The sequence below is a fragment of the Muscardinus avellanarius genome (genome assembly GCF_963383645.1).
Source record: "Muscardinus avellanarius genome assembly, chromosome: 3".
NCBI lineage: Eukaryota > Metazoa > Chordata > Mammalia > Rodentia > Gliridae > Muscardinus > Muscardinus avellanarius.
The window spans coordinates 50629785-50701873 of NC_137788.1; positions in this window are offsets into that span (position 1 = coordinate 50629785).

Here is a 72089-nt window from a genome sequence, read left to right on the forward strand (position 1 = left end):
TGTGTTGCTGCTTTCTGATTGTGAGGATTAGAAGTAATATTCACAGTGCACCTCAGGGTCAGGCACACAGTTAGCAGGCACTAAAGAGAGGGACGTTTTTGCTTCTAGACCTCTTCCTGCCTCTGGTTTCCAGCTGAGATAAATGAATGGGTGTGGTGATTTTGATTTTCGGGGGCTTCTTTGACAGCAGCAAGTGAAGCGAGGGGTAAGAGGGGCTCCATCAACTGAAAACCACAACCTGGAAGTGAACTTCCCCAATCAGTGCTGCAGTATTCCAACAGCTGGTTCTACTTTGGCTTCAATTGGAACCTCCTGGGCCCCTGGCTCTTTTTCTGCAAAGAGCAAATGCCATCCACGGCTAAGATTTAGAAATTCACCATACCGTATCAGCGACAGATCCATCAGCAGCCACAAGGCCCAGGTTCCCCAGAACCTCCACAGCCTGCTAGATGGCCTCCAGCTTGAGGTCGAGGCTGGCCGCGGCACCACCAGAAAGCGCTGTCCGGTACCGCCCAGATTTCCACTTCAGAGTGAGTCACTCGGATGTGGAGAGCACGTTCACTAACAATGTTTAGGATATGAGTGTTAGAGTGTAGCAGAAAGAATGCACTGAATTTGGAAAGGAACTGCTTCCTAAATGCCTGCCTTATAATTTCTTCCATCTGCCCACATTCTGGTGGCTGATGAGGGTCTCCAGGGCCTCCAGAGTGGCCTCCCTGTCCTGGGGGCTGCAAGGAGAGGAGAATGTTGGTTGAACGTTTTTTTTCTCACCAGTGCCCTAGGCGTGATGACTCATCAGGTGAGCAACTGCAGGCTGAGTTGAGCCCTAATTCTGAACCTACTAGCTGTGTGGCCCCAGGCAAATTCCTTGTCTTCTCTGAACTTCTGTTTTTCCTTTGAAGAATAAGGAGTAGGCTCTGTGCTCTGGAAGCTCCCTTACAGCTCTTTGTCTGATCACAAGTGACCATAGATACTACAGTTGTACAATGAGTGAAAATAGAAGCTGCCATTAGTTAAGCACTTCCTGGTCTATTTAGGCACTTTTGGATACCTTTTAATGAATTTAATGGATGAGTGCAAATATCTATTTTTGTTTTTTAAAAAGAATGTAAAAAAGAAAGTGAAGGGCTGGTTTGAATACCTAGTACCTATTAGACACTATCCTGGATAACTTATAATACACATACTCTTGTTTTTTTCCTCACACTGTCAGTCTTAATACTAGGATTTGTAGAAGGAACTCTGGTGTTTGAAGACTTGCTCTTTGAGTGGAACAGCCAAGGGCTTTTCCCCAGCTTCGCTACATAGACAGGAAACGTGTGTCTGTTCTGGTCCTGTGTGCTAAGCCTCTTTCTCAGTGCTGATGCACAGGAGATGCTCAGGTGAGCACAGCCCCTGAGAAGAGACGAGATAAATGGATGAGGAAGCTCCTAGGGGTGAGTATGGAGAAGATGGGGCTTTGTCCAGGGCACACGGGGGTGGGTGTGTGGCAGGGGAGTGATGGCAGGGCAGGGCGCCTCATCAGCCCATCTCACATGCCCTTGATTTCCATTGATGGGTAAAGATGGTGTCAAAACTTCCTGGTGAAGAGGCCCCATACCCAGACCATAAACCAGGAGAGAGATTCCCTCAAGCACTCATCCCTGCAGCCTTTCCTCCCTATAGAGCAGAGCCTCCAGAAATATAACAGACCACAGACAGTATGGCGCTTGTCCCTGCAATGGTGTTCTAGTTCTCGAAGAGACTAGAGAACCCAGGAGTCCTTTCTCCCACACAGGTATCTTTTCTGGCTGCAAGCATCTGAAATCTGGGTGGTCATGCTTTTGTTTATTCAACAGTTTTTTTGGTCAAGTTTCTACTTTGATCCTGACCCTTCTAGGTACCAGATATAATGTAGTAAAAAGTAGAATTAAATATTACCCTTGTGGCACTTATAGTCAAATTGGGGGGATGAGATGAAGGAGAAGGGATATATGAGGTTTTGGGGACTGCCAAAACAAATTGCTGCATACCAGATGACTTAAAACAATAGACATTTATCGTCCCACAGATCCCAAGGCTAGAGCCTGTTGTCAAGGTGTCAGCAGGGCTGGCTCATCTGGGAGGCTCTGAGGAGGATCTGTCTTAGGCCTCTCCTTTGGCTTCCTTCCAGGAGCCACCACTGTTCTTCCTTCCAGGAGTCACCATCGCTCCTTGGTGGTCCGTGACTGACAAAGCATTACTCTGATTGCTACCTCTGTCATTACATCCTCTTCTCTATAACTTTGAAATGGAGTTGGAGGGTCGCGAAGGAGGTAAACACCAGCCTAGTTATCAAAAGCTGCTTTAGTCAACTGGCACCTTCAGGTGGGTCTGCTGACTGTTAGGGAAGGGACTGATGAGCCACATGGTCAGCAGAGTTGCCAGGGGAGCGGAAGTACCCCATATTTAAAGTGGGGGGTTAGGGTGGGGCTAGCAGTGTGGGAATACTGATTCTCTTGTGACATCCAGAGTTTCACGATGCCTTGAGTCTGTCTCGATGTTTGGAGTCTTGTGACACCTGGAGTCTCGTGATATCTCCACTTCTGGCTTCCGGGGTTCTGCCTCCTGTTCCTGCTGCAGGGTCCCATGGGGGAAGGGAGGGACCCAACCCATCATTCTCCTCTGTGTATCTTCTCCCCTCTTTTCTCTTTTCCCAAGGGACTCTGAACTATACCTCTGGACTTTTTTTTTTTTTTTTGTAGTACTGGGGATGGAACCCAGGTACTTCCGAACTACACCCCCAGCCCTGTTTTTTATTCTTAATTTTGAAACAGGGTCTCACTGAGTTGCATAGAGCTTCACTAAGTAGCTGAGGTTGTCTGCAAACCGTGATCCTCCTGTCTCATCCTCCTGATTGCTGGGATTACAAGCGTGCCCCACCGTGCCTGGCTTTTTATTTTTTGAAACAAGATCTTGCTAAGTTGCTGAGAGCCTCACTAAATCTCAGAGGCTGGCCTTGACCTGTGATCCTTCTGTCTCCACCTTCTAAGTACTGTAATTATAGGCATGTGCCACTGAGCCCTGCTTCCCCTTCTTTTCTCATATAAAGACATTGGTCATTAGATTTAGGATATGCTTGGATCCAGGATAATCTCATTTTATTCCTCACTGTATCTCCCAAGATGTCTTTCAAACAATGTTACATTCATGGGTTCCAGGTAGACATAGCTTTTGGAGGACTCTATTCAATTCACTGCAAGGGACAAGAATAAAATTGAGTAAGCAATTATATGTCACATTGTGGTGAGTGCCAAGATAGGAAAAGAACTCACAAAGTTATAGAATGGGGATGAAATGGTTATTGAATACTTAACTTCTCTGGACCTCAGGGTTTCTTTTTTAATCTAGAAAAATGAGAATGATAATGCCTAACTCATAAATTTGATGTAAGTGTCCAATTGCTGGAGAATTAAATAGGTAATTATTAATTGAATAAATGCTGAAAACACATCTCTAACAAATAGTAGTGTCTAAGATTTCTCTCTTGATGAGCCTCAAGTTTCCCCACTCCTCCTTTGCCATCCATTCAGTATGTTCTCAAGATGCTAGAGGTGCTGCGCAGACTAGACACAAATTTGTTTCCTTCACTGAGCTTACATTTTCATCATTGTGATGGTAACATTTATATGTCAAACTTGACTGAGCTGCAGGGTGCCCAGATATTTGGTCAAGCATTATTCCGAGTGTTTCTGTGAGGGATGAGAATAGCATTTAAATTGGTGGACTGAATAAAGAGGATTTACTTCCCAATTGTAGATGGGCCTCCTTCAATCAGTTGAAGGCCTCACTAGAACAAACTGAGTAAAAGGGAATTCTTGCCTGGCGATCTTCAAACTGGGATATCAGTTTTTTCTCTGTCTTCAGATTTAGATGGGAGCAATAGTTGGGTCTCAGGCCTGCCAGCCTGTGGACTAGATCTGCAACATAAGCTCTCCCGCTTCTTGGGCCTTTGAACTGGACAAGCTACACCATGATCTTCCCTGGATTTTCTGCCTATGGACTCATATCACAGATTTTGGGACTTCTCCACCTCTGTGATCACACGAACCAGTTCCCTTTAATACATTTATTTCTCTTTCTTCATGATTGTATCCTGTTGCTCTGTGTCTTGGGAGACCCTTGACTGATACAATATCCCTGGTCACCTTTATCTCCTGTATATTTATCCCTTGCTTCTTCATCCACTATCCCTTTCAATACATGATGCACTGTTGAATAGACTGAACACACACCATTTTATGGAGGAGAAAATTGAAGCATCAGGAGGCTTTCTTTAACTGCAGTGTCAAGGGGTCAATTCCTCCAAAAGAGAACCCCCCCATGTCTCTGTAGCCCAAGGACCTGCAGGAAGCTGGCTGAAAGGCTTAGCTCATGCAGGCCTCCAAGCCTCTTTAAGAAGGGAACAATATTTTGATTAGTATCATCAATTTTCTTTTTGTGGCCAGGGTGGAAAAACTATTACTCTCCTCTTTGATTTTTAATATAGCATTGGTCATCAATTAGAAACCTCTTAAGATTCCCTTGGGGAGAAATATGAGACTGCTAAAATGTGAGCTAGGCAAATCTTGTAAAATAACACATAAGCAAGATCTTCTAGAAAAGCCTTGACTAGACTTTAAAAAAAGTCTATATGAGTCATGAAGACTCAGGCTTCAGATGATTTTAGAGTTTATTAATTCTGGCCCCTTCCTTATATAGTAAGAACACTGAAGCCCAGAGAGGGTAACTAGCTTGCCAGGGTGCACAGTTTAGGGGAGTATCTTGACATTATTTCTGGATGCCGCAGCTGCTGAGCCACTGTTCTGTGCATTAGTTAATGTTTATGTAGTAAACTTTCCTCTGTCCTCCACCTCTTGGGGTTCTTTTGTGCCAACCCTGTGGAATTGGAATCGTTCTGGAAAACTGTTGTTTTTTTCCTCTATATTCTGTACTCACAGGCAATTCTTTGAAATAAAAATGTTCTCTCATGGCCCTGCATTTATAAGAAAATGTCTGGGAATTAAGCAGTCCTGAGTTTCCATTCTAGTTCCTTGCTTGCTAGTTGGGTAGAAACATGGGCAAATTTTGTCATATCTCAGATTTCCATTTCAGCATTGTTTTGGTCAAAATTGCGGTAATTAAAAAAAAAAAAACTGACCATACAACCTGGAGGAAAGAGGATTTATTTGCTCACAGTTGTTAGAGATTTCAGGGTTCCATCCGCAGGAGGCTAGGGTTCGGGTGCTCTCACATCACAGAGGTTGAAAGCAAGAGAGCAAGCAAGCAGGGGATCCAAAGACAAACACACAGCTCCAAGGCCACACCTCAGACATCCACCTTCTACAGCCACACCCCACCTGCTTAGATCACCACCCAGTGAATCCACCCCAGTGGACTTATCCACTGATGAGATTACAACTCCATGACTTAATTACATCGACTCTGAGCATTAATATGGGAGCTCTTCAGGGGACATTCTGGATCTAACCATAACAAACATCCATCAGAGGGCTGGTACCCAGTATTGCTACTCTAATTTTCATATGGAGACTATGAAATGATGCATGGGAAGCACTCAGCACAATGCTGACATAGCAAGTGCTCAGTAACTGATAGCAGTTATTCCTAGGATGCAAACCCAGCATCAACGGGGAAGGGAGGCCAAGAGCACACATTGGATCTTCAGGGCTGAGTTTGTGCTGTCTCCCTGGCCACTAACACTAAAGTGGTGCCTTTCCTTGGAGTTCCACGGTGGTCAGTGGCCCCTTGCATGGCTCTTGCTACACATGTCTTACATTGTCCCTACATCATCATGGGAGTCTCCTTCTTCTCTCGTCCAAGTTTTTATTTACTGTAAAATGGATCATGTGTAACGACGAAGTCCAACCTCACAGTAGTTAGGAGAGATTTATGTGACTATGAAAGTGCTTGGCAAACTGAGCAGTGGAAACATTTATTTATTCATTCATTCACCTGCTATATGTTTATCCAGGATAAGCTGCTGTTTGGCACTGTTTTTGGTGTGGAGAAAACCTGGGTGATTAATATAAGATCCAGCTTCTGTCTCCTAGGACTTTGGAGCCAAGTAAAAAGAAAGTTTCAATATAACTCTAAGATGAGATTATATTATTTTAATAATCATTGTCCTCACACTTCCTGGGGTAGGTGGAAGGTCTTGGATGGCAAGGACCTTCATGAATTTGACTGATAAAACATGTCAGGGGTTTAACCAGAAAATGGCTCAAATGAAATGTGCAGAGTCTCATCGTGTTATCTTCCTGGGTAAGATTCTTTAGGGGCTCCAAGAAGAAAAGCTTGGCTTACTAGCAGAACTCCTCTGGGGTTTTTCTTCCTCCGAAGACTTATTGTCTTTGTCTTGTATCTCAGTCCTCTGCAAATATTACTTTATGTTCCAACCATACCACCCTCTGCTTAGGTTACACAAGCCACCGTACCCTTCCCCCACATTGTTTTCTTCACTGGGGATGCATTTTCTTTTTATTCTCTGCTTGGCAACCCCTCGCAGTGCTGTGGGATGCCACCTCTTTTCAGGGTTTCCCTACCACTCCCCTAGAAGGGTCAGGCACTTTCAAGCTAAGTGGCCTCCCATGGCCACCTCCACTAAAGTGGTAACTCCTACCTTTTGTATCTTTGTCTGTGCACTGTAAGATGGAGCTTTCTTCATGTTTATGACTCCGTGTTCCCAACACTCAGCACAGAACCCGAGACAGAGGTGGCTTCTGTGTGTTTGTGGAGTGAGTGAGTAAATGTGTGAATGAGCATCAGTTGTTCTTAGCTATTTTGTCAAGTCTTGGGTTGAATTCATCAAAGTGGGCTGGGGCTGAGCGTGGTGGTAATCCCAGCTTGTAATTTTGTGCTTGTAATCCCGCATTCAGGAGGCTGAGACTGGAGGATCACGGTTCATGGACTGCCTCAGCTACTTGGTGAGGCCCTCCACAACTTAGTGAGACCCTGTTTCAAAATAAAGAATAAAAAATAAGGCAGGAGTTGTAGCTCGGAGGTCAAATGCCCTTGGGTTCCATCTCCAGACCTGGGGGGGGGGGGAAGTGGGCTGGGAAACAGAAAGTGCTGCTTTGCCACTTCCAGGATGGGGGGTTTGATTTTCATTTGAGGTTTCTCCGAGGTGTTTGAATCTACTGCTACCATAAATATGCATGTGGGGAATCCATGTGTCCCAAGGGCAGCTGGAAGCCTCCAGGGGAGGGAGAATTTTGTGATTCCTCTCTCCTGAGAGGACTCAGAAATGATCCTCAGGGTTGCCAGCATCAGGAGAGAAGAAGAATGAATGCCCATTTCATTAGAACTCTAGACTAAGGACTCTGTCTTATCTAAGTAATAGACAAGACTAATTAATTTTTCTCTCAGGATCTCCATGATGTCATTGAGAGATTTTGTGCTGCGGGAAGTAGCCAGGCTGGGCTGAAGTCATAGTCCTTCCACTTGCTGGTTTTGTGATTCGGGACCCCTTCTGAACCTTGGTTTTTGCTTTGCAGGAAACCTACCTCACATCATGGTGGATGAGATCCAATGCAGTGACATCTGTACCACGTAGCCCAGTGTCCAGAGCCCCATACGCATCCATAAGTGTGTGTGGGTTCTCTGTGTTCCGTAGCTGGAACTTCACTCAGAACATGCTTCTAGCTGGTGTCTGTCACCTTAGGGTCTGGAAAGATGCCTGCTGAAATCCAGCAACAAAGACAGTGAGAACTGAGTTTACAGTAGAAGTGATTACTATGGACTAGTCACTGTTCCAAGTGCTTCATATACATGACTCTTCACAGCAGCCCTGTGGGGAGACACCATTGTTCTCTAGCATGGTTAATCCTAAGTTTCAGATGAGGGCGCCGAGGCACAGAGAAGTTGCAGATCGTGCCTGAGTTTACACAGCTGCCAAGCGAGGAGCCAGAGTTTCTGCCTCTAGAGCCCACCATACTAAATGCTGGTCCACCACCTGCTGCTCAGCCAATTGGAGATTTGGTGCACAGTGGTCAGCTCCTGGTGTCACACCAAGCCACTACGTTCGGCCTGCAGCTATGGAGGCAGCATTATGGATAAATAAGCAATTCCCATACTTCTGATAGATTATTATCCTCATTTTCACAAGAGGGGTACTCCTGTCTCAGTGCTTTATACCACACTGGATGCTTTGAGCCCATGGATCTGAAGTTGAGAACCTCAATGTAACCTAATCTCATGAAAAAGAACTCAAGAGGAAGTGAGATTGTATTTTTTGTGTGTGTTTAATTTCCAGTGCTGGGGACTAAACTCAGGGGGCCATTGAATTACACCCCGACTCTCTTTATATTGTGTTTTCAAGATAGAGTCTCTACAGATTGCCCAGGATGGTCTCACTTGTGATACTCCTGCCCCAGCCTCCCCAGCATCTGGGATTATAGATGTGGACCATCATGTTCAGCTAGCAAGTAAGTTTTTTGCCTTCTGACCCTATACTGAGATTCTAGTATAGGAGGACAATGGCAGTTATAGTTAAAAGATTAATTACCTCATTTAGAGCCTTGTTTAAGTAAAGTAAACCATATGTTTTATCAAATATATGCATTAAAATTTACCAATAAATTTTATGTACTAATGAATAGAATAATAACAACCATGATTCATTGAACTACCAAGTATGAGAGACTTTATTAGGCCATTTAAGAATGCTACTCTTCACAACAATGAGAAAGGTATATATTATTTTCTCTAGTTTACAAATGAAGAAGCAGGTTTATTTGTCTCATATAATCTTTGCCATATAACCCTTTAAAGTTGGTTCTTTTCTGATCCCCAGAACAGATGAGAAAACTGAAGCTCAGACAGGTTAAGAAACTCGACTCTGGTCTTATAGTGAATTAGAAGCAGATCTGGGACTCAAGCCAGATTTTTTAGACTTAAAATCTGACCTAGAATTTTATTGCAGTTTCCTAAAGTAACCTGTAACGTGGGCAGATATCATCCCTAACTTGCAGTGGGAAACAGGCAGTGAGAGGGAGAATGGCTTATCTATTACATTCCCGGCTTTGCTGTACTCTAGAAATCACCATGCTTAATAGCTGTGCTCAAGGGCTTTGAAAGCAACTTTCACTTAGCAAGGTGACAGAACCTGATGAGCTCACTCAGTGAAAGCCGTTGTCGTTCTCAGCGTGGGAGTAGAGCAGCCCACAACCTCGAGCTCAGACTTGATCCCTGTGTCCTTGACCGTCTGCATTCTGCTTTGTGCAGTCTGGTGCTTGGACCATGGGGCTTTCCATCCTTTCTATGTAGGGAACACTGATGACACACCACCCCACTCATGGCCACTTGAGTCTCTGCAGGGAAATGCTCCCTTCATGGGAGGCCCATCTGAATAGATGTAGCCTGTAGAGACCCTTGGAGCAGAGACAGCCCCTGACTCACACTGAGCTGTCCTGCATCCGGCCAGGGCTGGCCCAGGAGCCGCCCACCTCTCCCGCACTGCCATTTTGTTGGCACAGATCTCCGGCTGCAGCCTCTGGGCTCCAGGCTGCAGAATTACTCACAGATTCTTCCTTTGGCATCTGCCAGATCCATGAGGAGGGCTTTATAGTTTCTCTTTCTCACTCAGCTTTTTCTCTGCCTCCTCTATTGGTTGAATTGCAGAAGCCAAAGCTGAAATTCGCTCCTATTTCCTCTGAGGACTGGTATCCGGCAAGAATCATACACACACACACACACACACACACACACTTGAGAGATGAGGGAGAAGTAAACACCAGGTCTGGCTTTTTGCAGCTGGAGGAAGAGTTAGTCACTTGGTTACTTCTGGCTGACATTGGTGGGAGATGTTACAGGGAGGAAATGCACTTCCTATGAGTTAGCAAACCCCGGAATCAAAAAAAAAAAAAAAAATTGCCCTTTTTATTGAACAGAGAAAGTGGCATACTGATTTCCTCTTCTGTGAGTGCTAGCTCAAATCCCTAGGTTCTGCTCTTAGCATTTACTGTCCACCCAGAGCACAGAGGTTGCAGGGGGCATGTGACAAGATGTGGTGGTAGGGAGAAGGAAAATCAGATGCTTTATGCATGTTGTTTCATTTTATCCCCATAACAATCCTCCTGTCATTCTGTTTTGGTGTATGCTTCTTCAAGGTCATGTAGAGCTGACATGTGGACCTGAGTTGTTGAGACAGGGACTGGCTCTCCGGTGGCTTTCCCTTAGTCTCCCCTTTCTCCTCTCTTCCTTTTGTAACTCCCATACCCACACTCTAAGGAGTGAGAGTTTTTTTCCAAAGGGTTAAATGGAGCAACACCAAGCCTTGCATATAGTATCTGCTCAATAAATACACATTGAATGTGAATGCTGGGCCATGCATTTTGTGAGGGTTTGCATTTTCATAAAGGACCCCTGGAAAAGATAATAGCTAATGTCAAAGCCTAAATGATGACCTAGTACCATTTCCAGTTCTCTGGTAGGATGTTTCTTTCTTTATTCCTTCCTTCTTCCATATCACATTCTCTCTTTCAAAACAATCTCTCTCAGTGTCCTAAGTGCTTTATAAATATTTATTGATTTAATGCTCATTACTGTTATACTCCGTAGACACAATGATTATCTGCAGCATCTCATTCTGCAAATACATAAACAGGTACAAGGTGGCTTAATATCTGACCAGAGACACACAGCTTATCACAGACAGAGCAGGAGTTTGAAGGTGTCAGTAGAATTCGGGCTCTCTAACCACTGCCACTGTCCCCTGTGAGGCAGGCTGGGTTCCCTGGAGCTGCCCCAGCCAGGTCAGTCACCTGACATGGTACAGTTTCCTGGGTATGTGCCCATGTCTCACTCCACTAGCTCCTCACCACTGTCTATGAAGTACAGGAGCTCATTTACTTTTTAGAACAGGGCAAACCCAGGCTCACAGGCTTCAAGAAACTTGCTCAGAGTCATATAACTGGTGCATGAGCAGAGTGTGAGCCGGCCAAGTGGTGGTCCAGTAATTTCTATGAATAAGGCTAGATCGAGGACTTGGATATGGCCAGAGCAGAGAAAAAGGTTTGAACAAGAAAATAAAAAATGCTAAACACATGCCGGGCGTGGTGGCGCACGCTTGTAATCCCCGCGCTTGGGAGGCAGAGACAGGAGGATCGCGCAGGTTCAAAGCCAGCCGCGCGCGCTGGCTTAGGAGACCCTGTTTCCAAGTAAAAATGTAAAAATGGGTATGGGAGTGTAGCCCGGAGGTAGAAGGGCTTCCAGGAACCCCAGTACCACCAAAAAAAAAATGCTAAACACACATTCATTTTTTATCTGACAGTTGGACAGTGTGTGTGTACACACATGTGCACACATGTGTGTGATAGTTATAAAAGAATCCCTCAGACCTTGAGGTTTTAATGGAATGTGAAAAACATTTTTACCAGCACTCTTCCTTCCCTCCTGGATTTTAGGTGCTGTATAATTTAAGGAAATGTAATCCATATGTTTGATTATTCATACTTCCATCATCAAAAAATATTGTTGATTATTTGAGGAGCATTTGATGTTCTGGAAGCCCATTTTTTTTTCCCCCTTTTGAGGGTAGGGAGGAAGGGAGAGAGAATTTAAAGTAATCTTTCTTTTTCTACTATTTTATTTTCCTTGAAAAGCACTTTATGTCATTTGACTGGGAGATGATAAGTGGTCACTAGCATACCAGACTTTTCCCTGTAGATTTTCAGTATAAAATAGCAATAAACACAGAAATGTCATTTTCAGCCTTAGGGCTTTTTGATACAGTGGGGAGGAGCATTAATAGTCATGGAATTCCTACCTCCTGTAGAATTTTACCTGTATTTTCCTAAGTGGTGTTTAGAGCACCCCAGAGAGGAGATGTCAATGGCTCTATTGTGTAGAAGAGAAACGTGAGACTCAGAGAGTAGCCCAGCATTTGATCTGCACAGAAATTCCATGAAGCCAAGTTACTATCCCCATTTTACAGATGATACTGTGGGTGCTTGAGAGTTGAATTTTCTCAAGTCTAGCACTAGGACTGTAATAGTCTCCCAATGCCCATGCTCTTTCTACCACCAGGTAAGTGTTCCCAAACCTTCTGGGAGAAGGAAATAATGTGATGTACTCTTCCTTGCTTCCAAGGGTGAGGAGGAGCCCCCCATCTCTTTTCCTTCTGTACATGGAAACTGTTTCCAGGGAAGAGTATCTGACATGGAGGGGTGGGATGGAGAGAGCCTGTGGAGGAGGGGAGTGCTGGAAGAGAGACAGCAAATTGTTCCTGGATGGAATTTTCCAGACCGGGACCTCAGTCAGAGAACAAATGTGCCTTCTGAATTTTCACTGTAATTGTGACTGACCTTTAGTGAGATGAGCGAAATTACTCTCCCATACCCCTCCACCCCCACCCCTTTTTACAAAATTGTTTTCCCTGACTTTTCAAAAATGAAGTTTGGCAAGCCCAGGCCCGACGGCAGGCCGCCTGGCCGACCATGGGAAAACAAAGCACCTCCTCATGGCCCAGAATGAAGCGCTCGCAATTAATCCATTGATCTCAGTAGAAAACCCTATTGTATCAGGGCCGCCAGGAGAAAGCTGCATCCTGCCCCTCCCGGCCCCGCACAGAATGCTCATTGAAGTCAGCCCCCAAACTAATGGCAGGATATGGCCCTAAAAGCCTTCATATTAAAGGGGCCCAGAATATAATGTCCACTGGGCAGTGGACGCTGGTGGGTGGGCGGGGGATGCTGGACTAATGAGAAGGATGAGGGGTAGAAAGGTTTCCTTTGGGATCTGTGGGGAGGAGCAGAGTGGCAGGGTTTGCCTGTGTCCAGAACTTTGCAACTGTAAAGGGTTTCTGGCACCCTTGAATTTTCCTTCATTTTTTTTCCCCCACAGCTTTATACCCTTAGCTATCTAGTTTGCTAGTTGGCCTTTTATTGATGCTGCTTCTGATATAATTCACCGTAATCAATCATACCAGCTAGGATTGTTGCAGTGAATCATTTGGGAATCATCCCCGATCTCACCTCATTTGCTTCTCCAACCACTTTGTGGTGAGGGTGATGGAGATTTTGGGGACTAGTTCATATCGATTGGGTCCCACCTGTCAGATGCTTTACATGTTGTTTTTTTTTTCCTGTGCCTTTTAAACTCTGGAATTGGTTGGAATTGAATTATTGTGTGGTCTGGCCCCTTGAGCGGTGTTACAGTCAGCCTTCTTACTGTTGTGACCCAAACACCTGACACACGAAACTTAAAGGTAAGAGGATTTATTTGCTCACAGTTTTGGAGATTTCAGTCCATGTTTTACCAATTTCCATTCATGTTATTCTGAACAGGAGCTGGAACTACAGGTCCTCAGGGCACCATGGTGGGGAAGAGAGAGAGAGTGTGCTTGTGTCAGCTAATGGTGGCAGAGGAGAGAGAAGGGGCAGAGGGAGGGCTGTAATAGCTCACTTGGGAAAACACTGTCCTCAGCCACACCTGAGGGACCTTTCCCAGGCAGCTTATATCCTACTTCCAAATATGCTTGCCTTATCTAAGACATGAAATGTTGATGTCACTTAAAATCAAACCATAATAAGTGGTAACCAGGTTCACCAGTGTTTAAGGGGTGGGGGTGTTAAGCATCGAAATGAGAACTTCCCTGAGATAGAGCTTTGAGTGTGGCTGGAAGAAGCAGAAGCTGCTGTGCTGAGCCCCACAGGAGCCTAAATCATTTCCCATGGAAAGTATTTATTGAGCTGTTTTTGAGACTTGGATTTGCAATCTGTACAGAGCAGGTGATGAGACACTGTCCTTCTGGGATGCCATGCATGTTCATGAGTTCGGGTGCTGCACATCCTGGGACCCCTGGCATGGATGCTTAGACAGTTCTCTGTGGTAGACCTGTATGGCCTCCCTTTTAGGTCTTCTTCCACCCAATACACTTTTATCTTCAAATAAATACTAAGCTAATATTCAAGGAGTGTTAAGCCCAGAGGAGCACATGCAATGTCAATCCTCCTGGTGGGTATTACTCTCAGGTTACAGGTGAGGAAATGGAGGCTCCATAAGGTGTGATGATGTGCTTGAGGATGCACAAGTACCAAGTAGTTGATTCCAGACCAATAATAATGTAAGCTCTGAGAAATCTGGGATCCATTAAGTTTTATTCAGAGTTATAGCTCGAGTATCTATACATCAATTCTACCTGGAACAGTATGTCGATGTTGCTCAAAACATACTTGTTACATAAATGAAGGAATTGCTTTTTGCTGTCTTCTAGGACATGTGGGGCCCTGATTTCTTTCTGTCTTCCAGATTGCTACATTGCTGTTGGTTGGGTGGTTATGTTGTTCAATAATCCTTCTAGAAGAATCTTCTGATAAGATTGGCTGCTGTCAGCCAGACCGGTCTCCCAGCTCCTATCTCATGCTGGCTCCTTCCTCCCATTTTTCTATGCCCCTGCCTTACTTGTGCAATTCTCATTTTCAAGGCCAAACAATAAATAAAAACTAGAAAAAGCTGGGGAGCCCATTGAATTGGTGACAGTTTTTTAAGCTGCTAACTTCAGCATCCAAGCTGTGGATCCCAGGGCTCAATGTGAGGTGAGTCCAGCTGTAGCATCCAGGTGCTCCCTTTGGAGGCTCCTCCTTTCTCTAAGGTGCTCCCTGGAAAGCCCTCTCTGTTCTAGAAGGCTGAGGGTGGAGGCAGGATTGCCACACCTGTCTGCTGGATCCAGTCAAATCCCTCAAAAGACCATCTCTGGATGCTCAACTGGGGGACAGTGTTTTTGAATCCTTACCACTGCTCTGAGAGGTGGATGTTATTGTCCCCATTTCATTGCAGAAATTAATGAGATTCCAATGGGTCAAGTTGCTGGCTCATAAATACAGAAGCCAGGATTCGACAGCATGGTTTTCTGTGCAAACCCACTTCCTTCACAGCCTGGTTTTCTCAGCACAGCTGAGGCACCGTGGCTGGCCAAGAGCAGATCAGTGTCTCTGCCCTATTTTTCCCAGCTAGTTCTCACGGACTTGCTCTGGAGATGAAGCAGAACCAGAACATGGCTGTGTGCTTTGTTCTGTCACACTGACTTCTGTTTTCCAAGATTTCAAAGGCCAGGGCCCGTTTATCTACTTAAATTCTTACCACGGGTGTTAGGCAGGGCTACAGAGTGGAATGCTGTTTGCAAAGAATGGAACAACACCGCCAGTGTTTATATTCAATTCCGGAGACCTGGTTAGAAAAATATTTTTAAAAAACGGAAGGAAGAGTGACTCTGCACTCACAAAATGTGGCTTCTCGTGTGAGGAACCTTTGCCCTCGGATTCTGTTCCCAGGAGTGGACATGTGCAGACCCAAACCACCCGTAGGAGATGAAAAAGATTTTCAGCATTTCCTCCTATTGTCCGCACTTTCTCCCTGGTTCGTCACCATCATGCTTATTATTGGAATTCCACCCATAGGGGTTTTCCCTGCCCCCAGAAACAACTGAAGGAGGAGAGCTGGCAACCAGGCAGGAAAGACCTGTTGCTTGCTCCCGTCACGTGTCTTGGAATGGTTTGTCGATTCCAGTTGAAGAAGTTCGAGGTCCAAAAGGAAAACACATGAGTGCCCAGGGCAGTGAAAGATGGGCTCTGTACCGGGCTGTGGCAGGTGCTTAGACCCTACTGTGAGGCCCTGGGAGGGTGAGCATGACCCGGATATCAGAAGGTGCATGCTCAACTCCTGACCGCACTCTTGACCAGTTGCCATCACCTTAAGCAAGGTGCTTCTTTGACCTTCACCAAGTTCAAAGTGAACTTAGGAAATCTGCCCACGTTCTGTGTGCTCTTGTGAAGATAAATGAGTTAGGATTTAAGAAAATGCCAGAGTTGCAGGTAGTGGCACATACCAGTACTTAGAAGGCTGAGACAGGAGAATCGCAGGTTGGAGGCCAGTCTTAGGACTTTATCATGACCCTTGGCAACTTATGAGACTATGTTCAAAAAATAAATAAATAAAAAGTACTGTGAGGTATAGCTGAGAGGTAGAATGTTCCTAGGCTTAATCTCCAGTATTAACAACAAGAAAAAGCACCCGGCATGTGGCCACTTTCAAATATGCCTTTTTCCTTCTTTCTCCTTTTTGTTACTTCCCTTCTACCTCCACAGTCTCCAACACAGAGCTTTTGAGATGGCCAAGTGAAAAACAAGGAACAAACTGTATAGGAAGCTCTGAGCCTGGCAACTTAATTTAACCACTGAGGAATTGTATGTATGTTATATATATGTTATGAAGCAGTCATTTGTGAGAGAAGAAAAGACTACTTCACTGGGGCTGTTTGCCCATGTAGGTTTCCACATCATTCTGAATACTAATCAGAGCATGTGTAAAATAAAGTTATCACTTATAAACCACCTATTCTATTCTGAGTGCTGACTGGCTATTATCTTATTTAATCTCAACAGCCATTTTATGAATTAGGACATTATCTAAATTTTCACATAAGGGATTAAGGCTCATAGAATTGGTCATTAGTGGAGTTAGGATTTTAATTTTGCCTTCTCTGACTCCAAACCCATTTCTAATACCACTACTTTTCCAAACCCCCTCTGCTCTCTAAGACTTGTATTTATACTTAGCACAAACATCCTTGTGCTCATATAGTCAATCAAGTAGTTGTCATATGCTAGGTTCATTCCAAATGGTGGGATGCCAAGTTGTAGAAGATGGTCTTGAACAATTAAAATGATTGAACTTCGCATATTTTTATTTTAACATGTGAAGAGAAATACTCATTTTTGCCTGAAATGTTGGGAAGATAACATGGAAATATGGAAAGCCAATGTGCTTGGCATGTGATAGGTGCTCTGTGAGAGTCTTAGGACACTTGAACTGGGTAATTTGAGGAGGATAGACATTTAAAATGTTACAGGTAGGGTTAGAGAAAGAAGTGAGGGGCAGTGCTGGGTCCAGGGCCCGGCAACAGAAGGGAGATGTTACCTTCCCCGTGTCTGAAAGGGTGAAGAAAAGAAGCAGTCATGGAATCAGAAGAAGGGAGCCATAAAGAGACTGTTGTGGCCTTCCAGGAGCTCTGGCCTCTGGTAGAAGAATGCAGCGAAACCGGAACAACCTGAAAGAGAAGGAGCCAGGGGCATGAATACCCTAACCTCATTCTCTCTTCAGTTTCTGACTTGATGGTAGTTTCTATTGGCCAGATCCAGTGGGAAGCTGGGGCAAGAGAGTCCATCGGTGTTTCCTTTGAGTTTGGCATCTTGGGGCACAAGCTGATGTGAATGAGTGGGGAGTGGATCTGGATGGGCAAACAGAATATCCAGCAGAGCATTCTATAAATATTGAATCCAAAGTCCCACTCTGCAACTGCTTACAGACGGGCAGGGGAGACCAGACTTTCACCCGCTGTTCACAACACAGACGGGGTGTGATGAGTCTAGCAGTGTAGGTCTGAGCTGGACTAGCTGCAACTTTCTATGTGTCACAGCCTGCAGTTGTTCCTCAATGTCTTACAAAGCCTAGACTCTTCAGAGCAAGCCTTGGAGACCCTCTACACTGGGGTTGGGGTGCGTGTCCTCCTCTCATAAAAGTAGCCAGACTAGATGGCTGGCATTGTACAGTCACTCCAGAAGCACTGTCATGCCTCAGTGCTTGGGGTGAACTGCTTCCTCCAGCCTGGCAGGCCGTTCCCTCCCGCCTCCCTCACTCCATTTCAGCACCCAGGCGCATCCCACCAGCTCTACCATTCCTTCTCCACTCACTTCCACTCAGAATTCTAGCATAATTTTTTCTGTGCATGTGCATTGTGGGGCTTGCTTGTCTGGCTAAGGCACACGTCATTCAACAAACATTTCATTCAACCAACATTTGCTGAAATGTCTGTTGAGTTCTTGGCTCTGTGCAAAGCAGGGCTACCCAGAGAATGAGGGCTGATTCTTGCCCTTAAGAAGCTCATAGTCTTCCTCAGATTAAAATTCTCCTTTTAGTTGGCCATCTCCCCTCTAGTTGGTAAGTACTCTAAGGAGAGGAAGCTGCTTAACTATCTTTCTGATCTCAGTGCTTAGCCTTAAGTATGGCATAGAAGTCTTCCAAAAATGTGGAGATATAGAAGAAATAGAGAGGGAAAAGGGAATGAAAGAAGAGATGAATTAATTGATTCTACAATTATTTGCTAAGTGTTTAAAATGGGCCAGGCTCTGTTGGACAATGAATAGCTCAGGCTACATACATGCAGTGTGTGAGTGTGAGTGTGTGTGAGTGTGTGTGTGTGTGTGTGTGTGTGTGTGTGTGTGTGTGTTCGTCCCCACAAGGCCCAAGGAATTGATGGTGAAAGTCTATAGAGCTTCAAGGACAAATCAGAGGATGCCCATCTTGACTGGCTATTTTTTTTTTTTTAATGTTACTGGGGATTGAGCCCAGGGACATTCTACCTCCGAGCTATACCCCCAGCCCTATTTTTTTATTCTTTATTTTGAAACATGGTCTCACTGAGTTGCTAAGGGCCTCACTAAGAGGCTGAAGTTGTCTACAAACTGCGATCATCCTCTCTCAGCCTCCAAAATTCTGGGATTACTAGCATGCACCACTATACCCAGGTTAACCAGCTATTTGAACTGAATCATTCTGAACCCATAGGAGAGACAAGATGGAACCTATTTAGATGCTTGATTGAACTGGGTGGTGGTTAAAGGAATTTTTCAAAGAATTTTTTAAAGAAGGTGATTTTTCTTTTTGCAATTGAGTGCTTGTAGGCATATGGTATTTGGATGATATAATCTCTTTAATTGAAAGTGTTATCTTAACCAGAGAGTTTTGCAAAACCCCCAAACAAAGACATCTGTTGCTGTTTTTGTTCTTTTTCCCAGCAAACAATCTGGTGGTGAAAAATAGGAATGACTAAATGGAATGCCAGGGAAAATTGTGGACTTGAAAAACAAACCCCTACATCTTTAAGAGGGGGATAGTTAATCGAGGTCCAAGGCAGTGATACTCTAAACAGAATCTTCCGTGACATCTTGGGTCATTATAGTTTGACTTCTTTTTTATTATAATTTTAGCACAGAACCAATGGGATGCACTGGTGGCAAGTTCAGCGCACGCCTCTGTTCTCCAGACCTTAACTATTAGCTCTGTACTGCCAGTGCCTCGGCTGAGTCTTCAGGTCAAGCTCTTCAATACAACTGCCTCCTGGGCATCTCCTGAGATCCCATAGGAACCTCAGACTCCACTGATCTCATTAGTCCACTGGAACCTCCTTCTCTTCCCAAGTCCTCCATTTTGAGGAGAGTCTCACCAAGTCAGGAACTTCTCAGGACCCTCTTTCTCCTTGAGATCCTGGACAAACTTTATCAAGAGCTTTTTCTTCCCCTTTTGAAGAATTCATCACTCTGCTGCCTCTTCCTCACCCCCACTACCTCTGCATCTCCATTTCAGATTTGTTCAATGGCTCTGCCTGTTTATCTAACCTGGACCTTGATAGCAGGAAGCAGAAATCCCCCTCATAGGGTTCTAATGAGGAGATATTAATACAGGACTGCACAGAGAGGAGAGAGCATCATTAATGGTATGAGCAAGGGATGTCAAAGCACCCAGAGAATAACAACAGCTGGAAGCTGTTATCACCTCTGGGACTGAAGAGACAAGGGAGAGATAGAGATATTGAAGCCCAGTGGGAGCTGGTGCCATGGAGGAAGTACTACACAGGGGGAAATCTCATGTGATGCTCTCTCTACCTACCTTCTCCCTGCTGGTGCTCCCATTGCGTGAATACTGAGCCCCAGTTCAATGGAGTTCAGAAGACGTGGTCTCCAAGGGTCAGCTTCCTGAGGCAGAAGAGGGCTGATAATGGATCTGGAAATGTGAAAGAGGAGGGCAGAGAAAAGAATCAGCCTTTTCTCTCTTATTTATTTTACACTCTGATGCCCGAACGCCATTCTAAAATCCTGGTGATGTCTCTCTTTGATTTTCACTGCTTTAGAAACTCCCATACTCAGGATAAAACCAGAACTCTTCATGCTGGCATCGAATCTTTCTGTTGACCCCTGATGACCAGCTTGGCTTCATCTCTCACCACCCTCGGCTCTTCCTTGACATGTAATTCTACTGCACTACTCCCAGGCCCCCTAATACACCATGGGCTTCCAAAGCTCCATGGTTTAGTAAATGTTCCTTTCTTTCCCTAAGTTGTCCTCTCCTTCTGCCCAACCCTTCTCAACACCATCTTCCTGGAGAACTGCAAATCATTCTTCCATAGATGCTACTCTCTCTGGGAAGTCATTTCTAACACCTCACTCTCCAACCCCAAGTAATCACCCCTATCTCTGAACAATCTCCATTATACATGTGTATATATTTCCCCATTATTGACACACTGTGATTTTCTGAGAGGAGGAGATGGAGTAAATTGTATTGTGTATATTTGAGGTTTGAACCTCAATGCTCTGGGATTCATTTAGATAGTAAAATGCTTGCTATAGTGAGGTATATTAGCATCTCACAGTTGTTCCATGATGAAACCACCTAAAAGATAATTATTTAACAAAACTTACTAATACACTTTGATTAACCTTAGTCCACATGTGACACATTCGATGTCTAGAATTGTTCACAACACACATATCTGGTATTTTATATCCTTTGAGCTACATCTACTCATCCTCTCTGTCCCCCACCCATCAGTGGTAACCACTGTTTTATTTTCTATTTTTGCATATTTGAGCCTCTTTAAAATGTTCCACATATAAGTGAAATCATGATGCAATATTTATTTTTTTCTTCGCCTGATTTATTTAACTTAGTGTAATGTCCTTTGTGTCCATCCATGTATATAGCAAATGGCAGGATCTCTTTTTCTAAGGCCAAATAGTATTTCACTGGGCATATGTATACCATGTTTTCTTTATTTATCCATCTAAACCTAATTTAGATTGTTTCCAAATGTTGGCTATTGTGAACAATACTGCAATTAACATGGGAATGCAGATAATCATTATGAGATGGCAATTTCATCTCCTGTGGTTAATACCCAGGAAAGGGTTAAATGGGTCATGTAGTAGCTCTATTTTAAACTTCTGAAGGAACTTGTATACTGTTTTCCATAATGACTGTTTCAATCTGTTTTTTCACCAACAGTGTGCAAAGATTCTCTTTCCTTCATACCCTCTCCAACACTTGTTATCTTTAGTCTCTTTGATAATAATATTCCTATATTAAGAGGCAATACTTCAGAGTGGTTTTGTGTTTTCTTGATCGTGAGTCTCTTTTCATAAAGCTCTTGGCCATTTTTATGCCTTCTTTGCCCATTTTTAGATTATATTATTGGCTTTTCTGCTCCTGAGTCATGATTTGCTCTTGACCCTATCTGTATTACCTTCAGCCAGATCGGCAGCTCCTGAAGGGGTAGACTGTATTATTCATCTTGGCATTCTAGCTATTTGTCATAGTACTGGGAACATTGTGTCTGTTTAGTAAACATTTAAGAAAGAACGGAAAGAATACAAGGAGGCTAGGGGAGGATGGAAAGAAGAAAGGAAATCATTCGAGCTTCTCAAAGCATTTTAAAATATCTTGTAACCTATGATATTCACAAGCACTCTAAGTGTTGGGGTGGGGTCAGTTACCTGTGAAGCAGACATACAGCCTCAGGATGGGATCCCAGAATGGAAGGAGGCTGGGAGAGGTCAGTGGAAGAACCTGAGATTAGGAATATAGAATCGGGTTGGAGTTCCAGGTCTCTTATTAACTGTGTCTGCATTCTTTGCTGAACTAGGGACTTCTCAGAGTCTCCTTTGTCTCTGCAAATAACAGGTAATAAAAATGTCTCCCAGAGTGGCAGATGAAGCAGTGTGTAAAGATGTTTCTTTCACATACTACAGAATGCTAGACATATGAAAGGGTATTAGGACTGCTTCTCAACTCTCATTTTGCCATTTTTAGTAGTTCCGATTAACTGATTGGCATCTTCCAAGCTGTCCGACCATACATGCCCAAACTAACATAAAGCAGAGGAGGCTCTTCCCACACAGAGAAAGTTGCTTCATGGAGTTTTAGGATTACAAAGGTCCAGAAAACACCTGGAGACCATCCAGTCTTTCATATCATGCTGGGGTCACCTGCTACTGGCTTTTGGACAAGTGGTCCGAAGCATGACACACCTGTGACAGCTCACTTCAATCAAACTAGCCCCATCTTCAGAAGACTCTGGATTCCAGAATTTCTTCCTTTGAGTAGAAATATGTCTCTACAATGTCTTCATCCTTGCTGTGGGAGACCTGTGCTCATTCCATGCTGTCATCCTTTGAACTGAGGGCAGATGTATTGTCCTTTCAGATTGCTTCTCTTCTAGGCAAAGCACCTCCTGTCCCCCAGATGTTCTTCATCAAAGAAACTTTGAGGCCTTTTAGTACCTTGGAGGGTCACATCAGAACTTGTCTCTCTGTTGGCATTTCTCATTTGGGCCTGTGGTCCATACCTGAGTGCCCCATTTGATTACTTTGACACCATAGTGAGCTATCATAGAACTTAAGCAAGGACCACAGGTTGTAGAGGTTCTTGTAGGCCCAGGTTAAGGAAATCAAGTCCCTGAATAGGGGTGGGGGATCACAGACTCTAATTTATACAAGTGGCACAGGGATTATACCCAGGGTTGCCTGACTTCTAAAGTCCTGTTTTCTGCTGACCATGATACTTTTCCTTTAAGCCTGGTCAAGAATGTCTGAGTACACAACCTACAGGTGTGGGCCATGAGAAATATAAGAGCAATAGCCACAAGAGTAAGGCAAAGGCAAAAAGAACAGAGGGGTACACTGGTCACTTCTCAACTCAAGAGCAGTCTCTTTAGTAAAAAATCTGATTAGACTAGTTCCTAATCACTGATTTTAGCTTCCACATAGAAAGCACTTGAAAAATACTCATTTTTATCATCATTATTAAATGTTTATAAAACTTGTCAATTGACTACTTTTTCCACTCATTCTGAGATTTCTAGACAATGAAGTTTCTGGAATCATATAGACTGGTGGAACTTCAAGTGTGGTCTAGGTACTGGCATCAGTCTATAAAACATCACAGGTTCTTTCTGAGATAATAAAGAAATTTTGAGAAAATAAAAATGAACATTAGGAAATTTCCTTGCAATTTGAGTCACCATGGCCTTCAAGCATGTGATTCTATATTTCACAAAGGTATCAATTGGCTATAGATTGAGAATAAAAACCTGATCCTTTGTCATAGTTGCATTGAGAAGCATGGTGTTGACCCCTCATCCAAAGACTAACTGGTTCAACTTCATTTTTATGAGAATTTTGGCTTCATTTGGCTAATGAAGTCGGGTTGGAGGAGGGTAGCACATCAACCATGCACTGTGCACTCTGCCAGGAGCTGTGGGAGAAGATAGGGATGAGTAAGGCCTTAAGTATGTCCATAGCAATCAGAACAACAGTGTGCACAAAGTAGATGCTTAGGAAATGTTGTTGAAGTTGAATTTATTTGACTTGACTGTACACTTGCAATTCTGCGGGCTCCCTACTGGAGGGAGTCTATAGGAATCTTTAAGTCTGGTCAAGAATGTCTGAACATGTGGCCTGAAGTTTTGTGGGCTATAAGCAGTATAAGAGCTGGCCCTCCTGTTGCAGATTTTCAAGTGTTATATAGAAAGGGAAAGACTGAAAACTCCATGTTTAGGCTGCAGTTTTTAACCATGTACTTACTTTGTTTTCCTTTTCTTTTTCATTCATGTGATCTTATCTTGCAGACTGGACTGCTTGATTTTTTATTCTTTATTTTGAAACAGGGTCTCTCTAAGTTGCGGAAGGCCTCACTAAGTAGCTGAGGCTGTCCATGAACAGCGATCCTCCAGTCTCAGCCTCCCAAATGCTGGGATTACAAGCGTGCAGCATCACACCTGGCAATTGCTTGCTTTTTGAGGGTAGAGGTCATGTCTTAGATCACTTGTCCTCAAATTCAAACATACATTTTTCTAATTTAATTTTCTAAAGTCAATATAGATCGCACAAGTGATATGTGCATATGATGTCATCCTTCCTGCCTCAACCTAAAATTTATGAAATCAGTGATGTTTTAAAAGTCCTTCCCAGTTGGTAGCTTTATCTTACTTTAGAGATGAGGAAACTTAGGCTTAGAGGTAGAGGCTTCTCTTTCACGAGGGTCATCTGATGGTCAGCTGCTGAACCAAGAATTCATTCTCTTTCCTCTATGCTAGAATAGTTGTCTGTGCCCCCTGCAAAGCCCAGTGTCAAAATTCCTCTTTCAAGAAGACTTATTTGTCTCTTCTTTCCAGATAATGGTGAACTCTGATTTATCCACACCTCCTTAACACTTTATCTGTGTCAAACTAATGGCTTTAATGCTTCATTACTTTAAATTGGTTATTGCTTCTCATCCTGTCTCGTACTCCAAGCCCAGAGCATCCCCCAGCCATAGCACCTCATCCAACCAGGAAAAGGGCATTGGAACTGTACCTCACAGGCTACCCGATCTGCTTGGGTACTCTTGAAATCACATACCAGGCTTCCCTAAAAGAGTTATTTCAGATTTCTGAAATAATCACAAAAGTAAAGGAAGTTTGCCAAAAAAAGGAAGTTTTTTTCCTTGCCCTTTGGCATCATCCTTGCTCTTCTGGTGTTCCTGTGTTAATACTCTTCTTCTAGAACCCTGATTTATTCTAACATGGGTCTTCCCACAGAGTAGTAACAACACCAACTTGGAAAAATCCAATCCTAGTAGAGGAATCTGAGTACTCATTTGTTTATTCTGTCAACGTGTACCTGTTGTAGACCTACTAAATTCCAGACGTGGAGGCAGGTTTAGATGACTAATTCCCACTCTCTCTGAGATGAGCAAATAAACAGGTGGGTGTTGGGGTGGGAAGGCTTGGAATGCAATGGGAACACAGACGGTGGTCTGACCTGAGGGATCAGGGAATATTTCCAGGCAGATGATGACAATCTGAGTTTGATAGATGTGTTAGTCAGCTTGTCGTCACTGTGACCAAAATATCTCACATAAACAACTTAAAGAAGGAAAAATTTATTCTGGTTCATGGTTTCAGAGATTTTAGTTCCTGGTTGACCATCTTCACTGCATTGGGCTTGAGGTGAGGCAGAATTTCATGGTGGAAGGTCTGGTGGATTAGAGCTGCTCAGCTCACGGCAGCCAGGAATCAGGTGAGAGAGAGAGAGAGAGAGAGAGAGAGAGAGAGAGAGAGAGAGAGAGAGAGAGAGAGAGAGATATGAATATAGTCCAGAGACTAAGTTTCTCCAACTAGGTCTCACCTCCTGGCAATTTATGTAGCTCTCAATGAATGAATCTACTGATGAGGTCAGAGCCCTCAGGATCCTATCACTACCCCCAAGGGCCCACCTCTGGAAATGAGCCATTGGGGTATGTTCTAGATCTAAACCATAGCAACGGGCAAGCAGGAGCTGGCTGCAGTGGTGATATGGCAATTGCAAGGCAAATATAGAGACTAAAATTATCAAGACTTGCCTCTAGTCTAAGAAGCTTGCAGTGTCTTATTTGTAGGACTGGATTTTGTGGTGCAGTTCAGATGAGTCAACAAACACTGATAGATTCCCTGTTGTGCACAATTACTGTGAAACCATTAAATTATAATACCATATAGTGTCTGATTAGGTGCCCATTCTAGGGGTAAAACTGACTACTAAATGGAGAGAAACAGACAGTGTGCTTGAACCTTTTGAACCCTGCAGTTGCAGGTCACGTGACTGCTCAGGAGATGTAGCCAGGACCATATGGCCCATTGCTGGGTTATTCCATGATAGGACCAGACCCAGTGCAGAGGACCACCTTTTGGTGGTTATTCTTTCTTGCAATTAATTCATTTCTTCTGCTCCTATTAGTTTTCATTATTTCTGGAGTCACAACAATATTAAAAGTATTTATTTCAATGTCTGCTTCTCTATAGACAGTGAGTTCCATATGCTGCCTGGTACATAATGAGAGACCAGGGAAAGTTCTTTTAGTAGGGGAAAGTATAGTAAGTACAAAGCATTTAACAAAAACACAGAAACCCTGACTTTTTATATACATTGCAAAGTTTAAACTTCTTCCTTGATTAAAATAACAAAACCATTTAAGTTCATAGCAATGACATAAATATCAACAACAAAGAACAGCAAACATAATTCACTCCTCATGCAGAATTAGGTGAAGTTAAACCCTTTGAAGCAAGTAAGTGTCATTGGGGAACCATGTCACATTCATCCCTGGACCTGTGTGTGCACCATGTACCTGGCATTGAGAGAGACATTGAACTTGGTGCTGGATGTTGACAACCATGAAATTGGGATCAAGCAGGCACAATGAAAGAGGTTCTAAAGTGCTTGACAGACTCATAGATATTCATTAAGCATTTACTATGAGCTGTGTGATACTACAGATTGGAGGGTCCTAAAGCATCGCCTATTTGAGTATGCTAAGAACTCATGGTTGGTGAAGGGTACTAGCATTTACTTAGGAACTACTATATATCAGACTCTATGTGGAATGCATGTTTGCATCTGTTTGCTTTCTTCACACTTCTCACCACTGATGTAAGAGATGATGAGGAGAGGTGAGCTCCGTGACATATGTCAGTGGCAATGATTTACTTTTGTTTCCAACCCTAGGGCAACAAGGAAGCTTCTCATTTTACCAACTGTCAGAGCTGGAAGCAAAGTGACTTCAGGTTGAATTTGAGAGAAGTGTAAAGCAACAGACCTTTAGCATGTATTTTTAGCTTGTTTTAGCATGTATTTTTGTATCACTCTGAACCTTACTATGATGTATATGTACAAGGCAACAATAAGAATATTAAAAAACTCCACCATCCCACTTGATGCTCACAAGGCACCCACTTCAGATAGAGAAACAGCTTCAGCAAGGCTGGGAGACTCACCCCCACCCCAGCCACAATGTCTCTTAAACTATATGGCGTTGGCCAGAGGCTAGTCTTTTTTTGTCCTTCTTTGTATTCTTTCATGGCAACTGTGTGTCCCCAGGCCTCTCTCTGAGGGAAGCCATGCTTCTTGTCTTCCCTGCCTCAGCTGTTCAAGGGCAGCCTGGTCCAGATGTCTCTAAGTCTCCTGCCCACCCCCTAGTGGAATGGTGACCACCACAACAAGATCCTGGGATCACTGGCTACTCACTCAGTAGCTGAATGGCTTTGAGAAAGTCATTCAACACTCTGGCCTGAAGAGAAGCTCCTTTGAAAAAGGGAAAGGATGATCCTCAGACTTGGATCTCAATTTGACCACTTGTTAGCTCTGTTTCCTCGGGCTTCAGTTTCTTTGTCTGGGTGATGAAGCAAAACCATACTGCATGGCCGAAAGGAGCAAAAGTATATGAAAGTAACTTGCCCAATCCTGGCACATAGTTGACATGATTAACTGTGGTGCCTTTAGCCCTTATTTTAGGCATTGGCTAGAACTTTCCGAAACCATTTGGGCCCAGGGTAGCTCTTTCCATCTCTAACCACTCTGCTTTGGATGTCTTTGTTTCTTATCTTTATTGTAGACCTGGGCATTGATCGGCTAAGGCAGGGAGCGAAGCAGCAAAGAGAAGTCAGAGAGGCAATTGGGCCTGGGAGGAAGGGGGTGTGCAGGTCTCATTCTATTTGTACAGGTGCATTGTAATGCTGCTCGTGGTGTGAACATTTTCCACTTCATTACTCCTGGCCCTGGCCCAGGCCCTGTCTGCTCCCCTGGCCCCTCTGCCTTGGTTTAATTTCGGCAGTTCCTGGCCTTTGGAAGGCAGCAGTAACAGAAAAGAAAACAAATGAGGTCGCTATAAACATTTTTGCACGTTACTCAGCCAGGGCAGATGGGCACACTCATGAAGCAAGAATGGGGGCAGTTTGGCTGGGGCTCCTGGTACCCCCATCAAAGTAATTCAGTCCCCAAGGGCTTCTGTCTGCTGAGCCCAATCTTTCTAGTTGAAATCACCTCTGGTTTAATGTGTAAGAGTGAGCCAAAACAGATACTCATGGGTCCCAGGGTGGCACAGTCTATACGAGTTGGTTGAACTAAATAAATAATAGCTCACATTTACCGAATGCTTTCTATGTGGGACATGCTGTTTTAGACTCTTCAAATGAGTTTTAGAGTGAGTAGATCCTGGTGCCATTCACATCTCACAGATGAGGAAATTGAGGCACAGCATGGCTCATTTGTAAGCCATACTATAAGGTGGTAAAGCCTGAGGACCATTATATGCTGGGGTTCCCCCTAGATATTACTGAATTCTGCTTACATAGCCCCACTGGAAGCTCATTCCTGTACAAAGCATCCGATTTTATTATGTGACATTTTACCCTAAAGGTAGCGCTGGTGACTCAGTATGCTCTCCTTATTGTGCTGTTTAACTTTAAAGAGGTAATTCACATGACTATGCCTAGCACAGTACCTAGTACCCTGGGGGCACTCAGTCTATCTTCATTCTTTTTCTTCTTTTCCCTTGTTATCACAAATTAAAAAGAAATGAAAGAAACTGTTTACTTACTCAGGCGGGATGATTTTTTTTAATTTTATACTTTTATTGGTGCAATATAATTACACATCATAGTGAGATTCAAAGTGAGATAAACCTACATGTACGTAGCACTGGGTGTCTCCCCTTTCTGTCTTCCTCCCTTTTCCCCCTTCTTCCCTTCCCATACATATTAGTGATATTGGTAGTTAAATGTTTTTGTATGAGTATAAACTTATTTGAATTCTTAATTATATACATTTTGGCCATGCATTTCTATCCACATATTTCTTCCACATCTTTTTACAGACCAATTTTTATTATCTGACAATCAGTCAGATAATACAGTTCAGATATAACTGGGTATAATAACTATACAATTTGGATGAATATGTCATCATAACAACTAGATTAAAAGGGTAACAAAAAATCACTATTACTCCAATTTATCTCTGAGCTACACTCCCAGCCCTCTTTTTTTTTAAACAGAGTCTCACTAAGTTGCTGAGAACCTTGCTAAGTTGCTGAGGTTAGCCTTGAACCTGAGATCCTCCTGCCTTAGCCTCCCTGTTATAGGATTATAGGTACCACCTTCTAGTCTTGTTGGGATGGTTACAGCAGCCTCCTATCTGGTCCCCTCACTGCCTTTCTGACTGTTGCTCATGTGGGAGCCAGAAGGATCTTTATCATGACAAGTCACATCAAGGTCACTTCTTTGCCCAAAGTTGTTCAAGACCTTCTTCCCACTCAGAAGAAAATCAACCGTCATTCCACCCCCTGTGAAGTCCTCATACACTGGGATGCTCACTTCTCCTTGGCTTTATTTTCTAGTATTCCCAGCCATCTCTCCACTTTGACCAGCCTGGCTCCTTGGCTGCTCTATAACAGGCCAACACTTTCTTACCTCAGGCCCGCATGCCTTGATCTTCCTCCTACCTGAATTCTACAGCATTTGCACAGCTGGCTCCTCACTAAGATGGACTTCCCGGATGACTTCCTAGAAAACAGTATCCTGCATATCGGCTTCCTCCATTCTGCTGACTTTCCCCGCACCGTGCTTACGTAGCCGGATCCAATATTTATTTATGTGTTAGTAGTCTACTTTCTTCTCCTAGAGTGTAAACTCCTTCACAAATTTGTTTGCTGGCTTTAATTCCAGTGTCTAGTACAATGCTGGTGTCTCACAGCTGCTCCAGAAGCATTTGTTAAGAAACACATTGGGAAATGTATGTTTGAATTCTGTCTCTTGCCTATAAGTGGCCCTGTGGCCCAGGCAGACCACTCCACCTTTGTGCATGAGCACCTCCAATCTGGAAACAGCCATTCCTTGTTCTTGCAAACTCAGCAGATGGTTAAGAAAGCCCAGTGGGTTACGGGCTGTGAAAGCACGCTGCCATGAAGACATAATGGACAAATTTAGTAAAAGACCAGTCTCTCCCAGTCATGCCCGAATTGGTAAGTTTCTCTTGGTTACAAAAAGATGTTATAAAAGCATACAGGCTCTTGTTCACCTTCCAGGCCTTTCTTTGGCATAACCCAGCTTAAAGAAGGAGGGAAATAAACTTTTATAGAACAAGTAATCCCACTGGATCCCAGGCCGTGGACTGTATGATCCAACTTAATATTTTATACACCTCTGCCTGGTAGGCTTCTATGAGCTCCTGTCTGGTATTTTTTTTTTTTTTTTTTTTTTTAGCATGGTACCTCAACATCTAGCTTAGCTGTTTGTTTACAGAATTGGTCCTAAATGATTTTTTTTTTTTTTCTGAAGAAAGGGCTTAGTGGCAGTAAGTGATGTTCTCAAAGTTACACAGGTGGCGTTACTGGCACTCTCTTGTACCAGAATGGAGTCAGTACACTAGGCTGCAAGAGCTCTGTAGACAACAAGCAGCCTGCCCTACCAGGCTTCAGTCTCCGCAAACCTGTCAGGAGTAATTGATACAGCCTTTCACGTACCCTTCTCATCAGAGCAACAGTAGGCTGAGTGCCCCCAGCATAAGAGCTTCTCGTTAATACCCTTTGAAAGCAACTTGGAAAAATCTTCAGTCTGTAGGAGAGGGGCTGGGCCTGGAGAGAGCCTCCTCCCAGCCGGGCTTCACTTTGCAGAACCTCCCTTTTTCAATGTGGGTTTTGCCATGGCCACTGTGGTTGCTACGGAAACAAAGCAACAAATATTTGGAGGCCGGCAACACCTTCCCCCCCAGAAGCCCAGTGAAGAATGTTTGGGACAAGGCCCCTGCCCTGCAGGCTGCTGTTGTTGCAGCTGAATGAAGCCTTTGTGACCCAGCCTCCTGGCCTGCCACCAGGCTCCAAAGAGATGACTCGGCCCAGATCTTTCTAAATAGTGTTTGTGTTTCGGTTGTCCACGAGAAGGGGTGGATGGGAAGCTCCATGCAACTCTAAGAAAATCATCTGGTCTCTGGCTGGTGGTCAAGACAGAAAATGCCAAGTGTCACTGTGCAAATGCCATTCAGGATGCCGTGCCAGGGTGCTGTGGAGGGATGCGAGGTGCCCCTCACCGAGCTCAGCAGGTGTGGGGAGCTCTTTTCTTCAGTGGTCTTTGTGGCAGCATGGCCAGAAAAGTCTGTGCTGCCCCTGTCAATGTGCAGATGAGAAGAGATGAATGTTCAAGGCAGAGAAGGGAAGAGCTGCTTCAGTTTATCGGACCAGTCAGGGGTGCAGTGGAGGTTGGCATGTCTGATCGTTCTGATGACTGTTGGTATTATTAGAAAGCTCCCCAGATTTCAGTGGGACAATGGCTGGCAACAGTTGGGAGCCTCTCACCTTGCACTATGCTGAGTCAAGGGTGTGAAAAAAAAAAAAAAGAATACAGCGAAATGGAGAAATTGGGCTTCAGCTGGGAGTTAATTTTATGTATTCATGGGAACTCGATATGCTTGCTTATCATTGCAGCCAGGCATTGTGTGATTTTACCGGAATGTGAAGGCCCAGGGCCTGGGAGTCTGGCTCCAGTTCTGCTTGGGAGAGAGGAGGTGGTGAAGGAAATTTGACTTAACGGCAGGTGTTACTTGGAGGGTTAGAAAGGTACCATTGTCTCCTCTGCAATAAACTGCCTGGGTTTCACCTGCTGTCAAATTGCACGTTCATTTACCATTAAAACACTGGGTCATTACTTCATTAATTTGGTAAGTCTTTATTAAATGCCTACTGAGGGTCAAGCACTGGGCTGAACACTGGGGATAGAGAAACGAATAATATTTGTTTAACAAGTATTTATTGAGCATCTGTTCCAGGCCAGGTACTGTTAGCCCTTGGGGGTGCCACTCACTCCAGCCCCTCCTGGAGGTCACTGGTGGATAAGCTAAGTAAACAGACACTCACTTCTTCATTTGTAGACACAGACTGCTAGGGGTGCAGCCAGCTAGGGCACTTAAATGAGTCTAGACCTGCCCTTTCCAAATCGGTGGGCACCTGTGGCTATGGAACACATGAAATGTTGGTCTGGATTGAGATGTGTCATAGAGCACATGCTGAATTTCAAGGCCTTTAAAAAAATGGAATGTAAAATGTCTCCTTAGTCACTTAAATTTATTACACATTGAATTGATAAGACTGCGGATCTATGGGGTTAAATAAAACATATATCAAAATTAAATCTTCACATTTATTGTCACTTAAGCAATCCAGGAACCCTATAAAGTTGATCTTTTTCTTCCTTTTTTTGTATTGGGGATTGAGCCCAGGGTATATACCTCCAAGCTATATCCCCACTCCTTTTTTATTGTTTATTTTGAATCAGGGCCTCACTAACTTGCTGGTTATCACCTTAACTTGCAGAGGCTGGCCTCAAACCTGCAATCCTCCTATCTCAGCTTCCCATGTACTGGGATGATAAGCAGGTGCCACCACATCCGACTAAGTTGATATTATTCTTACCACCATTTAGCTGACAGAGAATAGGGTAATAGTGGTAAAAATGACCTGCACAAAGTCACAGGACTCAGGGAGGGTAATTCATTTGCCCAAGACCACTCAACTGAACCTTCCCAAAGAGAAAGTTCATTGACAATTTGGTTTAGAAATTGGGTCTTTAAGGAGCAGTCAGTTGTATTCCCTCAGAGGGTACTGATACTTTCTACAGAAGACCCAAGAGTATGTCAGAAGCATGCATCAGATCCTGTCATGAATTCGTTTTAGATAGTAGACTGGATAAGCTCTAAAAGCAAAGAATTTACATCTGTGGCCTCCTCAGAATAGAGCCCCTGACTTTGAGCTGGCCATGTAACTGCTAAAATAAAGTCCGCATTGTCTGGTCTCCACTACAGCTGGGTGTTGCTATGTATCTAAGTTCTCATCCACGGGGTTTGATCAGAGGTGGTGTGTGTAACTTCTGGGAAGTGTTCTTATATGCAGGCAACATGCCTTTTGTCCTCTTTTTGCTGAATGAAGCCAGGAAGACAGTGGAGCAACACTTGGAAGGAGTCTGGGCCTCTGCCACTGTGGAGTGCAGTCCCAGCCTAGGATCACCTCCCTCTGGGCTTTGGTTATAGTGAGTTTTCTGTCATGTACAGCTGACCATGTCCCTCCTATGCCACTGCTGAGGTTTTAATGTGGTTCCCTCCAGGGTCCATGTGTTCGAATAGTGATCCCCAGTGTGCTGACGTCAAGAGGTGGTGTGGCATGTTTAAGAGGTGGGAATCGGTGGAGGCTCTGGGAAGAGATCAACATAGTTCCCATGGGACTCAAGTAAGTTTTCCATGCAAGGAGATGTTGAAAGATCTGGTCTGGCCCCTTCCTTTCTCTGCCTCTCTGTCTTGCCCTGTGATTTTGCCCTCTAGCACACACTGGGTGGAGATGCCCGCCGCCATGTGTGACTATGGAATGTTACTCAACTTCCGTAGAAGGAAGGCTCATGGAGTAGAGGCTGGGAGCCAGTCAAGACAAGATGGCCAAGGCCAGTGCTTAGGGAGTTGATCCTGGGAGTGGAGAAGAAGAGATGCCTCCGAGTCAGAGCCCATTGGGTGACTGGGTAGGCATTGTCTTTTGGATACTCTTGTGGAAAAGGGGAGTGGATCCAGTGTGATCTCCCTGTACTGGCCACATCCTCCCTTACAGGGATTTCCCAGGCTGTGTCTCACTGACCTGAGGGATCCCTGGGCACACCTGTCCAACAGGTGCTCCGTCCTCAAGTCCAAAGTTCACCTGGGCTGGGATTCAGTGTGAGCGACTAATGGACTGGTTCAAGGAGGACAGGAAAGGGTGAGTCACCTGCAGCGGTGCAGTGTCACGCTAACCGAGCCAGAATGGCCCGTGTTGTGAGATACGGCAGAAAGTCCTCAGAACAGGTCTGAAGATGTCTGGCTTGATCTCCAGGCAACTTGTTGAACTTTGTACACAGTTTTTTTTCCCCCCCTCCTTTTATAAAATGGGTGTACCTCTCTGGACTCTGAAGAAATGAAATTATATAATAAATCTTCCCATCAGTTGACTCAACCCATGTTGACCAGCACCTGTTCTAAATCATTGTGATGGGGACAGAAGAAAACATGGGGTATGGCCCTTCTTTCAGGGGATGGAATTCTTTCAGGGGAATGAAGGGGAAGTGCTGGCATGGAACTCAATTTTTCAGCACGCTTTCTGGGGTCATCTCATGTGCGATGATAACCAGATGCCCTCACTTGACAGATGAGGACACTGAGGCATCTGGCAATATGATTTGCCCTTTTTGGTGGCCTGTAACCGTTTTACTTCCATCACAGCTCTTAGCACTGTCTACTGTGTCTGTGTGTATGTGCAGGGGTAAAGGCTTAAATGTTTATCTGCCCCACTGAACTGGAAACTCCGTATAGGAAACTTGAGCTTTTTACAGTCTTTGACCACCAGTATCCATCCCAGGCTTGGCACATCACAAGAGAGGGCTGGCTGGTGGGCAGAGGGAGGGTGGGGGGAGCGGAGCTGGGAGCTGTGGAGCATCTGCCACATGCCAGGCTTGGCCGGGCACTTCACATTCGTTATCGGTTAATCTATTACAAGCTCTTGGCATGATGGGTATTATCGTCTCTGTTTGGTGGGAAACATGCCAGAGGTGGGATGAGTTATGGAATTCGCTCAAGGTCACACTGAGAGTAATGTGAGATGCTTCAAACTTAGAAATGGCACAAGAGGTGGTGTGTGTCTGAGGGATGGGGGATGAATCAGGGGGAGCCCTGCAATCCAAACGTAGGGCCAGAGTAAAGCCCTTGCAAAGCATTTAGCTGGCCCTGAAGAATCTTTGTCCACCAGAGTCTGATGGTGCGCTCAGGCTGCCTTGAGCTTCTGGGTTCTTTCCACTGCAGGACCCCTCTACCCAGCGGATTCTCAATGAACCCAGTAAGTATTTGATTGAGAGAAGAAAGGCTTGAAGACACCCTAGCAATACCGAGCTCTCTCTGTGTGCCAAGGCCCTGGGGTCAGCCATTGACTTCTTCCTTCAACCTTTACCCCCTTTTTGTCAAAATGAAATGGTCCATTATGGCTTTGGGTTTTCAGAGAGAAACTGAGGCTTAAAAATGCTGGGTTTGGCCTGAAATCACAAAGCTGGTAAGTTGCTTTGAATGTAGGCCTATCTGTGATGGTGAAGAGCTTGAGACAAGATGGGTTCAATACTAGTGACTCTATTCACAAAATGCATGAACCCCAAAGCCTGAACTCCAAAGCCTACACTTCAAACCACTGCTTGAAAGTTGATGCACCTGTGAATGAATAGGAGTTCTACAGTTCTTTGAGAGTGAGCCTCAGTCAAGGACCCTGCAAAAATTGCTCCCAGGAAAGGGTGTTTTCTAGTCCCTTATGTATCAGATATTGCTCTATGAAAGAGTCCTTTGTCCGCTGCTCTCCTGGAAGGGCCAAAGGGCATTCTCCAGCCTCCTCCTGGATCCCACTACCCTTGAGGACTTTGAAGACCTACTTTTACCTGAAGGTTCCCTCAAGAGTAATTGCTGGAGAAATCCCTTAGGAGTCCTAGCATAACGCAACTGATCGAGGCCTTGAGAAATCAGCCCACACAGAGGAAAGGACAATGGACAGGAAATTGGGACATGAGAGAGTTGTGAGTCAGCAGAATGATTGCCGAAAGAGCCAGCGTGAGCTGTGGTTGGTTGTATCACTAGGAGCATAGCGTGTCAAACAACTAAGGTGACACTGAACTTCTTACGCATTGGGGCTGAGCAGGAATGCGGCTGGTTCTGTATTGTTCCCACTGTCATAGTCAAGCAAGAACTTTCCCAAAAGAGTGGGACCAGAGCTCTAAAGGCCATGGCATTGTCCTGAAGGACCTGGATTTCTTTTATCCAAAGAAGAGCAAAAGAAAAGTTGGGAGAACAGACTTTGGGGTCTCAGAGGTTTCTCTGCGCGGACAAGGCAGCAGATTTCTTTAGTGTGATCCTAAGGGGAAAATAGATCACAAGTGAAGAACTAATAGAAAGTTACTTACACTCAAGCCATGCCTTTGACCACTCCAAAAGATAGCCAAAGAAGGAAATGCCAGGGGAAGCCCGAGAAGGACGCCCAGTCAGCCTCCAAACCTGGAAGCCAAATCCTTGCAAGGGTTAGAGGGCTGAGGAGGAAGGAGGGAGCCAGCAATACTGGACATCTCTGCCACAAATCTGAGTCCTTGGATTAGGCGGTCTCACCTGATGGATTAAGGTGGGTGAGGTCTAGAGAGGATGCCAGGAGCCTGGAACCCCCACCCACACTGCCCAGAAGGATCTTCTGTGATGCTTCTGATCTGTGATATCCAATGCAGTAGGCATTAGCCACAGGTGGTCACTGAGCCCTTGACATGTGGCTCCTGTGACTAAGCTATCCTCCCTGCTCAATCGCAGAGGAAACCAAGGCTTGACCAGGGGGCTCATGGAGTTTTGCAAATAGAGTTGCTGGCATTGAACCCATCTTGTCTGGCCCCTAAGCTCAAGCCCTTCGCCATCATAGTAACCTGTCCTGCTCCCTAAGATGGTTCTTTCCATCCTCTGAGCCCAAACTGGCAATAGGGTCATGCCTGCTGTCCAGCGGGCTCTCGCTTCCTGCCTGGCTCCACCTGGACCCAATTCTAGAGACACCTGTGTTGTTCTACTGATAACCGTGTTTGCCCTTCCAAAGCCAGAACTATAAAAAGCAGCTTTCAGAGTCACTGCCGCAGAAATGTCAACAAAGGGGGAGTCGGTCGGGGTTTCTGAGGAGAAATATCACCTCTGGGTTGCCTCATAGGTTTTTGGAGAAATGATTCCAGAATCCTGGGGTCGGTCTAGACTTGCTTCTACCACAAGCGTGCTGTGTTAACTAGAACATGTTTCTTACTTTCTCTGGACCTTGTTTTTCTCCTTAGTGTGAAGGGAGGGCCAGACCTGGAGATCTTAAAGGGCTCTTCTATCTATGTTTAGTTGTCCTCGGCTTGGGATCCTGGGGATCAACACCCAAACTTTTTTTTCCCTAACTGTGAAATGCTTTATGTAGCAAGCCTCAAATAAAAACCACCCCTAAACCTGCTTTATTTTTTCTTCAAAACCTCCAACAATGTCACCATTGAAGCAGTAAAGGTACTCATCAATATCTCATAAAAGGTGATTTTGTGATTTTTCTTGATAGAAAAAGTCTCCCTACCCTGCTCCCACCGACTTGACATTGGGCCCAGGGCCCTCAAGTCTAAAACCGCGGTCAGACAACCAGGATTCTACAGAGCTTGGGTGTTTGGACAAATTGTCTGCACTTGAGAATGCAGAGCAATTTTCTCAACTTTAAAAATGTTTCCCTCCCCCCCCCGCCCCTTTCCTGGGGTTTTCACTCTTGCTTGTAACTCAAACCACAAATAAAGCTTTAAGCCCCTGGCTGTGAGGCGCAGAGCTGTGGCTGCCAAGAAAGGCAGAGCTCACGTGGGCCCTTTTCTGCTGCTTTGGAAACCTGCTCTCTAGAGGATGGCTCACATATATTTTTCTCTTTCTTTACGAATTGTAAAAACAAACACACAAAAAATTTTCCTGAATTCACAGAGAGAAATTGAGACTTAGGGATTGGGCAAGGGGAGATTGGTATTGAGTGGTGGCGAGCCAAGAATTGACTACGGAAGCCAGAGGGATTCCTGTATCCCTCCCTGAAAGATGCTCTAATACAGACTCCCATTTGAGCCCTTTCCCCTAGAACCTGAGGCACAGAGCTGCTCAATGCCTGCTTGTGACTGAGTGAATGCAATTCTACAAACATCCTCTCTTATCGTCCACACTGGGATAAGCATCCACAGCCTTGTTCTATAGGGAAGGAACAGAGTCTCCAACTCATTCAGGGTCATGCACACAGTCACCTGGTAGGATGAGTAGGAAGCCAGGAAAGCCATGTTCTTTATGTACTCACCTCTCAGCCACTGCTGGAATGAGACGAGGCATGAAGGACAGGGCTATGGAACTAGACTTCACCAAGTGTTCTCTCCCACAGCTTCCAAAGTTATCTCCATTGAGATGATGCTGACAACGAAAATGCCACCTCACTGCTCTTCTAGCTGCTTGCTGGACCCCTCTGCTGAATGGATGCTCAGTCCTGTATACAACACCCAGCCCAGAGTGGGTGCTCACTGTGGAGTATATTAGTCCATGATGCCCCAGAGGCACTATCCGAATATGATCTCACCTTATCCATGGTTCAGTCCCCTGTGTCCAGATGGGGCTTGGCAAATGAATGAATGAATGAATGAATGAATGAATGAACGCACTGTCATTCCTCTATCCCAGTAGAGTGTATCTTCTGGATGGCCGACTTCCACCAGACACCAACATCTCTCTTCACTCTCTGAAGTCCTAGGACAAATTAAAAGAAGGTGGTCAGCACCTTCTTTTAATTTGGCCCTTTATCTATCTTTTATTCCTATTTTTCTTCTTTAAATCTAAACACATGAATTTCTATCCTTTATTTGTTCAAGACTTTATTGGTTACAGAGAGCAAAAACCTAACTTAAATTTGCTTATGCCAAAAGGTGGGCTTTAATCAGAAGACAATCACAGAAGAGAAGGAGAGCCCTAACTTCCAAGCCCCAGAAAGTGCTGGGTTGGTTGAAAAGGGAGTTCTGATTGTAACAGCTCCTTTGCCTTGTCCACCTCCCTCTTCTGAGTCCACTGGTGTAAAAGCTTCATTTTCTCTTGGTTGCTTCCTCCATACCACTGGAACACGGGCACCCCTGCAGATTCTATCTATACAGTGTGTGTGGGTGGGTGGTACTGGAGATAGAACCCAGGGGCATCCTACCTCTGAGCTACACCCCAAGTCCTGTTTTTTAATTCTTTATTTGGAAAAAGGGTCTTTATGAGTTGCAAAGGGCCTCACTAAGTAGTAGCTGAGACTGTCCTTGAACCATGTTCCTCCTATCTCAGCTTCCCAAATGCTGGGATTACAAGCATGTGCCACCACGCCCAGCTATCTATACAGTTTTAAGACCTGAGTAGAAAAAACCCTTTTCCCATGTTCTCAGATAGAATCAATCTTAGCGGAGTCCAGTTTATCTAACATGACACAGGGGACCAATCCTGGACCAGCCACAGGGGGTGGAAGCACAGAAAGCGTCTCTGTGGGATTTGAAGAAGCTTTACCCTCTGGGTGTTTGTGGCTCCACAGATGCATAGCTTGCCCTGTGGAGCATAGGCTGAGTTCTAATATTCACTTATCCTTGCCAGACAGCCTTGTTCAGTGCACACCTGAACCTATACATGGTAGACCTGAATGTAGTGCGTGTGGGACTGGGCAACCTTGTAAGCCTACTTTGGATCAGAGGCCCACACCTGGACAGTCACTGCTGCTAAGATAGCAGGGTCAAGCAAGTGATTTCACTTTCCATTTGGACCACATGGTTAGAGTGGACGGAGCATTGTGGAAAGGGCATCTTCTCCACAAAAAGAAGGTAGCCTATTTCTGGACTCCAGGGGACCCGTCTGAGCAGGAATGTGTTTATACCTCCTGAGCTTGCTCCTCTTCATGGTTCTTTTCACTGTTACGAGGAAACATCTACCTCGTTACTCTGATCAAAAATCTGGGAGGTATCCTGAATTCTTTCTTTTCCCTCACAATAATCTTCTGAGTATGTCTCAGATATATTTGGATCAGTTCCTAATTATTATATTTTCTCCTAGGAAAAGCAATAGTTACTTCTGCTTGGTTCATCACTAAACAGCCTCCTAGCAAACGTGGCCCAAAATCCATCCCATTGCAATGCATTCCAGTTGCTTTTTGGCAGGTTATTGCCATCGAGAAGTGGTGTCTATTGCTAAACCCTTGGGATCCCTGATGACCTTGGTAACCCTGTAGCCACTACCATGAGAGAAAGCCCAGTATAATAAGAATTGCATGACCTGGTAACCCCCTATCCCCAATGGGAAGCCGGCAACCAGGACTCAAGCCAGCTAGCTGACTGTATCACTGCCTGCCGATTCAGTGGCGTGAACAGCATGCACTGTTGTTCTGGGTCTCTGGGTTATGAGGGAGATGATGACATGGTCAAGCGATTCACCTGCCTTCCTCTCTTCAGCCTTCTTCTTCCCCAGTGTTTCTTCACAGGTGTCCCATATCCTACAATGCAGGTCAGGTTATGTTATTTCTTCTTTACTAACCTCCAATAGGTCAGTGTCTACTAGATGGTGAACACATCCCCTTAACATAGTGGTCCAAATTATCCAGGATGTGGTCCCCAGTTCTCCTTTGACTCTCCCCTGTCTTAAGTGTAGACCCTCTATCCTTTCTCCAAACATGCTAATTGATTTGATGTTCTCTTAACATGGCAGACTTCCATGCTTGGATGAGATAGAAACTGCTGTGGCCTCTTAGGTGGAGTTCTGCCCCCAGAGTGAGCACTTGTTAAAACTTAATTGCCATAAAATTGATGGTGGTGGTGGTGATGATGAGGAGGAACCAGCTTCCTCCTCATCATGGTATCTGGCCTCTCAGAAGTAGCATAGGCAGTGGATCACCCTTTCTCACCTGGAAGACTTTTGATGTGTTAGCCAGAGGCAGGTGTGTGTGTGTGTGTGTGTGTGTGTGTGTGTGTGTGTGTGTACCAAAGGCTCAGGCTTTCAGCTTGGGAGATGTGGGCTCAAGTCTCTGATCTGGTAGATGAATGACCTTTACCAAGGTTATTCCCTTCTCTGAGATTCATTCATTCATAAAGTGGGCATGACCTGGCCAAGTTGTGAAGCAGTCATGAAAGAAGAAATGCTAAGAAGGTGGAAGCTTTGGAACACCACATTCCTGTCCACTGCCTCTTTCCTGGGAGGCATCTGTGATCCCCGCTCCTGACCAGCTGAGACACCCACATCTCTGTGTTTCCTCCTGCTGTGCCCTTGTTCAGAGATTTATTGAGCTTACACTGGGGCAGCTCTGAGATTTCATAAGTGAGTATCTACTATATTCTGGGAGTTAAACAGTGAGGAAGACAAGGGCCTTCTTAGAGACGTCAATTTTGTGGGAAGAAGATCAAAGCATAAGTCATTAAACAGAACTATAATTTCAGTTTGGTAAATGCCAGAAGACTAGGGAAATACCTTTCTAAGTGTAACACCCCCCCCCCCAAATCCTTTTACACTGTGTTTTCCTTGCCCACTTGTGTATCCATCTCCACTTCTGGCATGGCCTCTAGGGGTCAGGGTCCTGTTTTATTCAGCTTTGTTGCTTAGATACTGTCTTAATCAGTTTTTCATTGCTGTGACCAAAAATACCTGACAAGCACAACTTAGAAGACTTATTGAGGACTCATGGTTTCAGAGGTCTGTCCATAATCAGACGTCTCCAAGGCAGAAATGGGCTTGTGGTAGGGCCTTAGGGCATGGCGGAGGAGAAAAGGCTGCTTTCAGCTCATGGCAATGGGAAGCAAAGATGGAGAGAGGAGGGGCCAGGGACAGACACAGTCCCTAAGGCCATACCTCCACTTCCACTCATGTCTCATTGCCAAACCTGGCTGCATTGTCTACACAGGAACTTTTCTGGGGGATATTTTATATCCAAACCATAACAGATATGTAGCATAGTACCTGGTCTATAATAGGAGCTCAAAGCTCATCCCTGTTCCCCCCAGATTGTTTCTGATGATCACTGTAACATCAGCAATTTTCTAATTACAATATTTCCTTCAACAAATAGCTACTAAAAATCTAGTGTATGTCAGGCCCTGGTCCTTGAGCTGCTGAAGGGAGAAGACTATGACACAGTCCTCTAATCAGAGAGTTCACTGTCAGGTGGAGGAGACAGTCACACAAAAGGGAATATCACAAGCAGAGAGCATTGAGGGGTGCCTGGGGACCCACTCATCATGGTTCCTGGATCTTTCAGCGATCCCTTGAACTCCAAGACCTCACAGGATGAACAAGCTTTGGCTTTTTCTGGAGACTGAGGACAAAGATCAGCAGGATTTTTACACATCCAGGATGTTAATTAAACAGCAGAGGCTTAAACATAAGACCTGCTCCCAGTGAGCCTCCGTTCTGCCACCCAGTCTGCTCCAGATCAGGCCAGTTCCCTAGGGCTCTCTGCCACTTCTCTACTGAAAAACGGGTCTGTGCCTTAGACCAAGCTTCCTTGCCTGCAGCCTCAAGTCCTCTTATCCATGTCCAGTACAAACAACTCAGGCTTCTTCCACCACTCATATCCATCAGAGATGCTACCAGCTCGGACCTTAAACTCTCCCAGCCTCAGCTTCCCTGTCTGCACAATAGAGACAGACACTAAATAAATGACCTTCACCAGTGCCATTCACCAATCCAGCAAATAGTTACTCATTGCTTGTTAGTCATTGGGCATTCTTTCAGGTGTTGAGGGATACAGAAAGGAATTAATGGGATGAATGTACCCACCTTCATGAAGCTTACATTCTAGTGACTTCTACTGTTGGTAATGGTGGGGGGAATAAACAAATAGAAAAAATCAGGAACACAGGGTATATTAGAGGGGAGTGAGTGTAAGGAAGACAAGAAGGGAGACAGAGTCAGACTGGGATGGCAGTCTAATTTTATTTATTTGGTACTAGTAGTCGAACTCAAGATCATTCTACCTACAAGGTACACTCAAAGCCCTTTTTATTTTGAAATAAGGTCTTGCTGAATTGCTGAGGGTCTCACTAAGTTGTTAAAGCTGAACTCGAACTTATGATCCTCCTGTTTCAGCCTCAAAAGTACTGAGACTACAGTCATGTACTACCATATCTGGCTTCAGAACTATAGTTTTATTATTTATTTATTTATTTATTTATTTATTTATTGGTGGTACTGGGGTTCCTGGAAGCCCTTCTACCTCTGGGCTACACTCCCAGACCTATTTTTACATTTTTTTTATTTGGGTCTCCTAAGCCAGTGTGCATGGCTGGCTTCGAACCTGTACTATCCTCCTGTCTCTGCCTCCCAAGCGTGGGGATTACAAGCGTGCGCCACCACCACGCCCGGCTCAGAACTATAGTTTTAAACACCTTGCTGTTAAAGGTCTCTCTGAGAAGATGGTCTTAGAGCACAGGGTGAGGAAGGCAAGGTGGTGAGTCATGGAGAGATCTGGGAGAAGTCCTAAGTAGAGGGAAGAATGAATGGACTTCAAAAATCAAGTTGATTCCATTTCCTTCCAGTCCTTCATTCCTTCTTGTCTTCGTTTATTTATTCCAAAAATACTTTTAGTAATATGCTAGGTAGTATGCACTGTATTAAACCTTACAGGTAAAAGAGGGCCTCTTGTTTTTAAGATGGACAAAATTTATCAACAGAAATGTCCTAGATAAACTAGTTACACAGGGAGGGTACTGAGGGTTTACACCAGAGAAGGGGGTAACCAGTCGTGTAGGAAACCCAAGGCATCTGCTGGAGCCCATGGACCTTTTATCAGAAGAACATTGTAAAATGTGTAAAATAAAACATGCTTTTATAAAGGAAGTCAACTAATTTTCAGAAGTCAACAGAAATATATGGAAAAACAAATTGGTAATAATTTATGTGCTATTTTATTTGTACTTTTAATAACCAGCTCTATTTTTGTTATTTTGCTTATACATTTGTGCATTCAATGACCAGATCTATTAACTATTGTTATTTTGAAATATAGATGAGGAGAGACATCTCTTTGAGATAACCTATAACAACTGGAAAGTGAATGAAAAATAACTGTGATTTCTGTTAGCCATGAATCTCAGGAACTGCTAGCACTGTGGTAAGTCTTTCATTTCTTTTTTTTTTTTTTTTCCTATTGGTGCATTGTAGTATACATAAATTTTGTCCATCTTAAAAACAAGAGGTCCTCTCAGGAAAAGAAATTGGTCACTGTAGCAAAATCTCTTCTTCCACCTTGCAGTGAGGCCTTCATGAACATGCAGGTTATCTGATCTGCAGCCTGGACACAAGAAGCCCTTGTTTGATACTATCTGAACCCCTGAGCTTCTTGGACTTGAGCAGAGACTCCTTGGGTTCCTCTGTGTCCTGGACATCAGTTTGAGAACCTGAGTAGGGGCTCTTGGTTTCCCCAGGGGCCCAAGGTGGGACACAGTTCTGGCAGTCAGCAGGCTGTGGAGAACTGCCTGTCCATCTGCGAGCCAACAGCAGTTGCACTGGAAGTCAACAAGGGAAATGGAAAGGGAGAGACCCAGCCTCCGCTGGCTCCCATCCTGGGACCTGTGCCAGTGTGAACAAGGTTTTCCGGGTGAGGATTTCCCCTTGTAGAATGGGAATTGCAGATGAAGAGGGCGGGAGAGAATGGCTTATGATTTGCAAAGAGCTTTCCTTCCACATTGTCTTATTTATTAAAACTTTATAACAACCTTTGGTGTGTGTGTGTGTTTCCCCTCATGCACACACAAGCACACACATCGTGTCTGCTTTACAGATGAAGCAAACAAAGCCAGAGAGGCTAATAAAAGTCTTATGTCTGATCACACAGCTAGTAGGGCACAGAAGGTGGGTTGGGAATGCCCACACTCCTTAGAACCCTTGAGGTCTGCAAAGTCAGGATTGGTTTAAAACAAAGGATTTGGGAATAAAGAAGCTCAATGGGGCAAGAAGAATTTTCCTCATTTCCCAGGAGGCCTGGCTGGGCTCTCTCCTTCTTCAGCCCAGCCTGCATGTCCTGGCTGAAGCCAGCCCTGATGCATAACAGGAAGGGGCCGTGGCTTTCCTTGGTTGCTTCTGGCCTGCTTGGCAGCCCACAGCGACTCCAGCCTCCTCTCCTGACACGGGTCCTTTCCCATGCTCCGCACTCAAGTCACCCGTTTTGGCGCTGGCCCCTTGATTTGCTCAGGCTTCCATAATGTAAGCACATGGCCTCTCCTCCTGGTGGGCAGGGGATGAAAGAGAAAGGGAGGAGGGCATCTCTTTCCATAATCGTCTACTCTGAAAGCAGCACCTGCTGCTTGAGGTTGAGGCAATACATTGTTATGACAGTTGTTGAAAACACTGAGAAATGACACCAGAGTGTAAATGCAAGACACTGAGACAGCAGAGGAGATGGTCAGAGGTGACACCTTTCCGTATGCAACTTCCCAGCAGGGTTAGCACTTGGCCAGGCCCCTGAACTGCTGTGACAGTGCCTGGCACACACAGCAGAGGCCACCTTAATGTCTCTGTGGGAGGACCAAGAAAAGAGGAGACACGAAGTCACCCAGAGAAATCCATCCCTCTCTCCTCTGCTGGGGCTTCCCCTCAGGAATATAAGTAGGCTGTCACTCGAGTCAAAAGCACAGATGTGGGGAAGAGGAGGAGGAGGAAGTGGAGGAGGGAAGGAACAGGGTTTGAGAGGAAGTGGGAAACAAGGAGGAGGAGGGGTGGTGGTGGGGGAGATCACGGGGTGGGGGTGGGGGAGATCGCCTGGTAGGGTTTAGCCTCCTCTAACCATCCCAGAACCTCTGCAGCTGCTGGAGAAGCCCAGTCTGCCCACAAGACGGGGGAAGGCACTTCCTCTCAGGATCCGGGTGGCCTTGTAATCTCTGAACCCACATCCGGGGAAGCTTGAGCGGGGTTAAGCTGTTTGGGCCACCTGGGCCTGGCCTCCAGCTCAGCACTGCCAGCCTGGGGTCAGACTTTGGGAAGGCTGGCTCACCTGGGCCAGGAGCAGAGACACTAGGTCAAGATGATGCTCTCAGGAGCCAGTGGGGTTGGAGTGAGGCCTGCCCTAGAAGCCAGAGACTGTGACGCAGAGAAGGGTGTTCTTGGATCTTCTGCAAGACTCCTGAACCACAAGGAGCATGTGCATGGCTGGTGGAGAAGCACATGCCTACATTTAACACAAAATGCATAGCTGGGGGAGAGTCTATATAGACTTAGAAGTGAAAGAACTCTGTTACAAAAAAAAAGAAAAGAAAAAAAAAGAAAAGAAAAGAAAAGCATCCCTCATTGAGTGTGTACTTTGTATTAGAGACTGGAGAAGTGGTGGAGATGGGAAATTATCACAATGTACATGATGTATTGTATGGCTGTCGTGTGCCAGGGGCCTCATGCCACCATCCTATTGAGCACTCACCTGTACCACATGAGGCAGGCCTGAGGCTTACCTGCAGGCATCTACAGGCTGCACTATCTTCAGTCCCTAGATGAAGAGCTCTCAGTCATCAAGCCCTCCTTGTCCTACAGCTACAGGGAGCGAGGAGGACATCCAGATTATCATCCCGCCAAGTGCTGGAGACAGAGCTGAGTCCACTGGCCCAGGTCGTGGTCTCTTCCATCCCACACCCATCCTCTCCAAAGTTCTCAGGCATTTACTTTCAGAAAGGCCAGCACAATGAGGCTCCACGGCCGTCAGGGAGGAGTGCCCATTGGTGGGATTTCTAGCCATGTCCTTGTGGTTTCCATGCCAGGTCACACTTGGTCCTCCCCAAGAGGCTCTTAGGGTGGTAACGACAGCACACCCACGTACTGTCAGCGCCCACGTGCTGATGGAGGCAAGAGGCAAGGAGCAGCTGGAGGGAGCAGGGAGGGCCAGGCAGTGGGAGCTGTGCCGGGCGGGGCTGGCGGCCAGTGTTCCCTGCAGGGAGAGGACAGGCTCAGGGGACTGGCTTCCTTGTAAACAGTGTGCAGCCAGCTCTAAAAATACCCCTGCCCTAGACAGGGCACACTGAGCTCCTCGGGTCTCCTCCAGAGCCTCCCCAGGGGCTTCGCCTCTTTTCTGAAAGGTCAAGGAGATGGGAAAGAAAGTCCACTTGCAAAGAGTAGAATTTCCTTAGCAAGGAAAGTATAACAATATTTCCTTCCTCTGCAAACAGAAGGAGGGCAGTTGGTGGGTTTTAACAGCAACAATAAAAGTTTAAAAAAAAAAAAAAACCGGCTTCCCTGGGCTCTTGTCCCTGCTTCTGTAATGTGAGACCCATCCAGGGCCTCTGCCTCACTCATGTCTCAGTACTGGACCTGATTCACAGCCTGAGGCAGGGAGGAGGGAGGAGATCCCTGGTGGAGTCTCCAGCTGTTCCCTTCAGTAGGCCTGTGACCCATGACTCAACCACTCCAGGCCTCAGTTTCCACAATTATACGAGGGGATAATAATAATGTTTACTTGATTGGGGTGTGGAGAGGATTGACTGAGATGCTGTACCCAGTGCCTGGTATGTGGGAAATACTAAAAAAAAATGTTAATCATGAAAGCATTGGCGGGGGGAGTAGGAATATTTCCTGAAGAACTGAATATCAGTTTAATGGGAAATATAGGAAGTAGGCAGAAAGTGGTGTGGAAAACAAGAGACTAAAATGATCTGAATTACAGAAAAGTCCAACCTACAATGTGAGAGATGGGAAAACAGGCCCACAGAGCAGAAAGAAACTGCCCCAGGCCAGACACCGTGTAAGGAGTTGCCTATGGGTTTAGCATAAAATAATTGTGATAAGGCTATTAAAAATCCTGGGTGGCTCTAAGTCTGCTTTACTAAGAGTTGGAAGAAGGCAGCTCTTCATTTCTATGGGGCATTAAAGTTTTGAAAGCACTTTCTAGAGGAGACAGACTGGGCAGATCATTGCCAGAGGGCTGAGGTCCATGGGAGAGGACACTTGATGGTCATTGCAAGGTCGCAGCCAACTAGGACTCACCCTGGGGCTTGGTGGCCAGGGTGTGAGGCATTCATAGACGATGCCCTTGAGCCCAAGGACCAAGGAGGAGAGATGCAGGCAAGAGAGCTTAGCTCCCATGATGAAGAATCTTCTTACCCGGTCCTGGCCAATTTGGTAGACACTAGCCAAATTTGTTTTTGAGCCTCTGAAACTTGGCTAGTCTGGATTCCAAAGATTTCAGAAAAAGGATGTAGATTGGCTTGAGGATGTAGCTCAATGATAGAGCATTTGCTTATCATGCATGAGGCCCCAGCTTTAATCTCCAATGCTAGGGAAGGAAGGAAGGAAAGGAAAGGGAGAGAGAAAAGAAAAAGGATGTGCAGTATTTCATCAGTTATTTTCAACTTGTTATCTATTAAAATGTTCAGATTCATTGAGTTAATTATAAGACAGGATAAAAATTAATTTCACCTGTTTCTTTTTACTTTTTTTCCTGTGGCTCCTGGAAAACTTAAAACCATATACGTGATCCGGGCATGGTGGCGCAGGCTTGTAATTCCAGCATTTGGGAGGCTGAGACAGGAGGATAGTGGTTTGTGGGCAGACTCAGCTACTTAGGCTCTTTGCAACTCAGTGAGATCCTATTCAAAATAAAGAATTAAAAAAAAAATAGCGCTGGGGGTATAGCTAGGAGGTAGAATGCCCTTGGGTTCCATCTCTGATACTGCAAAAAAAAAATTTTAAAGCCCCCCAAAAACCTACATAAGTGGCTTGCACTTGTCTTTTTGTTGGATAGTGCTATTCTAACTACTGTCTTCATGAGACCATGGAATGGGCTCTCTTAACAGGTAATGAGCTTCTCATTACTGGAGGCGTCCAAAAAGGCCTTTCTAAATGGAATGCACATAGCTAGGTGGATAAACTCTGTAATCCCTCCAGCTATGACTCAACCATGGTTCCCAGACAGTACTATAAGGAGCACTTGTTCCTTAGAATATGAGCAAGTGTTACAGGGAAAAGAGGTGGATGATTGATTTAATATGGAAAATTCTTGCTGAGGAAAAAAAAAGTTAAATTGCTTTAATCTAAGATTTTCAAAACCTTCTCGATGTGGAAATACATGTGGGTCTTTGTGAATGCTGGGCGCAGTATTCTCCTGTAATAAATTGATCAGACTTCTTTTCACAGAGCATGGCCAATAAATAATTTGTTATTAAGTATATTTCTTGAGAATCACTGTCTTCAAGTTCTTGAAAGAACATGAACCTTACTGACACACAGCACTGAGTTCATATTCTGGGTATTTTGTAAATGACCTTGGCCATGGTACGCCACCTTCATTGACTGTAAAATGGAAGGAAGGGTATTTAGCTCTCAAGATAGCTTTGAAGATTATATATTTTTAAAGGCATACAGAAAATTCAGGTTGGTGGCTGTTTCATAGAAGGTAAAGAATGGTGGTTCTAATTAAGTAAAGCCGAGAGAGAGACAGAATTGCAAGCTCACACAGGAAATGAATGACCTTGTGAGGCCTTGAATCTGGGTCTGCGGACACTCCAGTTTACCTCCTTCTCCTTACTAAACAATAGCATTTAAGAAATCTACTTCATCTGGGAAGATAAGAAGCCTCCCTATGTTTGGTGTGATATTGTAGATCAATTTTAAATGAGAGACAAATATTTCCTTCTCTCCTCCTAGCTGTCCCTGTTTCTGGTCAAAGGAAGCCTTGTCCAGCCTGGCTGGCTTCCCCTCTCTCCTCCAGAGGCAAGCTTCTGGTTCCTGCTGGATTGGAGAGCCCCCAAAGATGGGCTGCCCTTATCAGCAGGCTCCAGACCAGAGGAGGAATCCTCTGGGTCACATGTGGCTCCCTGGAGGGAAGGAGACCTTGTAAATAAACATGACCCACACAGAGGAAGGGGGAAGGGTCCAGGGAAAAGAATCCTTGACATTTTGGTGACTGGGCCAGGATTAAAGGCCACCCAGCACTGCCCTTATTGGCCATTTCTGGGAGGAATGACAACCCATGCAGCCTCCCCGGATGACAAGGCGTTCTTTAAATAGCCTAGGGAGCTGGGGCATTCCCAGCCCTCTGCTGCCTTGATCCAGGCCTAATCCCCCGCCCAGGACTGACCTTTCACAGTTTACAGAGCACTTTATCTCCTGGCTCAGGGGAGTCTCACAGAACTCTCCTGAAACAAGAGAAGTTTGTTATCACCCCCAATTTACAGATGAGGCTCCAGAGTGACCCACTCTGGGCTACACAGCTTGAAGCATTCTTTAGTGTCTGGACTGAGAACTGCATATAGTCTGGCTCCATATCCAGGGGTCTTCCCTCCCCACCTCCACCCCCAGTCTCCTACACACTGGAATCCAGGCCAGCACTGTGCTTTGTGTCCCGGGTGAGCATGCTCCCTTCCCCAAAGAACTCTGGTCCACTGGTACGGAGGGTCCAATGGATGACTCTCAGCAAATCATGCTCAGTGGAGGAAGCCAGCCCCAAAGGGTCAGAACTAGTATAATTCCATCTATGGAAAACTCAATAAAATGCAAACTGATGTATAACAGAAGGCAGAGAGATTGTTATATGGGGAAGAGTGACAGGAGGAAAGGATACAGGGGCAGGAGGAAACTTTTGGGAGTGATGAGTGTGTTCACTATCTGGATAGTGGGAAAGGTTTTACAGGTCTGTGCATATCAAATTGTATAATTCAAATGTGTGCAGTTTATTGTATGTCAGTCACACCTCCATAAAGCCATTTAAAAAGAGGAAGATACGTGGGGAAGAATGAAGGAAGTTGGCTGGCATATAAATAAGAACCTCTGTGAGCGGCTTTTTAATGTCAGCTTAAGTACTGTGGGATCATGGGGGAGAAAAAGAGAAGCTCATTTCTAGACAGGAGAGATTGGGCAAGAGTTCCTAGAATAGGGGTTGGATAGGTAGGTGGATGTAAGAAAGACCTACGGTGATATGAAAAAGTAGGTGGGTGTAAGAAAGACAAAGGTGGAAAATGTAGGGAGAATTTGAGCAAAAGGGAGTGGAGAAACACACACACACACACACACACACACACACACACACACACACACCTCTGCCTTTCTTCCATACTTTTTGGAAGCCTGAGGTTAAAATCAATAGCTGTAATCCTCTCTTTTCTTGGGAAATTCAGACACCCATCCTATTGGCAGCAGCTAAGTTTGCTAACAAGATTCCTGCCCTTCTTCTCTGTCTTTGCAGCTTATCCTTTTAGGTCCAAGAGCTCCTTCCCTCTCTTATTTCCTCTTTGAACTGAACTGTCAAGTACTTGCTGACTGAGCCACTGAAAGCCTCAGCCTCAAAAACCTTGGGTGTGTACCTTTAGGCCATTTGGCTTCTTCCTAGGGATCTGGCTACTGGCATTTCAGCTTCGTCTAAATCCCACAGTAATAAGGAGGTTTGGTGGGGGAACTCACGTGGGAGAGTGATGGGATTCTGGGTTCAACATAGCAATCTTTTTCTTTCTTCCCAGACCTTTAGTCTTAGTAATTGATATGTGACTACTGGAGACTTTTGAATAATTCTAATAATAATTATTAGAGTATAGAGCAGTAGAAAATTCAAGAATCACTAAGATGCCCTTTACTGATGAATGGGTTAATTACTCCCTCAAACAATTTTAATCATTGCTCTTGTGGTCTGTAAAATATTAATTTGGGTTTGAATGATCCTACTGTTCATACTTTTATGGAAGGAATGTCCCAATGACATATGGAACCCACGTGTGAAATTGTGGATTAGCTCTTGCTTTTCAATTTCTTTGACATGTTTGCTGATTTTAAACTGCCCCCTTTCAAAAGTTTCCTTATTAATTAGATGAACTAGTCAACCACATTCCCTGGGTCTAACTCAGGACTGGAGTGTAAGCTTCGTTTTGGAGTCAGCTTTCCAACCTTGGCTTAAGGGGCATTAGTCACTAGGAGCAAAATGTGGCATTTGAACAGCTGTTTTGGGTTTTCAGAGTTCCAGGCCTATGGGTTTGGAGAAGAGAGAAGGTAGGGACTAGGGTGTGGGAACCAATATTTATCTGCTGAATATCTACCCTGTGACAGGCACTGGGGACTTACCAAGGGCATCTCTTAATTTTCCAAAGAGCTCATTAATATGTTCTGCCTTCTCCAGGCACAGCAAAGTCAAGAACTGATCCAAGATCATTCAGGTCATAGGCGGTACAGCTGAGACTGGAACCTAAACAATATTACTCTTTATCTTATACTGTTGAGCACTCATCTATATGTATCTTTTTTAACCTTTCCAACACCCAAATGTAGGTGCCATTATAGTCAGATCAGTTTTCCAGCTAAGAAGTCAAAGGCTCAGAAAAGTAATATTTCCAACATAAACTAAATGTACACATTGGACTTGCACTCTGTGATCCTAGGCACGAAAATTTATCCATCCATCCATCCATCCATCCATCCATCCATCCATCCACCCACCCATCCATTAGTTCAACATAGAGTGTCAAGTGCTCACTCTGCTCTAGGGATTATTTTGTCCTTGGAAATAAAAAAGATGTATAAAAATTTAGGCTCTGCTCTCCAAGAACTCATAGTGCAGTGAAGAAGCCAAACACCTAAGCAATAAGAAAAATGATTGCGACCTGAGGGATGCTGTAAGAGACAAGAAAAAACTACAGGAACACAGAAGAAAAAGCATCAAATTACCTGCTGAATAGAGTGAGGACGGCTCTAGATAGGAGGGAACATTAGACTGTCATTATATGCTCTCCGGGCAGAGAAAAAGGGACAGGTGGTTACTCCAGGCAGAGAGCATCCAAGCCGAACTTGCTGTGGGGTAACCGCCCTCCACTGAAGGCCTCCCACCTGCGTTTTGCACCATCTTGCTAATTCCCATCATTCTGTGAAGTAGGTATCCTCAGACCACTTGATGGAAGAAAGAAACATAGGCACACAGAGGTCAAGTGTCTTGTCTATGGTCTCAGAGCTGGTATGGAAGAGCTGGAATCCCACCCTGCGTGGCCTGGCTTCAAAGCCACTCAGCACTGAGTGCGTGGAGACACCTGCTGCGAGTTCTTCTTAGCAGAGCTGTGAGACTGGCCACGCTGGCAGGAATCTGGGTGGTGGTATCTTCCTGTGCACCAGCTTGATACCAGTTTCTTTCTGATGAGGCCTTACATGTCTTGACCCAAGGGCCTTAGACGTTTGGGGTCTATGAAAGTATTGGCAGTGTGGTGTATGAGTGAGTGCCTTAGTGTTGAGACATACCACCTATCTCTCTAATGAGGCCATATAAGGGAATTATAGATCAACTTTATTTACTTTGACTGAAACCTTATCTCTCACTTTGGAAGTGCTGGGTGTCTTATGTCCTGCTGGATTGTCTTGGCTTAAATGTCGGTATTTGAGTTCTTGTTCATTTTCTACATCCTCTCACCAGTCAGGAAATTCCATGAAGACAGAGTCTTTCTTCATCTTCTCTTCCAAACCCCAGTACCCTGCACAGTGCCTGGCCCACAGGAGGCACTCCATAAAGATTTAAGTGAATAAATATTTATTTAAAGTTTGTCTTGTGAACTCTGGGTCTTTGATTAATATATTTTTTCTTTTTCTTTTTTTATTGGACCCAAAGGCATTCCAGCTTGAACTACACTCAGAGCTCTTTTAATGTTTTTAATTTTGAAACAGAGTCTAAGTTACTGAGGTTGGCTTCAAACTTGGTATTCTCTTGTCTCAGTTTTCTAAGTACTGGGATTATAGGCTTGTGCCACTGGCACCCAGCTAATTAGTAATCAATTTAGAGCGTAGGTTAATTTGTCAATAAATTTAGATCGGTCATTATATTTCACACTGTGCAGTCAGTGGGGTGGGAGGAAAGCATGAAGGTCTCTGGAGGTGAAAATTGGGGGTACTCTGGCTTAGACCAGTGGTTTATAGATAAAGCTGTGCTTCTAAATGAGCTTGCCTCCTGGGGTTTTATTCCGCAGGTCTGACTCAGTGCCCAGGCTCTCTAGGTGGTTCTGAGGTCCCCAGATGACTTTGGGGGATGGTGTGTTTGGGCCCTGTCCTGTTCTAACTTCTCTCTCCACCCCATCACATTCGGCTTGCACTTGAACTTTTTTTTTTTTTTTTTTTTCGGGTTTGGGGATGGAACCCAGGGGTATTCGACCTCCGAGCTACACCCCCTGCCCTATTTTTTTATTCTTTATTTTGAAGCAGGGTCTCACTAAATTGCAGAGGGCCTCACTAAGTAGCTGAGGCTGCCCAGTCTCAGCCTCCCAAATGCTGGGATTACAAGCATGCTCACCACGCCTGGCTTGCGCTTGAACTATGAGCGCTGGAATTTAAGGTCTCCCAAAGAAGGCGTCCCAATCCCCACGGTCACAACAGGGACACCCGCGGCGCAGTGACATTACACTGGGCGCTTCTCAGGTGCCAGGCGGGTACCTGTTACCGAGTCCAGAGGCGAGGCGTCTTTACCTGTGGCTCTCAGGGGAGGAAGCGCGGCTGGCAGAGTGGCCTGGGGGCGGAGGGCGGGCGCCCACGTCCTGCTCCCTGCTCGCACTGCTGCCCAAGGAGGCTGCAGCCTGGGGCCAGGGCGGGGACCGCATCACCGCGCCCGCCCCCGGCGTGTCCTCCCCATACAAGGTAAAGCCGGGCCGAGTCCCGAGGGCTGGCGCCCCGGACGCTCTCTGGTTTCAGTTTCAGAAGAGCCTGACTGGCCTAGATTTCTGGATGTGGTCCCGGCAGATAGCATGGCAGCACCGCCTCCAGAGCCGCCCCGGGGACCCCGCGGGCAGGGTGCACCGCCCTCCGACGCCCAGGCCCAGGCCCAGTCCAGCCCGGAGCCCCCAGCGCAGCCCATCCCGACCCTGCCCCGGGCCAGCACGCTGCTCCTTCCCTACGGGGTCCCTGTCACCGTAAAATTAGCCCTCCCCTTAGAAGGATTGCTTTCTTTCAGAGAGAGGCAGGGACCATTGCCAAGACCAACATCAACTCCAAAGCGGCGCATTCCCTGCGCTGGGCATTCTTTTGGATAGACATGTAGGTTGGAATGCCTCCTTCCCAGCCCTGACCTTTGTGTACATTTCTTAATCTCCTTCAGCCTCCTTATCCTCATCCATAAAATGGGGATAATGATACCTATCTTGAAGATATGTTCTGGGGATTAGATTAGATAAACACAGATTAGACATATTAAGCATTTAGTGTCCTCAATGGCAATTAACTTTATTATTAATTATATTGTTATTGTGAATGACTAATCATGCCTCTCAGGATTATTAATGCTATTGTGGGCATATGTGTAAAAAAACACATGCTCAATTTAAAAAAGTTTTTGTTGAGGGAAATAGCTTTATGAGAGGTGGAGAGGAGTAGCGCTGGGTTAGGATGTTAGGTACACCTCTCATGTGGCACTCAGCTTCCTAAGGTGGGCCTTATCCCCATTCCACAGATGAGGAGACTAAGGCTCCTAGAGATTAAGTGCCTGCTCCCTTGTCTGTCTGCCCCTGTCTTTCTCTGTCTCTCTTCCTCTCTACTTGACCTGTGCATCTTAAGCCCCACCTGCCTGCTCCAGGTGGTACCTGGAGGTACTTACACTTGCAGAGAATGCCTTCCCTCACTCTGAAATCTGGAGGAAACTGAGTCTACTCTGAAACTGGATGATCTTCTACCCAAGTGGCTTTCCTGATTCCCTCTCTCCTCCCCTTGCCTGCCTGCCTGCCTGCCTGCCTGCCTGCCTGCCTTCCTTCCTTCCTTCCTTCCTTCCTTCCTTCCTTCCTTCCCTTTGTTGGCTTGTCTGAGGCAGACAATGAGTAGATTTTTACTCTGTCAGCCTGGTGCTGTGGTTAGGGGCACAGGCTTAGGAGCCCAGCTGCCCAGGTTCAAATTCTGACTTTTACTACTTTACTGATTGTGAGGCTGGGATAAATAACCTAACCTTCCTCTGCTTCACTTCCCTTGTCCATAAAGTGGAGATTAGCAGAAAGAGCAGCCTCCGGGGATTGCTGTACCGATTGAATAAGTGAATTCGTAGAAATGTCTTTGAACCTCTAAGTGACAGATGTTCTGTGAATGAAGACAGGATCTAAAGGGCCCTGAAAGTTGCTTGGTAACAGAAAGCAAAAGCATTGTTTTTGTGGAGGGAGTCTAGAACTCGGGGAGGGAGGCATCAGAGACCTTGGGTCCTGTCCTGGGTCCCTGAGTCCAGTGTCACTTCGAGTGTGTGTGTGTGTGTGTGTGTGTGTGTGTGTGTGTGTGTGTGGTGTACTTTGGTCTATCTCTTCCTCTCTTGAAATTTCTTTCCCCTTCTTCAAAATGAGACGTTGGCTTCACTACTAGATGAGCTTCACAGGGTTATATTAAACAGCATTAGTGGCCAGTTCTTTGTCTCTATGACTTTTAATTAGCGTAACGTTCCAAGTTAGGGCTCACATGTAAAAGTAGATGGCTTGCTGCTGGAAGCATGGAGCTTAGCCATTGAACCATGACCCACTGAGTTGTGAACTCACAAGATTTTTGTACTAACTGTGATAATTGCAACCCTTACCCAGTGGGTCCTGGTGCCTAACACTACACCAACTACCATTATTGCCCTGTTTATTTTTCTCAAGCCCCCTGTCAAGAAAACACTGCTGTGATCCCATTCTACAGCTGAGGAGGTAGAGGTTCCAGAGTTAAACTGCTTGTGACTTGTGGGGCAGGAGAAGGAACCTCTTTGTCAGACTCCAGTTCCCAGCCACCCTCAGGGATCCTGGTGCCTGCTTGTTCAAATACCTCTGGGAACAAGGAGTCCCTTAACCTTCAAACCTCCCTATTCTTAACACCTGACTGCCATTTTTTGTTGTTGTTGTTGTTTTTTGTATTTGGGATGGAACCCAGGGACATTTTACCCCCGAGCTACACCCCCAGTCCTATTTTTTTTTTTTTTTGTCTTTTTATTTTTTGAAACAGGGTCTCAGAGTTGCGCAGGGTCTCGCTAAGTAGCTGAGGCTGACCAAGAACCACAATCCTCCAGTCTCCGCCTCCCAAATACTGGGATTACAAGCATGCGCCACCATGCCTGTAAAAATGGCTGTTGCCATTTTTATATTAACTTCATGAATGTTTCTGTGAGTGTCCTGACATGCTGCAGGGGCCTCAGTTTTCTTATCTGTAGATCAGGCTCATTTCCATTTGGCCACTAAACTAGGTGGACAAGTAAGGACTGGTCTAGGTGGCTACTTATCTAAGGCTTTGCTATCTGTTGGACTGCAGTGTCTACTTCAAGACCCTCCTTTTGCCATACCCTCTGATAGAATTCATAGTGCACCCCGCCTTCCCTTCATCCGCCCACACATTCTCCTTGGCTTTTTCTCCCACCTTGGACTTTGCACATCTTACATGAGTCTTCGACATAGTGGGTTCTTAGCAACAAATTTTGGAGTGAATTATTTTGGAGAACAAAGTTCCCCAAGAGAGTCTTGTTTTAATTTATTTTAGTTCCAGTTATTAAAAGAATAAAAAGAAGCTAGGCACAGTTGTGCATACCTGTAATTCCTTAGGAGGCTAAGAAAGGAGGATAGGAGGTTCAAGTCCAGCCTAAGTAACTTACTGAGATACTCAGCAACATAGTGAGACTCTGTTTCAAAAAAAAAAAAAAATTAAAAGGCTGGGGAATAGCTTGGAGGCAAAATGCCCTTGGATTCCATCTCTAGTACCCACCACACACTTGAATAAAAAGATTCATTAAAACAAGTTAAGTTTTGATACCTGAACGCTGGAAAAGGAGATAATGAAATACAAGTGTTTTCTAAAGGAAAGCCAAGAAATGTTTAAGAAAATGACAAGAAATGCCCAAACATGTTAGCTGCTGTTGTTAAATGTTTAAAGATTAAGACTCTTTGATAGTTCTTTAAATTCAAAATTCAATTTCAACAGTCGCTCTTTTGTACTACGGAGTGACTTTTTTCTTTTTATTCTTCTGTATCTTTTTTGACAAGAAGTATGTATTATTTTTTTAACAAGCACGTTTTTTTCTTTATTAAGTGCTATTTTTAACAAGAAAAAATTTCACTAGAAGATGTAAATTTTGAAGTGACAAAAGAAGAACTTTTTATGAGTATGGAGAGGACATTTATATAAACCCTTTTATTTCACATTTCAAAGAGTATGTTGGGGGAAAAGTGCATGTGAAACTAACAAACGGCCCCAGCCCTCAAATTTAGGTAATTCAGAAGAAGTCTGGTGGCCAGTAAATCTGAACCCCGTTCTCAAAGTCCATGTCTCCTGATTTTACCCAGCACTGTTCTGATTCTTTAGACTGGTGAAAGGCTTTGAGCAGAGTTGTTCTTAGTCTTGTCATCCTTGGAGTTAGAATGTGAGCCCCATGCCTCCACTAGGATTATTTAGAAGAGGTTAAACTATGCACAGCCCCAGACTCAAAGGAGTCAAGGAGAAAAATTGCATGTGAGTGAGGTTTTACTTCATGGGCTTTGGAGTCAGACGGGCTAGGATCCAGATCTCGATTCCTAGATGATTTGCTTGCTGAATGACTTGGGTCAAGTTCCGTAACCTATCTGAGGTTTATATTCTCTGTCTTTCTTTTCCCAACTAAGGAGAAATTAATGTTTCTTGAAGCGTTTGGTGGGGTTTAAGCAAAAAGCAGAAATAAGGCACTCACCAGATTTTGGAAGTAGTAAACATTCAAGAAATTATAACTATGATTATGACTCTGGTATCCAGGCTTGAATTGAAGGAGAGTCTCTCACTTTCAGATAGAAACTCTTAACAGGCGGTTCTTTCTGGTCTGATGCAGTCACGCGTCACTTAATGACAGGCTGCATTCTGAGAGGTGCGTCACTGGGCAATTGCGTCGTTGTGTGAACGTCACAGTTGCACACACAAGCTACCTCTGCTACAGTGTCAGTAGGCGATATAATTTTATGGGCACACCCTCGTATACGGGGGCCCTCCTGGATCAGAGCACGCTACTGTGACTTTCGGGTGCTTAGTACTACAAGTGGCTTGACGTAAGAAACCTGTTTTCTGTTGGAGGTGGTGATTGAGACAGAATCCTATAGGAGGAGTCCGCATGACTGGTTTCCTGTCAGCAGGAGTTACTCTGTACCCTGGATTCCTTGACAGCACTTCTTTTATTTTGACATGGGCTTTGCAAAACTTCCTGGCAGACTGTTTTAGTCATCCTTCCTAGCAGTTTGCAAGTGTATTCTCTGAAGCTGGGGATCATAGGAAATATCCTGATGTGTCAGAAAAGGACAAAAAGAAGGAATGCGGACGCTCCTGTTCATTTACTTGAAATGTTGGTTACCAGTTCTTTCTTCTTTAATTTGTAATGGCGAGTTTCTTTTCGTTTGTCCTTTGACCTCTGCAGCCCTCTATCATGGAAAAGAAAAGAGGTTACGATACCCCGTCGTCTACAAAAGAAAGCCATTTATTCAAGGTTTTACCTACTTGTTTGACATGTATTATTAAAACCTGCTTCACTGGGTACTGTGCTAAGCATAGACATAGATACACGTAGGTTGTGTAAACTGTTTATGGCCATGAACTCCACAGTCCTGGTTCGAACCTCAGCTTTTTTTTAGCGTCTGTGGCTTTGTTCTTGCGCAGGTTAGCTACTTACCGCTCAGAACTAAATCTTTCTCTCAAATTCCCCATCTCAGCATGGCATCACCTGCCCCAGTTCAGAAACCCCAGAATCTTTGATTCTCTTCCGTACACCCTTCATCGGTCACAGTGATTAAATCTCTCTATTGTACCTTTACCTTCATATCCAATTTATTCAATAAACGTTCATCAGCCGGGTGTGGTAGTACATACTTGTAATCCTAGTACTTGGGAGGCTAAGTCAGAAGGATTGCAGGTTCGAGGACAGCCTCAGCAATTTAGTGAGTCTCTTAGCAACCTAGTGAAACCATGTGTCCAAGAAATAAAATTGGGGTCTGAAGGATGTAGCCCAGACATAGAATGCCTCTGGGTTCAATTTCCAGTACCACAAAAACAAAAACAAAAACAAAAAAAACCCAACATTCCTCTAGGGCCTGCTGTATCCCAGGCCCTCCCTCTGATGGCCTGGGGGACTTGTCCCCATGTTTGACTCTCTGACAGGTCAGGTACATCCATCATCACAGACCATGGCTGAAAATGGTGGCATAAAAGTGGTTGCTGCTAACCAATACTGAGCTAACCCCACCTGAAGGCCCCTCTCCGAGCGGCACACAGTCTCTACTGAGCCTGGGTTGAGCCCATTCTCCCAGCCCTGCTCAGTGCTGGTCCTCACCTTGGCTAAGCTCTTCATTAGTCCCACTTCTGCCTCCCGTTCTTCACCCTGTGCCACAGCGAGCTTCCTAAACAAACCCAATCATTTTATTACTGTCTTGCTCTGTGTTTTACAATGCCCTTCTGTCACTCACAGGAGGAAGTCTCTGCTCCTCTGCATGGTCATAAGGCCTCCACAATGCAGTCCCTGCCTAGCCTCGGCCCTGCCCTGGGCCTCCCTGCCTTCAGCCACCCTGTGCCAGCTGTGCTCCTGTGAATGCAATGGGCTTGTTTCCACCTGCATCTGTGTCAAATCTCATTGCCTCTACTCCTGTGGGTTCTTCCACGCTCAGCTTCCTCCTGGGATGCTTTCCTGGATCCCACAGGCACAGTGGAGAGCTGTCAACAGAACGTTCATCACACTCCAAAGACTTTTAGTTTTTCATCTATGGGATTAGAACAGCCAACTTTCAAGTCTGTTTCCGTCATTACAGTGAGCTTCTATAACAGTATTTCCCAGCTCCTAACAGATCTTGACACCTAGTGAATTCTTTGAATGAACAAATGAACAAATGAACGGATGGATGGATGGCTACGAAGAACAGGAACCAGGCTTTATGCCTTTTTATTTGTTACTGCTCATAGTATAGTGCTGAGGACCCAGCTAAATATTGAAATATCTCCTCTTACACATGTATGGGTATGATCATGACAGCATGATGACGGGGTACATGCCATCCATAAAGTCAGAACTGCATCATGGGGAATGCACTGGACAAGTGTTTAGGAGATCTGGGATTGCTGCCCACGCCCTGTCACATCGGCTGCGTGATGTTGGGGGAGGTATTCATCTCTCCTGTCCACCATCTCCTCAGCTATCAGACTGCTGTGAAAGATCTAAGAGGGCACAGATGCTGAAGAACTTTTTAAACTGTACAGTGTTGAGTAGGCCAGAGGTGTCAATGACATGCTTTCTCCAGCTAATCTCCTTGTATCAATCTAAGCTGGATGCACTGGGTGCTACTGTTGGCCATGGGGCAAGCCTTTCCCACCCTCTCCCTTCTTCTTGGCTTCAATCCAGGAAGATTTCCATCTGTCCCTTGTCTGTAAGCCAGACTCTAAACCCTGGGTTTGGAAAAAACAGGCAAGTTATATTCGTCCAGGTGTATCCTGTCTGTACACCGAGCTGTAAGGCCAAGTTTGTTCTCAGAATAAAGTAAACATACACACGTGCATGTGTGCTGTGGTGTGTGTGTGTGCACGTGAGCACGCATACACACCTTTCATTAGCAAGGCAGGGCTCAGCATATTAAAGGCAGCTGTGGCATAGTGGTGAGAACTCTGAACTTGGCATCGTGTGGGTCCTAATTTCACCACTGTCATTTATGTGCTGGATGACTAATTGTATTCTTAACCTCTTACAGCCTCCCTCCTGCATCTCTAAGACAAGACAATTCATCCTTCATAGATTCATTATAAAGATTAGATGGAGTAAGGAGTATAAGCTAGCACAGTGCCTGCTATGTGGAACATACATACTATGTAGATATTTGCTTGTTTACTTTTATTAATAATAACTGTGACTAACATTATCTAAATAATTTCTGTTCACCAGGATTTATAGTAAGAGTTTTATATGTGCTATGAAGTTTAAGTCTTATAGCAATCTTAAAAGATTATCCCACCTAGGAAACTGGTACTGATGCATGAGGTAACACTCCAAGATCAAAGCAGAGCTGGACTCAGATATGTATTTCTATATTCTAAAGTGATGCTTTGGGAACTTTCAAAGTAAATATGCCTGTTTAAGTCAATATTTCCACCATCTTGTCCTACTGGGAAGTTACACTATAGGCACAATAAGAATCCGAGGCAGGTGTGGTGGCACACACTTGTAATCCCAGCATTCGGGAGGCTGAGACCAGAGGATCTTGGTTCACGGACAGCCTCAGCTACTCAGTGAGGCCCTTCACAACTTAGTGAGACCCTGTTTCAAAATAAAGAATATAAAAAAATAGGGCAGGGGATGTAGTTCAGAGGTCAAATGCCCCTGGGTTCCATCCCCAGACCTGCCAAAAAAAAAAAAAAAAAAAAAAAAAGAATCAGGGAGAAATATAGAAGACCTAAGTAATAGAAGTATAAACTTTGTCACATAATTATTGTAGAAACATATACACTAAGAAAGAGTTCACTAATTGTTTCATTGTCTATAATAGTGAATTTATAGATTTTGTCAAAAAAGTAGAGAGAACTAAGGATGCTATATAAAGATGTAATGAAATTGGTAACCACTAGAATTGAAATAAAAACCATCCTAAATTGCAAACAAACTACAAACAAACATAACAAATTACAGCAGATTATATAGTGAATGCCACACATACACACATACATAAGTGCAAGCTTGTTTATCTTCTTCTTTTTTTTTTTTTTCATGTCTAGGAATGGAACCCAGGGGCATTTGACCTTTGAGCTATACCCTCTGCCCTATGTTTTATTTTTTAATTCTTTATTTTGAAACCGGGTCTCACTGAGTTGCAAAGGGCCTCACTAAGTAGCTGAAGCTGTCCAAGAACCGCGATCCTCCAGTCTCAGCCTCTGGAACGCTGGGATTACAAGCGTGCACCACCGTGCCTGGCTCTAGCTTAACTTTGGATTCCAGCCAACACATAGAAGAGAAAATGGATTTATCTTCACACTTGAAACAACAACAGCAGCAGCAACAACAAAAATACCTGTAACAGACATACTGTAACCTGAAATTGTTTTTAAGATACTGGATACCAGGCAATGACTCCTGAAAGACAGGAAATAAATGAGTTGAGTCCTATAAGACTAATATTAAATATCAAACATATTTCCATGCAGTAGCTAGCAATAAAAATTAGAAATTTAAGTTGTAGAAAATTTATGATAGCATCAAAGAATGTGACGTACTCAGGGATAAGTCTGAAAAAAGATATGTACAACCTGTACTCTGAAAGCTAAAAAATCTTGCTGAGATAAATTATTCAAGACTAAAGTAGATGTATAAATGCACCTTATACATGGGTACAGAGACTTTGTACTATTAAGATGTCAGTTCTTTCTTGCCAAATTGTTGACTACAGAGTCAACACAGTCACAGGCTTAATAGACATCTTTTTACAGATTCTCATGGTCTAAGATTCATATAGAAATATAAAGCGCCTTGAATATCTAAAGCAACATTGAGAATCAGGAACAAGGAAGGAACTAGCAGTACCTGATCAAAGTGAATTACAAAGCTGCTATGATCAGAACAGTGTGGTAGGATTGCAAAGGTAGACAGGTAGATCAATGGAATCAAGCCAATAGGCAGATCCACACTTGCACAAACAATTGATTTTTACAAAAGTGCCAAGGCGACTGAGGAGAGAAAGGATAGTCTTTTCACCAAAGGGTACTGGGACAAGCTGGGCATGGTGGTGTACACGTGTATTTACAGTACTTGGGAGGCTGACACAGAAGGTTTACAGGTTCGAGACCAGCACATGCAAGTGCTATCAGTAAGATCCTGTTTCAAAGTAAAAAATAAAAAGGGCTGGGGATATAGTTCATTAGTAGAATGGCTATGGGTTAACTCTCCAGTACCAAAAATAAATATATTAATAAAAAGAAAAAAATGCTAATTTTAATATTATCTTCTTACAAAGCCATAAGATTAGAAATTTGTAACAAATTAAAATTATTTAGAGATGTACATACTTCAGCTAAATAATTCAACTTACACAGAATCTTTAAAACAACCTGATAAAAATATTATACGTTAAAAGCCATGAGATACTTATAAAAGCAGCCTCAGAGGAAAATGTACATCTCAATGTTTACATTAATTAAAAAAAAGCATAGGAGCAGGTTGTGGTGGTGACATACACCTGTAATCCCAGTACTTGTGAGGCTGAGACAGGATTGCTGGCTTAGCAACTTAGCGAGGCCCTCTGCAACTGAGTGAGATCCTGTTTCAATGGAGACATAAAATAGGGCTGGGAGTGTAGCCCAGAGGTAGAATGTCTCTGGGTTCAATCTTCAGTACCACAAAAAATAAATAAGTAAAAATAAAAATAAAAAGCATAGGGAAAAAAAGAATAAACATATATCAAAAGTTAAAAAAAAACAAATAGCCAAATAAACTTCTGGAAAGTAGAAAATAGATTCATAAAGAATAAAAAATAAATTAGAAAAGAGAAAAAAACAGAGTAAATAAATATATCAACATAAAGAATGGTTCTTTTTTAAAAGTTAATGAAATGGTTGTGAACTAGTAGCTCATCTAACCATCAAAAGCAAACACATGAGGTAGAGAAAGAGGATTGCCTAAAATAAGAAACCCGAGGCTGAAGGCAAAAAACAGGAAAATAAATAATATGAAGCTTCTTTGTAAAAAAAATGTTTTCTAAAAGCCAACATGAAATAGATAGTTTTTGAGGAAACTGTGTTTTACCTAAATAAAACCAGAAGTGAGAAAATGAATTTCTGTCATTTGAGCAGTCTGTGGTATTTTGTTATAGAAATCTTATGAAATGAAATACAATCACTACAGGGGGGAGATAATATGGAATATTTATCAAAATTATAAATGTCTTAGCAGTTATACTTTTGGGAATTATCCTACCCATAGTACATGAAATGGCCTATGCACAAGGTTTCACAGCAGCATTATTTGCAATCATCAAAGATTGGAATCAGGCTAAATGTTCATCAAAAGGAGGTTGGTTAAATCAGTTATGATGCATTCATGTAATAGAATACTATGTACTATAAAAAAGAAGGCAAAAACCCAAATGCTGATATGGAAAATCTCCAAGTCATATTGCTAAATGAAAAAAAGCAAGGGCATTTACATCCTGAGTAACTATTAACAAAAAATAAGAACATGTATATGTACCCACATATATGCACATAAGGAAATATGGATTAGAGATTAGAACTAATCACAGTGGTTAGCCTTGTGTGTACTCGGGGAGCAGATGAAAATGGGCGAATATAGGACAAGTAGAGGGGAGACCCCATTATGTTACGGCATCAACTTATAGCAGAAGGAGAGAGGACAGTCCCATGCAGAGGACCGGCAGCAGGAGGTGGGTCAGAACTAGTTAAGTCCTGGCTCTGCCTACATCCAGGACTGAAAAGTCATGTAACTTTTTTTGAGTTCAGTTTTCTCATTAGTCAAATAGAACTTATAAATCCTTCTTTGCCTTTCTCATAGGATGTCAGGTAGGAGCTGACAAGGTCAGGTATGGAAAAAGGCTTTCGAAACACAATAAATTGCCACATTAGAGAGACTACTACTTTATTCTTAGCTTTCAGGACAGAAAAGGGTTTTGAAGGTGCTTTAGTCCAGAGCCTTCCTTGAGTCAAGAAAGGCCTTCTCATTCTACAAGCAACTTACTCAGGGTCATATTGCAAGCAGACAGTGGGAGGAGAATAGAGGTAACTTTCATTTCTCCTTCCCCCAAGCATGCCACTAACTCCTCTTCCTTTTCTTTATGAAGTATAACAATGGCCAGTCTAGGTTGCATTTGAGCTATATTGAGCCTTTTACAAAGCACTGATCCAGACATTTTCTTATTTGAGCATCATGACATTGATGTGGGATAGGCAGGGTAAGTGTTCCTTTTAAATTCCAGTTCCCAAATGAGAAAACTGAGGCCCAGAGAAATGATGGAAATTATACAGTTGTGGAATGATGGACATGCACCTTGAGCCTCAAAGCTGGGATTCCAGTGGCTCTCCTACTGCACGGTGACTTATCTGTCCACCTACATCATTCTCATTAAAGGATGTTCAGAGAACTTCCATACTGAGCACTGTTCCAGAGCTGCTGGTGCAAGAGTGAGCCAGAATGACCAAAGTTTCAGCTCTACAAAGATCCAGGTAATAAACATGTGGTATAAAGATGAACATATACATACACGAAGTAATGCCAGGAAGGGAGAAGGGTTATGTAGAAGAATAAAGCTGGGTGAGCAGACAGGATATGAAAGTGTTGCTGTTGTAGATATTGTTTTCCAAGGCCAGGCTGTTGAGTGGAGACCTGAATGAGGTGAGAAAGTGAGCCAGGCAAATATAAGGATGAAGATTTATGTTTTTAACCATTGGTGTTCTTCTGCTACTGATTCCATCTTTACCCTGCCCCATGGAGCAGCCTCCCTGTGGCTGGAGGTTGTCCCTGCTCTTTCCAAAGCCTCTTCAGTGTGATGGTGCCTTCATCATCTGCACACTGAGAGTCACTAAGAGAGAAATGTGCAAGAAAAAATATCTCCGTTGGTCTCATGATCCATCAGGGCCACTGAATTGGGACTGAGAAGGACAGGGAAGCTTCTTCGGAGAGTGATGGTTAAGCTGAGATTGGAAGATGGGGAGTGAGTGGAAGGAGGTGGATGGGCTGAGCAGAGGAAAGAGCAAGTGTGAAGCCAGGAGGCATGGGAAGAATGCCAATGTGGCAGGGCTCAGATGGTGAGGGAAAGGAATTATGAGGAGGCAAAGAGGGAAAGTGTGCAGGAACAGTCCCCACAGGAAGGTGGAGTCAATCCTTCCTGCCCCAGGACTCACTGATGTGATTCATGCAAAGAAGCCACACAGATTAGATCCATAGGTTAGCAGCAGGACTTCTCTGGCTGCAGGGTGGATGATGGAGAGGAGGGCTGAAGGAGAAAGATCACAGAGGGGGAAGAAGGGCTCGGCCTGGAGCTGTGCATAGGGCCAAACCAGCTTTCCAGAGTGGGTTCAGTTCCAGAATTGGCACTTTTAGAAAGTCTACAGCAAACCTGAGGCTCTTGAACTGAGTATAATCTCCTTGGAAAAAGAAGTTTGAGACCAAGTGAAGGGGATGACATAGATAATCTGGGTTATTTGACTTGTAGACACAGAAGCCAGAAATCACCGTCACTTCCCTCACTCGCAGAGGAGACAAGAGGAGACCAAGGAATGGAGGATGAAGGCCTGTGGGCTTTCCCGGGGTGCTAAGAAGACAAATTTCTTCTGAAGGAGCAGATTCTTTTTTTCTCCCTTCTTTTTATAAAGGCACCAATCGTTTTGAGTCACTCGGGAATAAAATTGTTTTCGTCAAGAAGATTTCTGTGGGCGCCCAAGTAGGAGTTGGGACGGCTGCTGTCAGGGAATGGAGGGACATATGGTGGTCTGTTGTGAATATGATCTGTTTTTTGTGTTGTTGTTAAACTTCCTCCTGTTAGCGTTGGGCCTGTTATGTAAGAGTTTGAGGGTCCATATGGTTTGTTGCATAAGACGCCAGAAGAACAAGGTTTTCTGTCGCCCTGCATCTAGTTCAATTGTGAGTGTGGAAAACATGTGGTCACAGTGCTATGCACTTGGTTAGTTGTGTGACCTTGTGAAAGTCATGTAACCTGTCTGAGATTTAAACTCTCCCATATTCCATTTTCTTCTGTGCCAATCAATAAAATAGTACCGAGTTCAATGAATTGTTGAAGAACTAAGCATTAGTAATACTAACTGCCATTTACTGAGTATCCAAAGTTTGCAATATCCTGTGCTTTATAATAGTTTTGCCTGACCCTCACAGGAACCCTTGGAATTAGCTGTTATTATTTTCGTGTTTCAGATGAGGAAACTTAGGAAGAGTGACAGCAGAGCTTTCTTCCCTGAAAAGAAGCCATGGAGCTAAGATGCAGACATAGGTTCTGTCAGGGTCAATAACGCCACTGATATTATGCCTCACTGCTGATGAAGAAGCACTGGGTTTACAACCAATGCCACTAAGTGTGACTGTGTTCTGTCACCTCCACAAGGGCAAGGCATCTGGACAGTTTCATTCACTATGGCATTTACAGCACTGAAAAGCGGGCTTGGTGTGGAGTAGATCTCAGCGATCATTTCTGGATTAAATTACTGGAATTTGCATTTACAGCATCCTTGTCAGCTCTGGGGGTGGACCTCCTTTAGCCATATGCTAGCTATGATCATAGGTGAGCCACTTCTCTGGTTCATTTCCTAGCACAGTATCCCCAGGCTTATGTTCAGGTTAAAAATAATCCCCTCACAAGGACTGCTCCCTTTTCTGTTTTTTCTGGATAAGCAGATCAATCTTCTGTCCCAGGCTAATTCCTTCATCTTTACTCTGAGTGACTTAGAACAAGACCCCAGACACAAACTACAACATCCAATTTACATGTGTTTTCTGGTAAGAAAGCTCCTATGAGAACTGTAAGAATTTATCCTTAGTGATGAAGATATATGCCCAGAGAATGTATTATCTTTATCAGCAAGGCTTTGCAGCTCAGAAGGTATATTCTTGAGACTGATGATTTAACTCATAGCATAATTACCTTTGACAGAATCACAGCCACACTATAAGAAATCCACACTAAAAGAGGTTCTCAGCGTGGCACAACTGAAAGTCACATCTATTGGAGGGAAAGGGGTTTTTTGGGGACAGAGTGCCATGCTAGGTTCAATGGATCCTCCCTTATTGTAGAACCAAGAAAACCGGGGCCTTGTAAAGGTATACCAGCTTGCTCAAGATCAAATACTGAGGAGGCATCAGGAACACATTCCGCTCCTGGTTGATCTGATCTGCAGCCCAGAGCTCTTGCTCTGTATGCCAGCCTAAGGATCAGGCCAAATCTTTAGCAAAAGAAGAAAAGGGAAGGAGCTGGAGCTCATGGAGCATCCAGCCTGGGCTGGAGACTCCTTGTTTCCTTTGTTCCCTATAAGGTAGGCAGTACCCTCATTTTACAGATGAGAAAACCGAGCCTCAGAGAAGTAGTGCAATTCACCTAAGGCCCCAGAGCCAGGAAGAGAAGCCTGACCTGTCTTCTTGTTCCCACCCCCATGGATCATTTGAATCCACACTTCAGGGCTAAGTTATTGCCCACCCACCCACAAACTCAAGCATTAAGCACCCCTGCTTTCCCTCCTTAAAAAAAACTAGCTATAAAGCCTTGGGCAAATGCCTTTGCCTCTCTTGGGCTTTAATTTTTTTCAATCCTTCAATAAGCACAATCAGTATACATTCTTCATAGAATGCTATGGAGATTAAATTTAAGTCCACAAAACAGTGAATGCAGTGCCTAGCCCATAGCGAGGGCTCATTTGATGTTAGTTAAGAACAAACAAATCCAACCCGTGCAACTTTTCTCCTCCTCCCTCAGAAGAGAGGAGCTGGCATGACCCGCTCGGGGCCCAGGGAGGCTGCAGCCAGAGCCCGCCTCCCGGCGCCTCTGCTCTGTGTTTTGGCACGAGGCCCAGGACTGAGGAGTCCCCATTCCTGTCTCCTGTCAACTCAGCAGAACAAGCTGTTTCCAGGGAAGGTGGTTCCCCTTGAGAAAATGTTCCCGCACGCCCAGAGGCTCTTGCATTGCACGTCGGCGTTGGCGGCGGTGATCGGCCTGGACAGGGCCTGGGCCGCACCCTGCACAACCGTTCTTTTCAAAGTGTGTATCCTGCCTAGTCATAAAAGGTAATGTGTGGTCTAAGCAGCTGTTGTCTCAGAGCACCGCCTCTGTTTGCTGCATGATAACTCTGAACCAACTTTGACTCTCTGTGTCTCAGTTTCAGGCCCTTTAAAATGGGTAGTGATGCCGGGAGTGGTGGCGCAAGCTTGTAATCCCCCACGCTTGGGAGGTGGAGACAGGAGGATCGCGCAGGTTCGAAGTCAGCCGCGCTGGCTTAAGAGACCCTGTTTCCAAACAAAAACAGTATAAAAGTAGGTCTGGGAGTGTAGCCCGGAGGTAGAAGGGCTTCCAGGAACCCCAGTACCACCACCACCACACACACACACACACACACACACACACACACACACACACAAGGGTAGTGATGCTGGCCATGCTGCCGCACACTTGTAATACCAGTTACTTGGGAGGCTGAGACAGGGGGATCTCACAGCTTCGAAGCCAGCCTCAGTTACTTAGTGAGGCTCTCAGCAACTTAGTGAAACCCTATTTCCAAATAAAAATATAAAATGGTTCTGGGAGTGTAGCCCGGAGGTAGAAAGCTCCTGAGTTCCATTCCCAGTACCACAATAAATAAATAAATAAATAGTTATGAACTGTCAGTTATTTGGAAGAAAGCATGGGAGACACCACTGGAGATAGCACCTCCACAGCCTTGCTCCCATGCCCACCTCAAATGTCTGCAGTCCCGGCTATATCCCCTCCACTTGCAAGAAAACCACAATATTCTTTGGATTCTCCTCCTCCTTCTAGGGTCACTTGTCCTATCTCCTCTCCAGAGGACTCTCTGTCTGACTCCAGTCCTTACATGTTGCAATTTCTCCAAGACTTAGTGTCTGATCTCCTTTCTCCTCACTCTTACGCTCAGTCTCCATCTTGAGACTTTTGCACTAAGACCATCTCTGACTCTGGGGCCCTGAACCTGAAATTCTGACAGCTTTCTCAATCTGAGCATACTCCAATTGCACTGTACACATCTGGTCTTCCAAATAGTCAACCCATGAGCCCAGTCTCCGACAGAACTGCAGTCCCATTCATTCCAGAGATGTGCAAGGAGCACCTTGTAGGTGCAAAAGAAGAGAAAGCAGTCTGCTTTCAAGGGATTTATATTCCCCAGGCCTCATCGCGACCCCTCTCTCCTTCTCCCTCCACATACAAATGAACACCAAGCCTTGTCAATTCTGCTTTTGGAAAATCATTGAATAGGTTCCCTTTTCTCCAGGTCATTCCCATGGCTGTGACTTAGTTGAGGCAATCACTTCTGACTTGGTCTACCAACCTCTAGTCTTGCCCCTTCCAACCCACTTCAACCTGCAGCCAGAGTCATTCTTTTTTTTTTCCTCCCCCTTGATACTGGGGGTTGAACCTAGAGGCATTCTACCTTGGAGCTGCACCCACAGCCCTCGCTAAGTTGCTGAGGGTCTCGTTAAGTCGCTGAGGCTGGCTTTGAACCTGCAAACCTCTTCTTCCAGCCTCCTGAGTGCTGGGATTACCATTGTGCACCACCATGCCCTTCTTGACTCAGGGCCATTCTTTACCAGTGCAAATCTGGTTATGCTATTCCTTTACTTAAACCTTCCCCTAGGTCTATGTTCTCCCTGCCTCTTCCCTAGATAGCTCCCATTTGCTTTTAAAATCATTTGGGGGCTGTCTCCTTGGGACTCCTGCCCAGCCCCACTCAGGCCTTCCCTCTCTAAGGGCATTGCTCCTGGACTCAAAAGCCCCACTGCTCACATGTGCTTGACATTTCTTGTTGGCTACGAGGTCAGACCCACTAGCATGTAAACAGCTTAGGACAGGGACTTTTTGTCATGTCACTCTGTTATGTCCACATGCCACAATCCGGATCAGCAGTGATCTTATTTACTGGTATATATAAGTCCCTCCCATCCCCTCCATTTGAATAAAAGTTTTGTGGAGACAGAAACCATGTTTATCTGGTCTCCTGTATTATCCCTCAGAACTAGCTGTGTGTGGCACATAGTAGATGCTCAATCAAACATTTATTGAGTCTGGCATAGTGGCATACACTTAAAATCCCACTACAGGAGGATCACAGGTTTGAGGATCACAGCCTTAGCAATTTAGCAAGGTCCTCTGCAACTCAGTGAGACCCTCTTCCAAAATAAAAAATAAAATAGGGCTGAGGGTATAGCTTGGAGGTAGAACACTCTGGTTTCAATCCCCAGTAACACACACACACACAGAGGCACACATAACTATTGAGTTAAAAATTGATACTTGTTTGAATAAATTCAACACAATATTAATTAATAACCTCCAAAGTTCTAGGCACTGTTTTAGGGCCTGGAAATATGATCATCAACTGGAACCAGGTCCTACTTGAAGGAGGAACCAGGTCCTACTTGCAGGAGGAACCAGATCCTACTTGGAGGAGGTTTACATTCCAAGGAGGGGACACAGACAGTAACTGAGTAAATGTATAAATAGCAAGGATAGGGGAACAGAAAGTGTTAGGAATGAATGAATAAATCATCAAATGAATGAATGGTTGCAATTTCTATATAATGATCTGCTTCCTCAATGGGAAGCTCCACATTGGGCGGGTGGGTAGTAGAGGAATGGGTGCTGGATGCAGAGTAGGAATCAGAAAGGTCAGACTCTACTCTTTACTGCTGGAGAGTACCTGGGTGAATGAACGTCCAGCCCTTCAGTGCCTTGGTTACCTCCTCTGTGATATGGGGTTATGGGAACTCCTTTGTTTATCTTGTAGGGCTGTCATATCACATGAGACAGCAATCGTAAAAGAACTCATGACTGAAGCTCTGTACAAATGGGAGGGGTCTTTGTTGATCCTGTACTTGTTGCAAACAGAGTACTTTAGCTCTGTGAGTTGATTGCACTGTGGTTGGAGAGAAGCAGAAAGGAATTTTGGTATCAGACAGATATGGGTTTCAGTTCCATTTCAGCCAGTGAATGGTGAATGGTTTGACCTTGAACATGAGTTATATCACTTTCCTGGGCCTCATTT